This window comes from Muntiacus reevesi, chromosome 1, assembly GCF_963930625.1.
Source record: "Muntiacus reevesi chromosome 1, mMunRee1.1, whole genome shotgun sequence".
Lineage (NCBI taxonomy): Eukaryota > Metazoa > Chordata > Mammalia > Artiodactyla > Cervidae > Muntiacus > Muntiacus reevesi.
In genome coordinates this window covers 77,609,873-77,673,364 of record NC_089249.1, presented here as the reverse complement: position 1 = coordinate 77,673,364, position 63,492 = coordinate 77,609,873, and the positions used below count along the sequence as shown (strand labels likewise).

Below are 63,492 nucleotides of genomic sequence, written 5' to 3'. Positions count from 1 at the left end.
GGAGGATTCTTTACCACTCAGCCACCTGGGAAGCCATCTCATAGGATTAATAGAATACAAATTCATTTGAAAGTCAAATAAATATAGTGTTTTTCCATCAGCATTTAATGAACAAATGTCCCTTCCATACAAATGCCACCTTTATTATATATGAGATTATATATGTCATATTTCTGCACTTTTCTATTGCATGAATCAATTTTTTCTTTTACTATAATGTTAAAACAATTTTATGCCTACATTAATATGTGTTAGGGAAAGCCCATATTCCTACATTCCTTTGTTTGTATTGACAGGTGTGTTTTTACAAATGAATTTCAGATTTAAAAACGTTGTTTTCCGTTTGTGTTGTCTCCCCAAAACACAGTGTTGCTGGGATTATGACTGAAATTACATTGTATTTATTTTTTCCTTTTTTTTTTTAATTGACCTATAATTTACATACTGTAAAATTTACTCATTTTGAAAGGGTATCTTACAGGTACAATTCATCGCTTTTTAGTATATTCACAAAGTTCTGAAAGTATCACCATTATCTAATTTCAGATCATTTTCATCACCTACAAAGCAACTCTGCTTCCATAAGCAGTAACTTCCAATTTTCCCTTCCAGCCAGCTACTGGGAACCACTAATCTATTTCCTGTCTCTGTGGATTTGCCTATTTTGGGCACTTTAGGTAAATGGAATCACAGAATTTGTGTCCATTTGTGTCTGGTTTTTTTGACTCAGTATAATGTTCTCACAATTCATCCATGTTGAAGCATGTGTCAGTACTTCATTCCTTTTTATGTCAAATACTATTCCATTGTATGGATATACCACAATTGTTTATCCACTCATCTGTGTATAGATATTCATCATTTCTATATCCCCTTTGGAGAAAATCCTACCGAAATCCTTCGCCCATTTTAAAATTGGGTTATTTATCTTTTTTATTGTTAAGTTGTAAGTGTTCATTATTTATTATGAATCCAAATCCCTTCAGATATATGAATTGCAAACATTTTCCCCCATTCTATAGGTTGTCTTTTCACTTTTCTTGAGTTAGTTTTACTCATTTAAAAATCATCCATTTTACCTAGAATTTAAAATGTTTTGCATAAAATTTGATTAAAGTTCTCTTATTCTTTTAATCTCATTTGTATGGCTGTTTCTTTCTCTTCTGTCCTTTTTCTTTTCATTTTCCTTATCCTTGCCAGGGTCTTGTCTATTTGTTCAACTTTTTGAAGAATTCATAATTTAGTTTTAATCATCAATATGGTCATCAATTCATCGATAGCAAATGGAAGTTTTTTTTTAAGTCTTTATTGAATTTGTTACAACATTGCTTCTGTTTTATGTTCTGTTTCTTGGCCATGAGGCATGTGGGATCTTAGCTCCCCAATCAGGGATCAAACCCACATCCCCTACATTGGAAAGTGTAGTCTTTAACCACCAGGGAAATCCCTAAAATTTTGTTTTTATTCATTATATTCTCCTTTTGGTAATATTTTGTTTAATGTTTTTCCTAGTTTCTTAAGTCAAATGCTCAGTTTTTATATTTAAAATTCTTTTAGAATTTCCCCAAGAAAATTTCTTTGTTGGTACAACCAAGTCTGATTTTCTACACTCCATTCAGTCCCACTTTGTGATATTTCTAATTGAAAACAATCTCTCTAAAGTGAGAGCGGTTAGGCTGAGGTCATTTTTCCTTCCTGTTTGCTGCATGGTCAAAAAAAAAACCTGACATGAATCTGAATGACTGTGCATTTCCTGGTGCTCATTTGGGTAGTATTAGGTAATCTACCAACTCTAAGGCAGTGACACTTTGGAGTTCATATAAAACTCACACGACTGGACCCTATAACCTCTCTCAGTATCCTGTTCTGCCTCTTGAAACTTGCCACTCCCTCATTGTTTTAGTGGCACTTTCTGTCTACAATCCAAATAGTGGTGGTACACATCTATACCTGCCTCCTGAGTATCTCCCTGAATCCATTTAGATCAGCCCCAAATTGGAAAATGATGACACTGGATCTTGTCGTTCTGGCCTGATGTCCTCACCCACAGCAGTGGGAGTTATGATGGGGAAAAAGAAAAGATGGAGAGTGGGTTTCACAGGGTCTCCAGTATATTCACCAGCACCCTTTGGGGTGTCACCTTCTACCTCAAGTGCTTTTGAATAATTTTTCCATACAAAAAGATTTCCTATGAAGAAATCTATCACCTCTAAAAACAGTTTAGATAGCAGATAACAGAATCTGCTATCACCTCTAAAAGCCTTCCTACATGAGAAATCTGTCAAAAAGAGAAGAATGGAGCAACTGTTCAAGAAATAGAGTGTCTAGCCCCAGCTCAGCCTCTGTTGAATCTTGGCTATACTTTTGCTAAGTCCTTTATAGCCAGGACATTTCCCAGTGTAGTTTTAAAATATGGCTCCTGGGACTTCCCTGGTGGTTCAGCGGCTAAGATTTCTCACTCCCGATGCAGGGGGCCCAGCTTCACTCCCTGGTCAAGGAGCTAGATCCCACATATTACAACTAAAAGATCTCAGACGATGCAATGAAGACAGGAGATCCTAAGTGCCACAACCAAGACCTGGTGCAGTCAGGTACAAGAATAAAAGAATAATCTTTTTAAAAATAAATAAAATATTATTCCCCCTCCCTCCCCCTCACTTGAGCTAGCTTCAGTGAGCCTTGGCTATTTGTATAATTGAAAATTATGCTATAAATTATACTAAGAGTGGGTTTACACAGAAACAGACTCACAGACAACAGACTTGTGATTACCAAAGACGGATGGGGGAAGGATTGATTGAGAGTTTGAGATTAACAGATGCAAACTGGGTGAACTGTGACTGGCTGGTATCAGTTAACCCATTCCCGACTGAGAATTCAGCAGCAACAAAGCCAAACCAGTAGGCAGCAAAGCCCCAGAGGCCCTGTTAGCAGAATGGGAGCATTATACTCCATGCTGATTATTCTTTAGAGCCTTAGGAGACACACAGGCCCAAAAGAGATCAACATTTTGTTCCAGGTTTCTCTCATGAAAGGCATAGGAGAAAAAAAAAAAACCTGCATTTTTGTAATCCTGTTAGAGAAAACTCTTTGCCTCTGTAGGCTGAAACTACTTAAGGCCAGGTGGAGGAAGATTAACCTTTTCTTGTCATATTTTAGGTCATACCAAATTTGCCATACTAGATTATTGTGACTAAGTTAATGCACTGAGTGGCCATGACTAGGCTCTTGACAGTTGGAATGTGGATTTCTGGGAGAGCCAGAAGAGGTGGGGAAACCCCTAGCATCTGGGTTGTTTAAAAACACTTGTCAATGCAACACTTCCCCCACCAAAACATGACTTTTCATAGGATAATAATGAATGGACTTGCAGGTGAAACATTGTGTCATCTCAAATGTGGTTTCTTTCCCATCAAGGGCCTAAGGACAAAGCCGTTAGAATGGCAGCAGAGGGGATGGGCAAAATTCAGGCTTGGGTTCCCGCCACGCCACAAATTCCTGCGGGACTATTTTTCCTAGGGAAATAACCACTGTCAGAAAAAGGTCATGGCTTTAAAACCACCATCAAAATCACCATTTGGCAACTATGATATTAACAATGGAGTCAGACAAGAATCATCAATAAATGCTAAAACTAGTATATCAAAGAAAGAGGAGCAACAGCTTGTTTACATAGTCTCAAGGTATTTCCTCACAAGATACTTATTAGGCACAAAAGGGATAATAATATCTGTATGGCAGCGGAGGAATCTAGCAAACACCATTTTAACTAAATGATCCAAGTGATAGATGTCATGCACCTCTTGATATAATGGTGTTAAATTAACACATCACATAGTTCCTGCCAAAAGTTTCATAACCTGATTGTAATTATAAGGAAATAGCAGACAAACCCAAGTGGAAGAATGTTATACAAAATAACTAGCTTTTACTCTTTTAAAATAAATAGCAAAAATGTCATGAAAGACAAAGCCTGTGGAACTATTCTGGATTAAAGGAAACTAAAAGAGGCATGCCACTTGAGTGTAAGGCATGATCTGAGATATCTTGCTAAAAAGACAATAAGGGGACAATTGGAAACAACTGAATAAGGTTTCAAGATTATTGTAGCATTGTTAATTTGCTGATTTTAATCATTGTACTGTGGTCACATAAGAGCATATTCTTGTTTCCAGGAAACACACATTGAAAAATTTAGAGGTAAAGGAGCATCAGGTCTGCAATGTACTTTCAAATTGTTCAGAAAAAAAAAAAATAGATGTAATTTAGTTACATTTAAAAGCAAATGTGAAAAAAATGTTAACATTTGGGGAATCTGAGTAAAGGGGACACAGAAATTCTTTGTACTATATTTGTAGCTTTCTCTAAATCCGTAATTATGTCAAAAGAAAAAAATACCAAAAGGAAGAAGACTATCACAACAGTAAAACAAACTTAGAAGTGTTTAAAAAGGAGAGGCAACCCACTAAAGTACTTTAAGAACTGAATTGCCAGAAAAACACCAGATCTGAACTGTTGGGTCCGGTGTTTGACTCATATCAACACAGCAAGGCATCTCAACCTCTCCAGCAATGCTTAATCCCAAGTAAAGAGGGTAATGGCAGAAAAGAAATATTTTGGGAGCTCAATTCCATGGAGAAAGTTTTCATCAGTAATTATCTCAGGGATAATCCGAAGATCAGTGTTAAAAGGAAAACTTCCCAACAAGCAAAAACGATGGAATCAAATGTTTTGAGTAAGGCACGCCCTCTACTTGTTAAGGATGTGTCAGCAAACTGATGCTGGAAATTCAGTCGTGTTCAAACACACAGTCACCCAGCCGTGGGTACCCCTTAGTATCAGTCCAGTGCTTGCCCTACAACACCGGCTTACTGGGCTGAGAGATGTGAAGCAGCTCTGAGGACCTGACCAATGTATGGTGTTAATATACTGAAGGATACCTTCTATTTTCTCCCTTTTAATTAAGAAGTTTTTTGTAATTGTGTTTTTCCTCTGGTGTTTACATCAGATGTCTGGGTACTTATTTTCTAAAAGGTGTAAGATGCAGCTGATCTGCAAAGAGAAGCAAGAGAATGGAGCAGATGTGCTGAGAGATTCAGAAATGGAAACCAAATGAAAAGCAAAAGGAATAAAGCTTGTCCCCTGAGGACTGTATTGTTTTTTCTTCCTATTATCTCACCTGAATCCATTCAGATCTACTGAAACTCTAAAAATGCATTCTTGGCTCTACTCTTTCATGCCAGTGTGCCCACCAGCTGCAGTGAAAAAAGGAGAGAGAAGTGTGAATAGGTAGTCAAAACAGTGACAATTTTCCCAGGACTCTGGCATGATAAACATCAACCTGTCCTTAGATACAGGTTTCAGTACTAGAAGCAACTCAAGGAGGTTCCTTGCAATAAAAGAGAAACTGTAAAAAAAAAAAAAAAAAAGAGGAAGAGAATGACTGATGAAGCAGGATCTGGAAAGAGAAGGACTTAAGAACACAGATGGAAAAAAAAAAAAAGACCACAGATGGAGAGATTGGTCTTAAACAGGAAGAGGAATACTTCATCCTGGTAGTTAGAAAAAGAAATTCACACACACACACACACACACACACACACACACACACACCACCTGATTTATTTATTCTGTAACCACATCAATGGCTCAGTTGGTTAAAAACGCACCTGCAGTTCTGGAGACCTGGGTTTGATCCCTGGGTTAGGAAGATCCCCTGGAGAAGGAAATGGCTACACACTCCAGTGCTCTTGCCTGGGGAGTCCCATGGACAGAGGAGCAGAACAGGCTACATACAGTCCATGGAGTCACAAGAGTTGGACATGACTCTGACTAAGCTACAACAGCCACAAAAGCCAAGGTAACATGTAACCATCAAAACCTGTTTTAAACCTGTTGAATCAATGAACAACTTGCCTTAGTGAACATCATCCAATTAGTGTCAACCCCTCATTTCTCAAAGTCAGACAGTCTTCAATCAACAGCAGTCTCATAAGAGTAATCATCTTCCAAGGATGATGTCTATGTATGCCTCTGAAAATACACTAGTTCTTGAACTCCAGCTTCCCCAAGCCCTGTAGCTAGAAGCTTTACAGTCTGCTTTGCCCATAGAGATAATATTTGACCAAGATGTCTCTCACTTACTGTGGTGGTGTTGTTTAGTCGCTAAGTCGTATCCGAATCTTTTGCAACCCCATGGACAGTAGCCCACCAGGCTTCTCTGTCCATGGGATTTCCCAGACAAGAATAATGAAGATCCCCTTCTCCAGGGGGCCTCCTGACCTAGGGATCAAACCCGAGTCTTCTCCACTGGCAGGCGGATTCTTCAGCACTGAGCCACCAGGGAAGCCCCTCTCTTTCTGTAAGCAATACATTTAGTGAGCATTTCTGCTTCCTTATGTCGTAAAAAATAGTATTTACTGACAAAGCTGTATTCCCTTCTGCTTGAACCAAGGTGCTTCTCATAACAAGTAACAGAAAACCTAGCTCAAATGTCTCAAGCAATAATAAGTGTATTCTGTCTTATAGCTACAAGTCCAAAGATGGTGTATGCCCAGCTTCTCTGCTCTGCCTGCCTCCGTGGGAAGGCTTTGTCCTTAAATCGGCTTCCTTCATTATAACATGATGACAGCCAACATCATCTGAGGCATATGTTTCTATGTTTAGATCCAACAGAATAAATTCCCTCTGCCAATCAGAATGAAAAATCCTTCCCCTCCTTCAGTCTGATTGGACCAACCTGTGGACTAATAACTCTCATCAAGATAATGTCAGGTCTTGATAGGCTTACTCCTTGACTTTTTTAACTCAAAAAATTTTAAATTTTATTGATTTATTTGGCTGCACTGGTTCTTCGTTGCTTTGCACAGGCTTTCTCTAGTTGCAGGGAGCAGGGGCTGCTCTTCCTTGTGGTGGATGGGCTTCTCTGGGGACGCACTGGCTCTAGGTGTGTAGGCTTCAGTAGTCGCAGAACTCAGGCTCAGTAGTTGAGGTTCGCAGGCACTAGAGCTCCGGCTCAGTAGTTGCAGCCCATGGGCTTAGTTGATCCTCAGCCTGAGGAATCTTCCTGGACCAGGGATCAAACCTGTGTCTCCTGCATTGGCAGGCAGATTCTTATCCACTGCACCATCAGGGAAATCCAGTCCTTGACTCTTGAAAGAGTTACCGCCAAGAGGATGGTGACGTAGTGATTGACTCAAACTAATCAGAATCCATTCCTAGAGCTGGAGGTGGAGTTAGCTTCCTCCAAGTCATCTGAGCTCTGTTGAGGAGAAATGGACACGAACAAAATTAAGTTCTTTAGAAAGGAAGAGGGGTGCTTCCCTGGTGGCTCAGAGGTAGAGTCCACCTGCCAATGCAGGAGACGCTGGTTTGACTCCTGGTCCGGGAAAATTCTACACGCCACGGAACTAAACTGATGCTCCACATCTGTTGAGCCTGTGCTTTAGAGCCCTGGGGCTGCAACTACTGAAGCCCCTGCACTCTAGAGCCCTTGCTCTGCAACAAGAGAAGCCACCACAATGAGAAGCCCCTGCACCCCAAGTAGAGAGTATCTCTTGCCAAAACTAGAGAAAAGCCCTCGCAGCAATGAAGACCTAGCACAGCCAAAAATAAATAAAATTTTTAAATTATTTTTTTTTTAAAAAGGAAGAAGGGGACATGGATACTATGAAAATAACCAAACATGGTCGCAAACTACTGGACCTTTCCTTTTATGGCTTACCCCTGACCACCTTCTACTGAAGACGTCTAATTTCAGATCTTCAAGACCAGGTCTCTTTCCAGACTCTCCCAACTGCATATTGGGTTGCTGTACCCAAGTGGTTCACAAATTTTTCAACCTTGTTTTCCTCCTGTCTTTTCTGATGCCAATGTGATACTACTATACATGTATCCAGCCATCCAATCATGTACACTTCATTCACTTAATTCCTCAAGCTTGCCAAGTAGTCAACCTAATTCCTCCCTTTTTTTCTTCTTTTTTTAATTGGCCTTGCCATGAGGCATGTGGAATCTCAGTTTCCTGTTGTTGTTCATTGTCGTTCAGTTGCTATTATTTCTGACCTCATGGACTGCAGCACGCCAGTCTTCCCTGTCCTTCACTATCTCCTGGAGTTTGCTCAAATTCATGTCAGTTGAGTCGATGATGCTATCTAGCCTTCTCATCCTCTGCTACCCTCTTCTCCTTTTGCCTTTAATCTTTCCCAGCATCAGGATCTTTTCTAGTGAGTTGATTCTTCACATCAGGGGGCCAAAGCATTGGAGCTTCAGCTTCAGGAACAGTCCTTCCAATGAATGTTCAGGGTTTATTTACTTTAGGATTGACTGGTTTGATCTTTTTGCTGTTCAAGGGACTCTCAAGAGTCTTCTCTAGCACCACATTCAAAAGCATCAATTCTTTGGCACTTAGCTTTCTTTAGAGTCCAACTCTCACATCCATACATGACTACTGGAAAAATCATAGTTTTGACTACACAGACCTATGTCAGCAAACTAATGTCTCTGCTTTTTAATATGCTGTCTAGGTCGGTCATAGCTTTTCTTCCAAGGAGCAAGCATCTTTTAATTTTATGGCTGCAGTCACCATCTGCAGTGATTTAGGAGCCCAAGAAAATAAAATCTGTCACTGTTTCCATTGTTTCCCCATCTATTTCTAGATCACTTCCCCATGAAGTGATAGGACCAGATGCCATGATCTTAGTTTTTTGAATGTTGAATTTTTTTTTTTGAATGCTGAATTTTAAGTCAACCATTTCACTCTCCTCTTTCACCTTCATCAGGAGGCTCTTTAGTTTCTCTTCACTTTCTGCCATTAGAGTGGTAGCATCTGCATGTCTGAGGTTGTTGATATTTCTCCTGGCAATCTTGATTTCAGCTTGTGCTTCATCCGGCCCAGCAGTTTGCATGATGTACTCTGCATATATGTTAAATAAACGGGTTACAATATACAGCTGTGTCATACTCCTTTCCCTGTTTTGAACCAGTCAGTTGTTCCATGTCCAGTTCTAATTGTTGCTTCTTGACCCACATACAAGTTTCTCAGGAGACAGGTAAGGTAGTCTGGTATTCCTGTCTCTTTAAGAATTTTCCACAGTTTGTTGTGATCTACACAGTTAAAGGCTTTATGGTAGTCAATGAAGCAGAAGTCGAAGTTTTTCTGGTAATCCCTTGCTTTCTCTATGATCCAGTGAATGTTGGCAATTTGATCTCTGGTTCCTCTGCCTTTTCTAAATCCATCTTGTACCTGGATGTTCTCAGTTCACAGACAGGTGAAGCCTAGTTTGAAGGATTTTGAGCATAATCAAACCTGTGTCTCCTGCGGTGGAAGGACGAAGTCTTAACCACTGGACGACCAGGGAAGTCCTTTCTCCCTCTTCTTATCACGTTACATCCCCAGTCAATTGATTCTATTTCTTCAATATAATTCATATTCCTTCCCTCCTCTACTTCCTAACTAACTCAGCACCTATTTACAAAAGCCTCCTAACTGATATTTCTTCTCCTACCATTCTCGGCCTCTTTGAACGATCTTTCACATTGTCAATAGACAAAAAAATAGATCTGATTCTGTCACTACTTAGATTAAAAACTTTTAGTGGCTTCTCATTCTGACACATGAAAGAGTAGAGATGGTGGCTGATTGGGTTGATGCGAGGTTAGGGATCTGGATGGGGGCAGGTCTCCTAGTTCTGGGGCTTCTCAGGTGACATTAGTAGTAAAGAACCCACCTGCCAATGCAGGAGGCCTAAGAGTTGTAAGTCCAATCCCTGGGTCGGGAAGATCCCCTGGAGGAGGGCATGGCAACCCATTCTAGTATTCTTCCCTGGAGAATCCCATGGACAGAGGAAACTGGCAGGCTACAGTCCATAGCATCGCAAAGGGTAGGACATGACTGAAGTGACTTAACACACATGTCCATTACTGAAAACTTAAACTTTGGGGGGGTTTTAGAACAGCAACCCTCGGAAGAGTCTCTGATCATCTACATGCATGTGGGAGTATCTGCCCCATTCCTTTCTCAGGAAGATGAATACCTGACATCTGACATGGAAACCTACCTTTCATGTGGGGGGCCTTAGAAGACAGAAATGCTAGGATTCTCAGAGCCACAGCCTGGGACACCCAGTGTGGGGTGCTCTAGAGTGAACCTGGTCCAGAGCAAATGGAGTTGGTGATGAGGCTGTCCTGTTTCAGAGAACACTGCTAGGATTGGAGGCTAGGTAGGCAGGACGTGGCTGCACTTTAGATGAACTTGGAATGCTGAACAGGTGGGAGGAAGAACAGGTGCTTCTGTGAAGCAAATGGGAAGGGGCGACCATGGCCTGGCAGTCATCAAGTCATCAGGGCTTTTTCCTCCACGGTTGCTGTTGTACCATTCCACAGCAGTAATCCCTTCCTTTTCATTGTTGAGTAGCATTCCACTGTATGAAAATAACCACGGTGTATTCATTTACCTCATGGAAAATTAGATCATGCACTTGAGTTCTTTCCTATTTTAAGCTACTTCAAATAAAGCTGCTGTGAACACTGGTGTACGTGTCTTCATGTGAATATGTACTTTCATTCTTCTTGAGTAAATGCTTAGGAATAGAATGACTAGGACACACGAGGTGCATGTTTAACTTTTTAGAAAATGCCAAATTGCCTTACAAAGTGATTATACCATTTTACATTCCTATTAGCAATGTATGAAAGTTTTGGTACCCTACTTCTTCACCAGCCCAGTTGATATGGTCAGTTTTTCTGTTTTTGTTTTTTTTCATTTGAGACATTCTAATCAGAAAATAGTACTATCTCACTGTGGTTATACTTTGCATTTCCCTGGGGGCTAATGATGTTGAGTGTCTTCTCATGTGTTTATTTGCTATCCTTATATCTTTTTTGATGAACTATCTGTTCAAATCCTTTACCTCTTTTAAAAAATAAGGTGGTTTTCTTATTATCTAATTCTGAGAATTCTTTAGATATTCTAGGTATGTTTCTTTATAAGTTCTGTGATCTGCAAATATTTTCTCTTAGTCTGTGGTTTACCCGTTCATTCTTTTTTTTTTCAATTGGGAAAATTGTTTTTTATTTTAAAATAGCAAACAGAAATATATCATACATAGGAAACTCCTGTGCTTTAGTTTTCTTTTGGTATAAACAATAATGTAATCCAAGTTGAAGCACAAGGTGCCTGTTCATTCTCTTAACAGTATTTTTCAAACACCAGAAGTTCTAGGCTTGTGGTTGCCAAGGGAGGGAGAGGGGGTTGGGGGAGGGATAGATTGGAAGTTTGGGATTAGCATATACAAACTATTATATATAGAATGGATAAACAACAAGGTTCTACTGTATAGCACAGGGAACTATATTCAATGTCCTGTAATAATAAACCATAATGGAAGAGAATATGAAAAGGGATATATATGTTATATATAACTGAATCACTTTGCTGTGTACCAGAAACTAACACAACATTGCAAATAAAGTATACCTCAGGACGGCACTTTCCTGGCCGTCCAGTGATTAAGACTTTGCCTTCCAATGCAGGGAGCGCAAATTCAATCTCTGGTCAGGGAGCTAAGACAGAAGCAACATTGTAACAAATTCAAAAGAGACAAAAGGAAAAAAAAAAGAAAAAAACCTCTGATTTTAAATAAAGTATACTTCAATAAAAAATAAACTGGAAAAGAAAAACCCAAGAGCAGAGTTCTTCATTTCAATGAAGCCCAATTATTCACTTTTTGCAGTTACAGACTGTGCTTTTGATGTTGTATCTAAGAACTTTGTGCCTAACGCAAGGTCATAAAAATTTCTCCTTTGTTTTCTTTTCGAAGTTTTGGCATTTTAGGTTTTATATTTAGATCTATGATCCATTTTTGAGTTAATCTTTGTGCATGGTGCAAGGTAGGGATCGAAGTTCTCTCACGCACACTTTTTTAAATGAGTATTCAGTTGTTACAGAACCAACCAAAAGACTATTGTTCTTCAGTGAGTTGCCTTTGCACTTTTGCCAAAAACCAGTTGACTATAAACGTGTGGGCCTATTTCAAGACTCTCAATTCCACGGATCTGTATGTCTAACCTTTTGCGGATACCACGTTGTCTTGACTACTGCAGCTTTATAGTAAGCCTTGGAATCGGGTACATGAGTACTTCAACTGTATTATCTTTTTACTAAATTGTTTTGGCTCTTTTACAAAATCATTTGGTTATTTGCTTTTTCACATGAATTTTAGAATCAACTTGTCAGTTTCTCTTTGAAAAAGCTGCTAGAATTTTGACTAGAATTGCATTGAATCTACAGACCCATTATGAGGAGAACTGACATCTTATTATTGAGTCTTCAAACTCATGAATACGGTATGCCTCTCTATCCATTTATTAAAATCTAAATTCCTCTCAGCAGTCATTTGTAGTTTTCAATATACGAGTACTGTACATCTCTTGTCAGATTTACCTCTAAGATTTTTATTTTTTAGTTTTGATGCTCTAGCAGCTTCATCTTAATATGGAAAATAAGAGATGGATCACCATCTCTGTTTTTGTAATTTTTCTGTAAATATAAAGCCATGCCAAAATACAAAGTTGAGAGAAAAAAATAATTCCTTGCCTTGGGGAAAAAAAATAAAGTTGAGAGAGAGCAACAGAGATTAGTTCAGAAGTTTGGTAAAGAACCCACCTGCCAATGGAGGAGACATAGAGACGTGGGCTCAATCCTTGGGTTGGGAAGATGCCCTGGAGGAGGGCATGGCAACCCCCTTCAGTCCCCTTGCCTGGAAAATCCCATGGACAGAGGAGCCTGGTGGGCAGCAGTCCACAGGGTTGCAGAGTTGGACATGAGGGAAGTGACTTAGACGCACGCTCCTACTTCCGCCACTTGGTAGTCCTCCAAGCAGTCTCTGTGCTTCAGTTCAGTCGCTAAGTCTCTGTCTCCACCACAAATACAGATGCAAAGATTCCTTCTCTTTATGTTTTGTGGGCAAAGATCCATTCTCTTTATGCTCTGTGGAGGGATAACTCAATCCTGTCCTCCTTCTCCTCCAATTCCTCTTTCCTAGGCTTTGGAGTGCAGGACAGGGATGTGGGGTTGAAAAGACATGTGGACTGCACAAGGGGAGGGTGTTCAGGTGACTAAGGGGAAGGCCCTTAGTTACAAGTCCCTTTTATGGAAGGGAGACTCTGTGATCTACCACTGCAGGTCCTTGGATTCTGGGATCGAAAAGGAAGCTGGAAAAGAATGGCTTGGAAGGTAATATGAGCACGCTGCTGCTGCTGCTGCTGAGTCGCTTCAGATGTATACGACTCTGTGCGACCCCATAGACGGCAGCCACCAGGCTCCCCCGTCCCTGGGGTTCTCCAGGCAAGAACACTGGAGTGGGGTGCCAGTGCCTTCTCCGAATATGAACATGAGAGATGGAAAAATAATTTTTACTGAATCCAGTTCCTCCTCCTTTCTCAGCAGTTGTGGGCGAAGACCACTGAAAGCAGAGTTGTCACTATCCCTCTGTGCATATCCTGCTGCTGTTTTCCTTGGGGCTTCCCAGGGGCAGGGTCTGGCACTCTAGAAATGGAAGAGGTTAGAGATGGAAAGAAATGCCCAAAGGGCTTTGCGATGTATTGGAAAGAGCTAGAGTCTAGCAGTCAGATTTTATCTCAAATCCTGACTCTGCCACTACTTCCTGGTACCCTTGGGCAAGTCACTTTCACTCTCTATAAAAAGAGGAGTTGATTTCTTTCATCAGTGTTTTATAGTTTTCTATGTATAGGTCTTTTGTTTCTTTAGGTAGATATACTCCTAAGTATTTTATTCTTTTTGTTGCAATGGTGAATGGTATTGTTTCCTTAATTCCTCTTTCTGTTTTTTCATTGTTAGTGTATAGGAATGCAAGGGATTTCTGTGTGTTAATTTTATATCCTGCAACTTTACTATATTCATTGATTAGCTCTAGTAATTTTCTGGAAGAGTCTTTAGGGTTTTCTATGTAGAGGATCATGTCATCTGCAAACAGCGAGAGTTTCACTTCTTCTTTTCCTATCTGGATTCCTTTTATGTCTTTTTCTGCTCTGATTGCTGTGGCCAAAACTTCCAACACTATGTTGAATAGTAGTGGTGAGAGTGGGCATCCTTGTCTTGTTCCTGATTTCAGAGGAAATGCTTTCAATTTTTCACCATTGAGGGTGATGCTTGCTGTGGGTTTGTCATATATAGCTTTTATTATGTTGAGGTATGTTCCTTCTATTCCTGCTTTCTGGAGAGTTTTAATCATAAATGAGTGTTGAATTTTGTCAAAGGCTTTCTCTGCATCTATTGAGATAATCATATGGTTTTTATCTTTCAATTTGTTAATGTGGTGTATTACGTTGATTGATTTGCGGATATTAAAGAAGAAATCAAAGAGGACACAAACAGATGGAGAAACATACCGTGCTCATGGATTGGAAGAATCAATATTATCAAAATGGCTATTCTACCCAAAGCAATCTATAGATTCAATGCAATCCCTATCAAGTTACCAACGGTATTTTTCACAGAACTAGAACAAATAATTTCACAATTTGTATGGAAATACAAAAAACCTCGAATAGCCAAAGTAATCTTGAGAAAGAAGAACGGAACTGGAGGAATCAACCTGCCTGACTTCAGACTCTACTACAAAGCCACAGTCATCAAGACAGTATGGTACTGGCACAAAGACAGAAATATAGATCAATGGAATAGAATAGAAAGCCCAGAGATAAATCCACGAACCTATGGACACCTCATCTTTGACAAAGGAGGCAAGGATATACAATGGAAAAAAGACAATCTCTTTAACAAGTGGTGCTGGGAAAACTGGTCAACCACTTGTAAAAGAATGAAACTAGAACACTTTCTAACACCATACACAAAAATAAACTCAAAATGGATTAAAGATCTAAATGTAAGACCAGAAACTATAAAACTCCTAGAGGAGAACATAGGCAAAACACTCTCCGACATAAATCACAGCAAGATCCTCTATGACCCACCTCCCAGAATATTGGAAATAAAAGCAAAAATAAACAAATGGGACCTAATGAAAATTAAAAGCTTTTGCACAACAAAGGAAACTATAAGTAAGGTGAAAAGACAGCCCTCAGATTGGGAGAAAATAATAACAAATGAGGAAACAGACAAAGGATTAATCTCAAAAATATACAAGCAACTCCTGAAGCTCAATTCCAGAAAAATAAACGACCCAATCAAAAAATGGGCCAAAGAACTAAACAGACATTTCTCCAAAGAAGACATACAGATGGCTAACAAACACATGAAAAGATGCTCAACATCACTCATCATCAGAGAAATGCAAATCAAAACCACAATGAGGTACCATTACACGCCAGTCAGGATGGCTGCTATCCAAAAGTCTACAAGCAATAAATGCTGGAGAGGGTGTGGAGAAAAGGGAACCCTCTTACACTGTTGGTGGGAATGCAAACTAGTACAGCCACTATGGAAAACAGTGTGGAGATTTCTTAAAAAACTGGAAATAGAACTGCCATATGACCCAGCAATACCACTTCTAGGCATACACACTGAGGAATCCAGATCTGAAAGAGACACATGCACCCCAATGTTCATTGCAGCACTGTTTATAATAGCCAGGACATGGAAGCAACCCAGATGCCCATCAGCAGATGAATGGATAAGGAAGCTGTGGTACATATACACCATGGAATATTACTCAGCCGTTAAAAAGAATTCATTTGAATCAGTTCTAATGAGATGGATGAAACTGGAGCCCATTATACAGAGTGAAGTAAGCCAGAAAGATAAAGAACATTACAGTATACTAACACATATATACGGAATTTAGATAGATGGTGGCGATAACCCTATATGCAAAACAGAAAAAGTGACACAGAAGTACAGAACAGACTTTTGAACTCTGGGGGAGAACGTGAGGGTGGGATGTTTTGAAAGAACAGCATGTATATTATCTATGGTGAAACGGACCACCAGCCCAGGTGGGATACATGAGTCAGGTGCTCGGGCCTGGTGCACTGGGAGGACCCTGAGGAGTCGGGTGGAGAGGGAGGTGGGAGGGGGGATCGGGATGGGGAATACGTGTAACTGTATGGCTGATTCATGTCAATGTATGACAAAACCCACTGAAAAAAAAAAAAAAGAGGAGTTGAACAAGATGATGTAAAAGATCCCACTCACCTCAAAGAGCTTACTGTATTTCATGAGCAGAGGGACCATGTAATGTTTTTGTCTCCCCAACATCTAGCACAATGCCCGGCACATAATAAGTGTTCAAGAAATGCTGTGATTTGTGAATGAGTGGATGGGTCGAGGAGTGAACTAACAAGGTACTAAAATAAAAGGGCCCAAAGGGAAGTTCTTAAACTCAGTCAGTTGGTGGCACCACCTCTCTGTATTAACCACAAGGGAGTGTTGCTAGTCTCAGACCAAGGGAAAGGATTTAGATTAGAAACACATAAAGGTTAAAAAAAAAAAAAAAAGAAAAGAAAAGAAATGATCAGAGGACCGGATATTTCAAATGGAAAGCAGAGCCCTGAAATTGACCCAGCTTCTGTTTTCCAAGTTGAGGGACAAAAGGCCCCACGCATAGAAAGACATAGTAGCTGCCAGATCAGCAAGGTGATGCTGGATGGCTGAAAAGCAAACGCAGTCCTGAGGGAGGGAGTGATTAACGCAAGTCACACAGGGGCAGCCCCTGGGGCTCACCTGAACTTGGGCTGGGCACCCCCTTCACACCCATCCCTTGCCAGAGAACCCAAACATCTGGACACCCATTCTGAATCTCTTTCACCCCTGGGTCTCTCCTATAGGGTTTCATCAAACCCACTGCTGATTATCCTGAAAGGGTCCCTCTCCTCCCCCAGCACTCAAGGGAACTGAACGTCAAACATCTTAATTCGCAGGCAGAGGGCAAGAAGGTGGTTGAATAGTTTTGAAAAAACCTTTCTCCCTACCCTTCACACCCATCACAGCAAATTCTGCAACGAGTAAGGATACAGGCAGAAAAGGCAGTGAAGCACAGATCCTGGGGAGACAGGACGAGGCGTGGTGAGAGTGTATCTCAGCATCCACAGCTCTGAAAAGGGGTTTGGGGTTTGGAGGAGACAGTGGGGGTTATCGCTGACCTCTGCCTCCACAGATTAGAGCAGGGAAGGGTGAAATGGCCGTGGGAGTGAAAGAGGTTAGCAGGACTTCTCAGCAGGAAGAGAACTGAGGGCATGCCCCAGGCCTGCTCAGGTCCTCATAGGCTCCAGTCAGGAGGGAACAGGAAGCTGTGACTTCCTCTCGCCTTTTCCTCCCTGCCCTTAACCTCAAGGTCACTGGTTGCTGCAGTGAATTCCAACCTGTTTTAGTTGGCATTGTTCCCCAGGCACGACGATCATAGCTGCTCAATGTAAGAAGGGAGTAACTTGCTCCCTCCTGCCACAGATGCCCCCAACTTTTCCTTTGAAATAATAATCACATTCATGCAAATAGCCATGTACAAGGGGCTTTTTCACAGATGTTACCTCATTTTGTCACACCCATTCTGTAAAGCAGAGACTTTTATCTGAAAATTTTAAGCAAGGAAACTGAGGCTCAGGAGAGTAAAGTAATTCACCCACAGTCACACAGCGAGCAGGAAGCAGCCCTGGGACTCCAGAACCTCTCCTCTTTCTCTCAGATACTATTCTGAATCTCTGCCTGTCTGCACAATCCCAGGCCCCTTCCTCCAGGCCCCAAGGGAACACATTCTGCAGAGAAGGGGGCCCATGAACACCAGAAGGAGTAGAAGGGGGGTTCCAATTTGGTTCCTGTCACCCCTGAGATGGGATATTTGTGGCCTCTCCCTGAAGTGGAGGTGTGGGGCTGCCCTCCATAGCAGGATCATTCTCCCTTTCCCCTTCCCTCTCTTCCACACGGGGCTCTACACACACAGAGACGCACACGTGCACGCACACACACGTTTGTACCAATGTTCACTTCTCCCTCACCTGCCCCACCCACCACCGAGACCGACAGAGAAGAGGGAGGCTGTCCTGTCCGGCCACAGCCCGCCCCCGAGGTGTGGGCGTGGGCTGGCTCTCCAGGCAGCCAGCGGCCCTGAGAGCAGCAGACAAGCGCTCTGACCCACAGTGTCCTGCTGAGTGCCTTAGGTGCCCCCTGCCAGTCTGGTAGGCCCTCGCTGGCCCCTCCGCCCAGCACCACTGACGTCGGCTGCCCTGCGATGCCCACGCTCAATACCTCTGCCCCCCTGCCCGCTCTCTGGGTCAACGCCTCTGGAGGCAGCATGCTGAGTGCTGCTGACACCACGATGCCTGTTGGGTTCCTAGCCCTGAGGATCTCAATGGCCCTGGCTTATGGGCTTGTGGGGGCTGTCGGCTTGCTGGGAAATTTGGCTGTGCTGTGGGTGCTGGGTAACTGTGCTCGGCGAGCCCCTTGCCCACCTTCTGACACTTTCGTCTTCAACCTGGCTCTGGCAGACCTGGGGCTGGCACTCACCCTCCCCTTCTGGGCAGCCGAGTCGGCACTGGACTTCCACTGGCCCTTCGGAGGTGCCCTCTGCAAGACAGTCCTAACGGCCACCGTCCTCAACATCTACGCCAGCATCTTCCTCATCACAGCATTGAGTGTGGCCCGGTACTGGGTGGTGGCCATGGCTGCAGGACCAGGCACCCACCTCTCGCTCTTCTGGGCCCGCGTGGCCGCCCTGGCCACGTGGGTGGCGGCTGCTCTGGTGACGGTGCCCACAGCTGTCTTTGGGGCCGAGGGTGAGGTGAGTGGCGTGCGCCTGTGCCTGCTGCGTTTCCCCAGCAGGTATTGGCTGGGGGCCTACCAGCTGCAGAGGGTGGTCCTGGCCTTCATGGTGCCACTGGGCATCATCACCACCAGCTACCTGCTGCTGCTGGCCTTCCTGCGGCGACGGCACCGGCGATGGCGGGACAGCAGGGGCGTGGCCCACTCCATCCGCATCCTTCTGGCCTCCTTCTTCCTCTGCTGGTTCCCCAACCATGTGGTCACCCTCTGGGGTGTCCTGGTGAAGTTTGAGCTGGTGCCCTGGGACAGCACTTTCTACACCGTCCACACCTATGTCTCTCCCGTCACCACCTGCCTGGCACACACCAACAGCTGCCTCAACCCCGTGCTGTACTGCCTTCTCAGGCGGGAGCCCCGGCGGGCCCTGGCAGACGCCTTCAGGGAGCTGCGAGCAAGGCTGCGGCCCCAGGGTCGGGGCTGGGTGAGACAGGTGGCCCTAAAGGAAATGGGCAGGAGGTGGACAGAGAGCACCCCTCAGGAGGGTGGCCTTTCTACCATGCTCACCAACCTGGACAAAGGGACACCTGGGTGAAGGGGGCAAGTTAAACCCCCTCCTCTTTCTGGTTATCTGCCAAGTGCAGGAGCCACGCATCCTAGGGAAAGAGAGGTTGGCCTCTCTGCCTTGATACAACGCCCTCAGGGAAAGTCTGATCTTTGATCCCCAGCTCCGGCTGTGGGGAAAGGCGGGCGGCTAGGGCCCAGGTCAGGACCGGGTACAACCAAGCCCAAGTCTCCACGTGGCAATGGGAATCTAAGAATAAACCTCTGGATTATCCACAAAATGTCTGCACCTTTCATCTCAGTTCCACCTCCAGGTCAGTGAGGCCAAAAGGATTCTTTGCCCCTTTTCTGCCTTCTGTAGAATTCCCAGGAAAATTTCCCTATGGGTTCTAGACTAACTGAGTCATAGGTCAGTAACTATCTCCCTCTGTCCTCTCCATCTTCCCTCCCTCACCTCAAATGGGGTGTACCCTTGTCCTTCTCTGGTGCTGAGGCCAAATATGCCCTTCTCCCTTGGCCATCTCTAGCTTCTTACCATCTCGTAGCAGCCATAGATACTTGGTGCCCACAGACACCTCCGAGGCAAAAGCTGTAGTTCCCCCTGCTCTCTGTAGGATCTTGCCGGATCCCTATCTCCAGCCAAGCCTGGAGTGCAAACCCCTGCTGCTGGCTGGGAGTACCTTGTCTCTCCTTAAACCAGGATTTGGAGGAAGAAGTGAAGATAAGGACAAGCCAAGGACATGGGTGGGGCATAGGGAGGTGAGATTCAGAAAGGGGTTGGGAGAAGAGGAGGCTGAAGGTTCGGCTGTGTGCGTGCTCAGTCGTGTCCAACTCTGTGACCCCATGGACTGTAGCCCACCAGGCTCCTCTGTCTATGGGATTTTCCAGGCAATAATACTGGAGTGGGTAGTCACTTTCTTCTCCAGGGGATCTCCCTGATCCAGGGATCAAAACCTCGGATTCTTCACCACTGCACCACCAGGATACCAGGATGGAAGTGCAGAAGGAGGTGCTAGTCTCCCTCCTATAACACGTTCTTAGCTCAGAGCATCAACTCAGGTGTCAGAACACCTGGCTTCACCTCCTACGTCTGACACTAACCAGCTGAGGGAACTCAGTGAGTTAAATACTTCTCTGTACCTGTTTTCTCAACTTAAGTTGGGCTGGTAAGGATTTAATGGTGGCTGGAATAGCTATTTTTACACTCCACGTGGGCTTACCAGGTGGTATTAGTGGTAAAGAACCCACCTGCCAAAGCAGGAGACTTAAAAGATGCAAGTTCGATCCCTGGGTCGGGAAGGTCCCCTGGAGGAGGGCATGGCCACCCACTCCAGTATTCTTGCCTGGAGAATCCCACGGACAGAGGAGCCTGGCGGGCTACAGTCCATAGGGTCACAAAGAGTCGGACACGGCTGAAGCAACTTGGCACGCACGCACACCCCATGTAAAATGGAAACAGAGATAAGAAAAAGGAGGAAATAAGGGGGGTAACTGGGAGACAGGGACTGGGAACCATAAAGGTCTTTTCTGGAATTTTTACAAGTTCTGGAGTGAAATTAAAGTCACAAAAGGAAATGAGTGAGGGGGTGCTCCCTATTAAAGGTGTGCACTAAAGGGAGAGGGGTTCCCCTTTGGTTTCTATATCCACACATCCATAGATTTACAGCAAAGATAACAGTCAGCCATCAGAAGGGATTTTCGAGGTTGGGGGCAGCCCTTGGAAAGGAGGGAGGTGGCAGAGGGAATATGGAGTGGAGTTCCCACTGCCATTGCCCCACCCGACGCTCTAACAGGTCTTATAACCCAGGAGGACTCTGGCCACTCAAGATCCCAGGGCAATAGCTGGGCACAGCGCCTTCCGAGTGTGTGGAGCTACCTCTGGAAGCGGCACCCCCCTGCGCCAGCTCCATCCAGTTGCTGAACAGAAAAGGCTCTAAAGTCACCCAATTCACATATTAAGCCATGCTAAAGAGATTTAATTAGCCTCTTGATGTTTAATTTCCTCTCTTTGATAATGTTTAAACTGGTATCAAAACTCCAGATCTGTTCCCAGCCAATTCAGGATGGAAAATCCTCCCCCACTCAAGTGCCCCTCTTCCCACCCCCTGCAGCTCCTCCAATGGCCCTGCTGGGGCTCCGGATATTGGCTCCTCTGGGGGCATCAGTGCTTTATGGGTTTTATGGGACCCGGAGGTAAATATTGACAAAGTTTAAACAGGTCCAAGTCAGAGGTGAATGAATGCATGCAGACCGCCCCCCCTTAGGGATGGGAGATGGAGGGGACGGTGCAATGGACGGGAGGCACTACCGTTGCAAGAAGCTGGGCTCTGCAGCACAAGCCTGACAGCTTTGAAACTGCCAGCAGGACCAAAAGTAAGACTGTCTCCAAAAATGGGAACAGAGAGGGGACAACTGACAGATTGGTGAGAGATATGTGACACAGGGACTAATTTTGGAGGAACTGCTGCGTCAGAGAAATTTGTGTCATGTTTTGGGATCGAGGATGAGGAGGGGGTTTCAGTTCAGGGATAGCAGGAGGGACAGCAAAGTTGTCCGGTGAGCTGAGGGCTTCTCCGAACTCAAGCTCTGGGCTCTGTGCCTCCAGGTTCCGGTTTCCTTCCGACCAGCATCCTTCACTGGACCTGTGAGAACACTGGAGGAGCCTGCATTCCCTTTCTGGTGGTCTTTGGATGCTAACATCCCCTTCTCTGCCTTTACCGCGTTGGGTCCCAGCTGCTGAGCTGCGGGCCAGTGTGTTGGAAGCCTGGCGCTCTGGTGTGTTTCGGCAGAGCAACTGAGGAGGGGAAGTGGGGGACTGCAGCTAGGACTGGCCCTTCCCTGGCTGCTCTCCTGGCCTGGCTACCCTTTGCAGCCTGGTTTCCTTGTCTCTAAAATGAGAACAATTGTTACCTCACAGATTCTGTGATGGATGAGAAAGCACCTTGTCAAGGCCAGATGCCAATAGAGGAGAATTACAGGAGTGGAGGGTGCTGGCTGCTCCCCCAAGCCTGCCCACACCCCATGTGATTTAATTCCTCTTTCCAGCTGAGGCTGTGAGCCCCATTCTTCTCATCTTACTCCATGGACTCCAACAGAGGTCTATGCACTCTGCCAGCATTTATACAACGCTAGGCTCTCTCAGCCCGCCTCCCCCACAGCCCCAGAGCAGGCTAGTAACCAAAAACAGGAAGCAAAAAATTAACCAAAAACAAGAACCGAAACCTACCTAATCTCTCACTGCCTCTCAAAATGCAGAGGGCAAACGAGCAGCTCCTATGAGGGGAGAGGGGAGCTGTCTTAAAAGAGGTTACCCCAGGATTCTGACACTGTGAAGAACAAGGGCAGAGTGAGGGCTGAATCTGAGAGGAGATGCTAAGGGGAACTGCAACTGGGCAGAAGGGGAGGGAAGGGGGCAAGAGGCTGATGTAATTCTGAGCACGGCATGCAAATGAGATGAAAACAGGTTTTTTAATATTGGGACCCCCCAAGAGCCACTGGAACCTAAGTGCCCCTTCATTTTTATCCTTGTGTTTGTGAGTATCACAGACGACAACAAAAACAGCTTGGCACCATTTCTTCTGTTAGGCCTGGGTCTTCAGGGAGGCAGCTGCCCCTCCTGGGAGAGGAAGAGGCTCCTTTCGGAGGAACACAGGGCCCTCCCTGGCTGTCCTCATCACCAGTATCCTCAGAACTCGCAGATATTAACAGACAGTACTTCCTGGGGTTCCAGGACTTTAATTTTCTCTGCTTTATCCCCCCACCCCCGACTTTCTATTCTTTTCCTTTTTTTAAAATAATCAAATTGGCAGAAAACTGGCTGGGGCTGGTGGCCACTGGGCAGGGGGTACAGGATCCACTGAAAAATCTCCCAAATTCACACTGAGGTTTCAGGTCATGGTTGCTGAGGTGTGGGGTGAGGTCAGGGTTTGGAGAGATTTCCCAACTCACCCTAAAACTGTTTTTCCAAATGACTGGGGAAGAGGTCAGAATGGGGGCCCCCCCATTACTATGGATGAGTGGAGAAGTCAATGCTCCCCCCATCCCTCAAGTTCTTCAGAGATTTAGAGATAGAAGGCTGCAATTTCTAATTGCCTACAATCTTCTCTTAAAAATATAAAACACGTGCAGTTGGCTTTGGTACAAAAAAAAGAAAACAACAACAAAAAAATCCATTCTGGTCCCTGTGAGTTTTTCCCTTCACCCCCCAAACAAACCATTATGGCCAACTCAACCTCTATTCCATCAACTCTAGGAAGCCAGGTTAAGTCCCTGGGGTTTCCATAGAAGACAGAGAGAAGGGAGAACAGCAGGAAGAGGCTGGGGGGAAGGGGAGAGGGACATGGCCCTGACCACAGCCCTTCCTGAAGGGGCAGTAGGGTCTTATGGCTGCAGCCTCTCCTCAAAGATGGGTGTTGATCAGGAGGGGTGTCAGGGCTAGAACCCAGCAGCTGCAAGGTTAAGCCTGAATAAACCCCAGTAGTGTTAAAGGACAAGGCCCCCTGATCCCTATGGCTTGGTTCCCATGTCCCTGGTCCTCTAAATCTCCCCTCTCCCTCCGTAACTAATAAACAATAAATAAATAAATTTTCCTAAAGTAGAGGGAAGAAGGCATGAAAAATCGGCATCTGCAGTGTAGCTACGGGATGCCACCAGGGGGCACTGTGGCCTAATTCCCCCAGCTTCCTAAATGGCCCCCACGTATCCAAGGATACCAAGAGCTGGCAAGGACAGTGAGCAGTTCTTTCAAATGTTCCCTCATCATTGGCAGGTTGGAGTCCCCAAGGTTTGCCTCCCTCAGTAATGTTCTTCAGGGGACGCCGGGCGGGGGGAGCGGCCCCCTTAGCTCTCGGAAGCTACAGGCTCCCCATCTCGGCTCTCAGTCTCTTCCGGGATGTCCTGCATTCGGGTGAAATCTGGAGGAGGAAGGGGCAAAGTCAGTGAGTGAACAGAGGCTCCTATGATCAGCTGAACCCCTACACGGATGCCTCCCTGTCTGTGAGCTGAGCAGCTCAAAGAGCTGGGAGGGGTGGCAGAGGTCTGCAATCCCTGGGTGATGGGAAAACTGTCCACAAAATAATGTATCCATACCTAGGTACCTTGTTAAATATAAATATGTAAGATACAATGTGGTTAATAAGATACAAAATATTAAAAAACATATATATTTTAAGATGAGTATTATATGAAGTCACAGTAGCTTCGGGTTATTTTGTATTTCCTGAGCCAACTATAAGAACTTGGAGGTCTTTGACATTTTTTCACTCTGAAAGTCTATTTCTGCTTGAAAATGTTGGGAATCATGGACCTACTGGAGCAGAGGCTCCTATGTTTTCTGCTTCTGAGAGATCCACTACCTGTTTACCAGGAGGCAAGACAGGAAGCACTCTGGGCCCATCCTAAGAGTGACAGTGGACCTCACTGGTTGGTTAGGGACCATCCTAAACATTCCTGGGCTTTCCGATGCAGGCTCCATTTGGAAACTACAGCCCAAAGGTCTGTGCCCAGGTTGCACCCCATTTCTAAGCCATATCTCCGCCAGGACCTCACCTCGCGGACTATGGGGTGGAGACAGACGGCTGCTACCCTCCTCCTCGCTGCCGGTGTCAGGGTCACTGCTATCTTGCAGCCGCTCGTCGGGGCTGCCCAGCTCCTGCCTCTCTCGATCCTCAAAGGGTCGATGGACGGAGCGAATAGTCACAGGCATATCCAGGCGGTCGTGGCCTCGGCTGGGCTATGGACAGCAGGTGGAAAAAGCAGGAGGTCCAGGAATGAGCAGTGTGAAGACTTGACCCTCAGTACATCTACCACTGATGATTTCTTTCTGCACCCGTCAAAATTGTTCAGCCCTCCCATCAGTATGCTAATATCCTTCAAGTCTAATGCCTGACTTCATTTGGCCTCCAGTTCCACTCAGATTCTCTCCTGGACCCTCATGTCCACCCCAGGTTAGCTCACTACTTCAAGCGTCCTTACTTGTGGGGGTGTGAAACTCAAGTACAGGGCATCGCCAGCAGGGAGGCTCCGACGCCGCGGATCCAGAGGCCGGCGGGCCCAGGGGGCCTCAGCCACGAGTGGGGGTTCTGTGTGGCCCAAGGCGGCCAGCTGTCTGCGAGCCTCCTCGGCCTCCCGCTCCAGCAGGGCGCGGGCCTGCTCGCTCTCCCGGAGCCGGGCTTCCAGGCTGCCGGCCTCGGTCGCACGCTCCTCGCCCAGCCGCCGGCAGCGCCGCAGCTCCTCCTGCAACAGCGCGTGTTGCCGCTGCAGCAATGCCAGTTCCGTAGCCTGCTTTTCAGGAGCCGCAGGGACACCCCCGACTCTGCCAGCCTCCCCATCCCGGGAATTGGCTCTGGTCAGCTTCTCCCGCCGCTCGGGGCCCTCAGGGAACCGGGCTTCCATCAAAGTGTCCTGCTGGGCCACAGCCGCCTGGGGGTGGAATGGAGATGAAGGGGTGTATCAGAATCCCATTTCTTCTATCCCTCACTCCCCAGGGCCCAGGCTGTGAGTCCCATAGAGCTCGAATGAGAGGAAGGCTTAGGCCTGTTAGGATGGTTCTGCTCTAGCTAAGTGGGCAGCTCTAGCCTGGCCCCTCCCATTCCCATTGGAGCGCCTGCCCTCACTGACCTGTAGGCCATGCAGAAGTCCATAGAGATTGACCAATCGTTGCAACGCTTCCTGAGGACAGAGGAGGGGCGGGGAACAAAGTCCAAGCTTCAGGATGGGAGAACTGACCAGAAGTTGAATAAGTGTGGGTGTGGGGACAACAAGACTGCAGGTATTTTGAGGTGTATACAGCACCCCCCCACTCCAAATTGGGCTCCAGTTTCTCGGCTGAGAGTAACCCCTCTTTCAGTCTCCCATACCATCGCAAGCCCATCTCACCTCCTGGGGAGATCTCAGTTGATTTCCATTTCGATCCTGCAGAAACGGGCAAGGATGGGGCATCAGCAGACACACGAGTCCCTGGTGCCTGTTCCTGATAGCTGTGTCAAGGGTCTATAGGCCAGCAGTCCATTTCCCACCCTCTAGCTAAGTCCTGACGGCTCCCGAAACCCACCTTCTGGCTGGAGTCTGAGTCGGCTCTGCAGAGTTCAATGGATCCATTGAAGGTTCTGGCCTCACCATCTACTGAGAAGGGGAAAATGATGCACTGGCCTCGCTCCCCCAGCACCCTGACACCACTCAGACCTTGGTACCACCCCATTATCTTTAACTCCTCCCACATGCTACCGCGGCCCCCTACCCTGACACTCACTGGCAGTGACTCCAGGACTCGTGTTACCACCGCTATCTGGTTCCACGGGCAAGGATGGTTCCCGGGGTGTCAAGAGCAGCTCCACTCCAGGCCCTACCAGCAGGTCTTTCAGGCCCTCCACTGTGCGGAAAGAAGAAATGAGGATAGAAGGGACGGAATTCTGCAGGGGGTGGGAGGGGCTGCCATTCACTCAGTTCACAGGACATGCAGGCGTCTAGGGAAAAGCCCCCTGCACAGGTAATGGGGTCTCAGTGTCACCACCACATACAAGGAAAAGGTCATTAAAGTGTCCAGGGGTGTGCAGGATGTGCAAGGACAAGCAGGATGAGAGGTGGCAAACAGCAGCAGGGGCCATCCTCCCCCGCCGTTCCTGGCATCCGGTACCCAACGGGCACTCGGGGGAGTTATGGACCATCGGATGGACATCCCCCTTGTCTAGCCATGTGTCCCTGCTGTGTGATGGTGAGGAGGTGAGTCCAGATTCTTCCCCAGAAGCTCCCTCACCCTCACGGATGGCGTCCTGCAGTAGCCGCTCGCCACGAGGGGACTCAAGGGACTCAGAGCGGAAGAGGCCCCTGGGCAGGGTGGGCAGGGGCACCCCGCTGCCGCCATCCTCTTCCACCTGGAAGTGGGTCATCTCGGCAAATAGCCCAACCTTCTCCTGCAGCAGCTCCACCAGCGCCCGGTCTTTCTGCTGCAGCTCCACTGTGGATGAGAAACAGGTGAGCACCCAGAAGAGCCACTAATAGTGGAGGGGCAGCCCCAGGGATGAGGAGCCAGGTATGGGCAGAGCGGCAGGACTACATTTTGGGGGGTTTTTTTTGGCATTTATGCAAAGGAAAAGAACTTTTGTGGGGGAGGGAGTAACACATGCACAGTTGTTTTCAAAATGAAAGTAAAACAATGTGTGGCAGGGACTGCAGGCTGTCCACCAGTTTTCATCTCCCCACTTTTCTTTAATTAGAGAAGGTGTGCAAGTTTCATCTGGGCATGTGGCTGCCTAGTTACATGCCATTTCCCAACCTGCCTTGCAGTTAGGCATTGCCACAAGACTAAATTCTGACCAACGAATGGGAATGTCTTCCTGATCCGGCCTTAAAAGAAATGAATATAAACTCTCCTTGTCCCCGACCCCTCCTTGCCAGCTGGGATGCAGATGTGAGAGTGGAAGCTGGAAGAGTGATGCGGACATAGAGATGGGGAATCTTCATGACAAAGAGGGCAGAGCCGCAGTACCGCCTGGCACTTCCCGCTTCTGGATTGTTACATAGAGAGAAATAAACTATCTCATGTGACCAACGGGTTTCTGTTGATTTTTTGTATAGCAGTTGGATCATACCTCCAATTAACATACAGATCTATGGTAAAAAAAGTCAGTATCCTAATCCTGTTATTCCTAGTTTCCCTTCCCAGAGAAACCACAGTAATAATATCCTCCTAGAGATACTCCACACACATACACAAAATACATGGCACATATCTATCCCCAATATTTTCACACTAGTGACAGCATATACTTCACAGTGTTTTAAACCTTCCTCTTCTCACTTAACTAAATGTTTTGATTGTGGATCTACATCAATCCTCATACAGCCACCTCATTTTAAGATAGTACTCCCCTGTGTGGATATATCATATTGATAAATTATTTAAACAAGCTTTGTGGGTAGACTTACTGTTTTTTGTTTGTTTTTTGAAAATGTTATGTAATTTTTTTTATTAAACTTTTTTATTTGGTATTGGAATTTAGCCTATTAACAATGCTGTGATAGTTTCAGATAGACCGCTGAGGGACTCAGCCACACATGCATCCATTCTCCCCCAAACTCCCCTGGACTTACTCTTGATACGCCGGAGGTAAGCCTCATCCTCTGTCTCAATCAGGGGGAAGTCCTCCCTGGATGGGCATCTGGAGGGATCACAGGTCGGGTGGGGTTCGGGGAAGGAAGCTAGGTTACACACCAGGAATCTGCCTTCCCTCCTTCCCAGACGTGCTCTATGCTTCCCCGGTAAGACTCGTCAGCTCCACACCCTGGCTTCACCCACTCTTGACCCTCTCCTTTTCCTAACACTGATGACCTGCATCTACTGGCCAGCACCTCTCCGAACGTCACCCAGAGAGGCAGAAGGACTACAGGTTTTCGCATTAAGTACACTGGACTGACTCTGGCTCCACAATATACCAGGTGGTAACCTCTCTATTGAGAAACAGGGATGATATCTTCCTCACCGTTTGTTTTTTTTGTGTGTGTGAGGATTAAATGAAATAATGTACTATTGCTTTGAATGTGGCATAAGCTCAATAAAACAATGATCATAAATAATGTTTTCACAACTACAAATATTAACATTATCAATAGAGGCCACTATAGATCTACTGTCAATGGGATAGGAACTTTGGTCTTGTTTTCCCAGAACAGGTAATTTCATATTTTTGCACAAATTTCTGAAAAAAATTGTTCGAAAGTCTAAACTGCAGAAGTGGAAATATATATATACACAGGTTTATATATTATAAAGTAGAGAAGAATGCATTCCATGAAAAGTAAAAGAAAAAAAAATCATAAACATCCTAATTGAGTTTATTTTTCAGGCATTATTCTTGAGAATGCACTTTCTTTTCTTTTTTCAAGTTTTATTTATTTATTTTTGGCTGTGCTGGGTCTTCGCTGCTGCACAGGCTTTTTCTCTAGGTGTGGCAAGCGGGGGCTATTCCCTAGTCACGGTGTACAGGCTTCTCACCGTGGTGGCTTTTGCAGCTGTGGAACATGGGTTCTAGGGCGCTCAGGCTTCAGTAGTTGCAGCATGTGGTCTCAACAGTTGCAGTTCCTGGGCTCTAGAGCACAGGCTCAATAGCTGTGGTGCTTGGGGTTAGCTGCTCCAAGGCATGTGGGATCTTCCCAGATCAGGGATTGAACCTGTGTCTCCTGCACTGGCAGGAGGATTCTTTACCACTGAGCTACCAGGGAAGCCTGAGAATCCATTTTCAACATTTTACATGCACTTTACTTTTTTTCAGTATTGAAGGCAGCTCTTCGTCTGAGCCACCAAGGAAGCCCCTTTACTTTTTTTTATCACAACAGACACATACTCAGATCTGATGTGTGTCCAACAGAAGCCAAAGATTTGCTGCTTTAGCACACAAAATGATTTCTTGCTAGCCTCTATCGTATGGAGTTTGAGTCTTGTTCCTTTGATCACTAGTATCAATGCTTTCAATATCCTTTTTCTTTTTTTCATTATTCTCTTTTTCATTCATTTTTAGAAAATGAAGGTAAAAGATAACATAATCCAAATAATGGCCCAGTGCCTACAGACTAAGATGTTAATGGAAGTGAAACTGTACTGCTGGTTGGTAGGCATGCCGGCACGCGCCAACTTAAAGTATTCCTCTGGCTTGTCAGCTCAAGGTGCACTCAGAAGGCGGTTGGGGTCGTCATTGTATAAAATGTAACTTTACTGGGCAAGAGAGCATAGATGACCCTGCCTGCCTTGGGCCGTCTTGTCTCTCTCCTGGCCTCTCCTTCCACTTCTAACCCTGGGTTCTGTTCCCTGGGAGTGCCGTGGTCCGGGGCCCCAAACTGCAGGAACCACAAGTCCATGCACACACTCACACTCGCACACTCTGCTGAATGACGCGGATCCAGGTGCTCCGGTCATCCCGGGATGCCGTGTGGACCTCGTACATCTCCGGGGGTGCCGCACTGATCAGAAACATCCCTTTCTCCTGGTTGGCGATGTCCCGGACAATGAGATTCTGCAGTGACACCACTGAGGGCTTGTCCTGCCAATTGGGGCACAGGAAGGATTAAAGCTGGGAATCCTGACCCCTAAACATTTGAGTCTTCAGTCCTTCTGGAGTACCCAAAGGACTGAAGAGTCAGCTGAGAATACAAGTTAAGGGCCCAGGCTCTGGTGCCAGCCAGAGTGGACTTAGAAATGCTTGTGACCCTTGACAATTTAATTAACTTTAAGCTTTACTTTTCTCATCTACAAAAAGAGGATAATCATATGCCTTCCTGACATGTGTAAAAAAAGTCGCTGCATATAGTAACAATATGCATTGGCTCTTTTTATTTCTTCTGATCATATTTATAGGTGTTGGCTCTTCTTATTTTTCCTGATTATATTACGGTAACGGTTACAATAATAGCTATTTGATCTTGGAGGATTTCCTGGCCGGGGTAGGAAAGTAAGAAGGGTCTGAAACACTTGTCTGTGCTGAGAAAGAAGAAGGTGGAAGGTCTCACCAGGACAGGAAAGATGTACTTCTGGTCCTTCTCTTGGAGAAACACCAGCACATCTGTCATCAGCAGCATGAGCACATCTGGCAGGAGGATGAAGGCAGGAGGAGAGTAAGCATTAGAGGATACAAGCAGCTGTTTCCCTTTCCCCAGCCTCTCTCCCTCTGGTTGTTTCCTCCACCTTTGCAGACCTCCCGCCTCTCCCCATGCTTACAGCTCAGAAATGGTGGCGGGTGAGGGGGGAAGGCATGTGTCATTAGATAAAACGGTTTCTTGGGCTAGAGATGCCTATAAGCAATCACCCAGTGGCCTTGAGTAAAAGCCTCTTTATCCAATGAATGCAGGTTCCTTAACCTGTGGTCTGCAGACACCTAGGGTGTCTACTATTAGGTTTCAGAGGCTCTGTAGATCCTCTGAAGTTCCATAAGCAATTTTTACATATTAATCTATCACATGTGTGCTTTTCTGTGTGAAAGGGTCCAGAATTCTTGTGAGGGTAAAACGATTCCCAGAGCCTTTCAGTTCCATGTTGAACAACTAACTAACATAAGATCTTTTTGGATATTTGGTGTAAGAGTCTCCCCACCCCAGCATATTCCCCACTTCTTTTCTGCTCCGTGGGGAGGGGAACAGTTGGGTTCCTTATTCATTTCTCCCACCATTGAACAATCCCAATCTCCTTCAACAAAAGCAGGCCCTGCTTTCATTTGCCTTTTCTGCCCCACCTTCCAGGCTCTCACATTCTACAGGGTCCTGTGCTTTAAGACTTGGGGGAGACAAAGGTCAACCCGTGAAAGTCAGATGTCACAGTCAAGAAAACACACATGCATCCTCTGCCCTTGGAGAGCTTTCTAAGTTGTGGGCACACAGAAGGGGAGGGCTTTTGCTAAAGGCTTCAGAAATAAAGCTCTTCAGCCTTGCTATTTTTAACCCCCCCATGGTTTATATTCTTAGCTGCTGCGTGGGAGGGATGGGAAGGAGAGAAAGGGATGGAGGAAAGGGGCTGGCAAAGCCTGCAATACTCAAGCCTATGGAATGGGGACTTCATGACACGGGACAGAGGTGCAGGCAAACTCTGGCCTCAGCTAGCACTCCTCACACCTAAAGCTGAGGTCTGCAACTCTTCTGCTTTGATTTAGGCAGGTGAGCCGTGGCCAGTAGAGTCTGGGAAGAGAGGCTGGGACAGCGTGCCCCGCCCCCAGCACACCTTCCCGGCAGGCTTTTCTCTGCTCCACTTGGCCCGCCCCTCCCTGGGCTCCGCCCCCTCCGAGGGCCTTCCTCGCTGTGTTCCCAAAGAGCCTGCCCATTCCCCAGCCCTAGTGGCTGGGACGCCAGCTGGTAGAACCAACTACCCGGATCTAGTCCTCCAAGCCTGGAATTTCTGTTTTTCTCATCAAAATCGGTAGCTTTCTGGGCACGCAAGGACCAAAGGAATGAACAAATCCTGACAACGAACTCCTTGTGTCGCCCATGAAGTTAAATCCAGAATTCTGACTTTTGTTACAACAGAGCTCACATATTTTCCTCCCACTGGGTCTCACCCTGGGGTCTCGGGCTACATTAAAAGAGGTCCTTCGGGCTTGGAGGCTTCTCTCTCTTTATATCTGGCCATGGACTCTCGCCCGGTCTGCCAAGCTGTCCACTGACCTTTGAAGCGCCCGGTCGCCGTCTTCCAGAGCAGGCAACCATCGTGGATGAGCTTGCGCCGCAGGAGCTCCTCTCGGCCGAAGGGGCCCTTGCCAGGAACCGGGGCCTGGGCCCGAGGGTCCATGCGGTTGTAGATCTCCTGCAGGCGGGCCCCTTTCTCCAGCTCGTGCACATCCTGATCTACGTTGGACAGCAGCTCCTTCACCAGCCCCAGGGCCGTGGTCAGGTCCTGGCGCTCCTCCTCCATCCCTGACACCGAGGCCGGCGTGAGGAAGGGGTGGCCCAGCCAGCTTCACGCCCGCCCCCATCCCACTGATCTCAGTCCCGCCTTCAGAGGCCGCCCGGGCTTCCATGTCCGAAGCCCGACCCTCCTCCTCCCGGGGGTGGTCCAGGGCCTCCCTCGCCCCTGACGGCCCTCTCAAGTCCTCCTCCCTCCCGGCCCTGGCCTCTCACCGTGGGAATGCTGCAGAATGCGGTTAATGAGCACCGGGTACTTGGTGATGCGCTGAGTCACCAGCAGGATGCACTCTTGCACCCCATGCCGCTTCAGCACCGCCGAGCGGGTCACTTTCTACAAAGCGAGAGTCAGGGCTCAGGGCCAGCGCGGGGCCCGAGGGGAGGGCAACAGAGAGGACGCCGGGCTCGGAGCCTAAGCCCTGGTGCCGGCCTGCCCTTGGTCATCTACCTCATGCCGGCTGGCGTAGGTTAATGACTCTGGAAAACGGGGCAGACAAGGTCACAGGTTTACTCTGAGGACCCAAGGAGCGAAAGCACTCGCTCTACCACTCCGAGGGGCTACAGACGGAAACACGAGCAGCTGGGTCCACTAGGGCTGGGGCACTAGAGGCGCCGGAGGGCGGGTCTTGGAGAGGTTTGCTCACCCGGATGAACTGCTGGAAGCGTTTGTCTCGGGCATACAGCTCCTTATAGAGTTTTAAGGCCTTGGTGTGGCGGCTACAGAACTCTGAGTAGGTCTTCCGCATCTGCTCTGCACTGGGACCTGAGAACTAGAAGTTGGGGGAGCACGGCTGGGTCAGCACGTCCCCCAAAGTCACAGCTCATCCCCAATGCCCTCTCGCCTCCTGCCAAACAGGCTGGCTGCCTGCCTCTCCAGCTCTCTGGCCCACCCCCCCAGAGTCTGGAGATGAGAAATGCCGACTCTAGTCACACCCCCGCCCAGGACTGCTGCCCAGGAGTCCTGGCTTTTCTCACCTGGCTGATGAGTAGGTCCCCCAAGCGATGGATTACAAAGTTCCGGGTGCTGCCGGGGCACAGGGCCTGGCGCCGGCGATCCAGCAGCTGGCTGAGGAAGCGTGTGTGGATGTCAGTGAGCTCGTCCACACAGGGGAACAGGCCCTGGACCACTGCCGGCTCCAGCTGCAGCTCTTCCAGCATGCCCGTGCGGAAGAGGCGGGTCATGATCTTCAGTGTCCGCACGTGGTGTAGCTCTGTCTGGATCAGCTCTGTGGGGACAGTGAATACCTGGCTTGGCCACAACTGGTGGGGCCGAGGCTGGAGACCTCAGGCTCATTAGAGGTTTTCAGTTTCCCTTCCAGGCTAATATTCTGCATTATTATGATCTTAGCTCATTTTTCTAATCTTTTATCTTTATGCCTTGCCATCTCAAGGCATAAAGGCAACAACTATGTGTTCCCTACATGTCTAGACTTCCCACAGTCCCCAGCACAGAGTTGCGCATGGAATGGGCAGAGAGGAAAGACTAAGAATTGATTGGAAGGAACGGATTAAGAAGGGCCTTGGAGGTCAACAGCCCCAAAAGGTGGGGACCTCGTAGCTACTTATGGGATCCCTGGCAGGGTCTTGAAGGCCAATGGGATAAGAGGAAAGTGTCTTGAGAGGTAGGGGCTGGCAGAGGAAGGACACAGAGAAACAGGACCAGGGACAAAAGAGAAGTCCGGGGTGGTCTTCCTGGCTCACCATAGATGACATCCTGCTGCTTCATCACCTCCTTTTTATGCTGCTGCAAGAAGCTGCTATCCACCGCAAGGCTCCAGGAATCAGCTGCAAAGTCCTTCTCACCCATCTCAAAGTCACTCATCAGCTCGTTGTAGATCACCTCAGCACCTGGACGTGAGTGGGGGAAAAGACTCGGACCCCAAATCTCTTCCCTGGGTCCTGGGCCCTTCCCCGGATCCCTTTCCACCCTGCCTTTCCCAGGCCAGCTCCCACCCTCCCCTCACGCCTGGGTCTCCCCCAGGTCTGGGCACAGTCACCTTCGTCGATGAGGGACTCCACCGACAGTGTTCGGTTCCGCATGTTGAGGGAGTCCGTGGACTGAGAGAGGATCCGGCGCAGCCCCAGGGGAGACTCATCATTGAAGTGTCTGAGGGGAATGGGGCCTGGCTGCATCACCCGACTGACTCGGGCGAGAGATCCCTTCCCAGGTGGGGGAACCAAGACGGGATCCCTGAGGCAGTCACCCCAAGTTCTCCTTACCTGCCTATCATTCTGAACTCAGGGACAGAAAGGATCTCTCAGCCCCTCCCTCCCACCTGTCTCCACCGCCTCACTCTGCCTGCCTGGTTCTCCCGTCCCCAAGTAGAGGCTCACCCAGCAATGTTGGTGGTGGAGACGCTTTTGGCTAAAGACAACGAGGAGCGGCCACGGCGGGAGCCGAGCAGGGACTGCCGGATGTCGGAGGGGTAGATGGCTGAGCTGGGCCGCTCCCGAGTGGTAGCTGTCAGAGGGGATACCAAGCAAGCAAGCCTCAAACCTGGTGCCTTCCCAGGATTCAAGCCTCCCCGGCTCCTTGACTAGAAGGAAGGCCTCCTCTCCCACCCCACCTTTAGCCCAGTTCTAGTCAGAGAAAGATGATAATAATGCTACCCATACACTTGTGCAATACTTTTAATGGTTACAAAGAGCTTTTCTTATCTCTTCCCCGCCACAAGCCTATAAGCAAACTGCAGATCAGGATGGTGAAAAGACTTGTCTGGGGTGACTCAGCAGGTGGCTGAGCACAGACTCAGACTCTAGTCTTCCTGACTAAGCACCCCCTCTTTCTGTCACACCAGATCTTTCTGAATTGGCCCTTAATAACTTCTGCCAACATCCCCAAGTGCCATGTAAATAACTAATCAAAATAATATAAAGTGTGAGCAGGCTCAGATGACCAGTCATCCCAAGCCTTCAACCTCATTTGAATTCTGCTGTTCTGCCCCCAGGGCCACAGGTCTAGATCTCCCTTGTGGCCCCGCCATCAGCTTCCAACTGAAGGGAGGAAGGTGCTGTGCCAGGGAATGACCTCCAGGGCGCAGCAGAGCCCATAGGCCGAGAGGCCTGGGGGTCCAGGGTCCTACGGCAGCTCCTGCACCCTCACTACTCACTCTTACTGCGAAGTGAAACGGACTGCAAAGCAGTGTTGTTCTTCAGCAGGGCAGCTTTCTGTTGCTGTGAGACAGAGAGCAAGAGAGACACCAAGAACAGCTGTCACCCAAGGGTCACCTCCGTAGGCCCGGGACAGGAGCTGGGGTGGCTGGCCCCCTCGGAAAGCTGGCTCGATGGCTAAGGGCATCAGGCTGGCTGAGCCCAGTGCCAAGGGGATGTGTCTAGAGCAACAGGTTGGCCCCCTCTGGCGGGGCCTGAGGCCTAGGGCGGAGGGTCTGGGCTGCCCCGTGGTGAAGAGAGGGGTTGAGGAACACAGGGTGAGGAATGAACGGAATAGGCGTGAGGGTACCACACACTCACTACCCTCTCCCCCCGCCCTCTGCCCTCCCTGCCAGCTCACCTTCTGCTTGACCTTGGTACAGTTGGCGAGGGTGTCTTTACAGCGGTTGTGGATAGTCACATTGCAGGCTGGGAGGGTGGGGTAGAGAGGGTGATGGGAGGGCCGGGTGGTGCAGGACAGGACACACCCACATGCAGACACCCATCTCCCCTGGCCACGCTGCCGGAGACTCACCCCCTCCCCAGACCACATCCCAGTCCCTCTCCTCCCGCCTCCCCCTTCCTTCAAGCAGGAGATGAAGGGAGGGGGGATAGGTGTGGACCACAATTAAGCCACAGGAGGGGGACAATCCTGACTCAAAGATGACCTGTGAGGTGGACTAGAGGGAAGAAGGGGTTACTGGCTGCCAGAGATGAGCTCAAGAGGCACAAAGGTGGTGGAGAATGACAGATGGCAGAAAGGACGCCCACGGAGCAGAAGGTGGCACAGGAGCAGCTGGGATGGGGGCTAGGGGCAGGGGGGGTGAACATCCCCCGGGCGGGAGGAAACATGCCACATCTAGTGGATCCCAGCAGACACAACGATCCTCACCGGACAGATGAGGAACTTGTCTCCTGGAGAGCTTAAATCATTTGCCAGAGGTCCTAGTGGCAGAGCTGGGGTTTAACTCAGGGGTGTCTGGGTTCTACCCGTGGAGCCACGTGTCTGCCCGTGAACTCTGGCTAGGCCTAAGCAATGCAGAGGCTGATGGATCCAGCAGCAGAGTGCCGACTGACCATGCCTTGCCCCTGCCGGCCACGCCTGCCTGCCTTCTGTACTGCTCAGCTATGCTTGCTATGACTCCAGTCTCCCTTCCGGGCCCGGGGAGTCTTGTTCTCCAAGTAAGGCAAACCCACAGCTCCCACACTCCATCTGCTTCTCCCTCATCACCCACCCCACCTTGCCGTGGGGTAGGAGAGAAGAGGAGAGGGGGGTAGCCATGCCTGGGCGCTGGGACTACCGACTGTCCTGTCCCTCTCCCCGATGTGCCCTCAGCCCTTGGCTGGCTCCAGCTTCCCCTCCCCCGTCCAACACCGGAAACTCTGCTAACTCCTTCAGACAATACCCAGCATCAGGCTTACTTCCACAAATACAAGGCGAGCGAGCAGGGTGGGGCAGAGGGGCAGACAGAAGTGGGGGCTGGGGGCTGCGCCCACCCCACTGGAGCTCTCCTCTACCTTCCAGCACCCAGTGTCTCTGGATCGAACCTCCGCTTTCCACCTGCTCTCAAAATAGCACTTGCTGCCCGCCTCCCCAGTTCCCCTGGCAACGAGCTTCCAGATTGGGAATTTTGTCAGGTCTCTAGAGGGATCTAGATTGGGGTTCCCTCCTCACCCTCATAAACTCAAGTTGAACAGTGAAGAAGGAGGGAGGCCTCACTGGTTCTGTCTGGGGTTCCCTGCCAGGTTCCACAGAGATTTAGAAGCTAAAGCTTTTGCTCCTCTGTTCCGCAGTGGGCCCCAACACCTCTCATCCTGCTCAAATCAGAAGCAGCTCTTTGCCATAAATCTGGGGGTGGATGGGTGGACAGGGTGGGAGACCTCTGTATAGGCATTTTGGGGAAGGAAGAAATCTCGGCTTGTACTTAATACAGGGCTATCCTGAGATGTGGCTGAAGGTCAGGAGTTCTAACCACTATTCCCTCAATATACACATTGCTGCCATCTCCTCTCTTTCTCACTACATATCAGTCGGGCTATAAATTTGAGATGGGTGTTCTTATCCCTAATCCTTCAGAGATTTAGAGATTTCAGCCTCCACCCAGTCAACAGAAATGTAGGGGGCAAGCGGACCCTGAAGTCCTGAACACCCAGTTCGGCCCAGGAAGATCGGCAGAGCAGCTGCAAGGCTGGCAGCCTCCCATCCAGCTCCGCTATCCACCCCCCTCCCCAGACACACAACATTCCTGTTCCTTCTCCAATCAGTTCTCTGACCCTCAGCAGCTGTTCGGGGAGCTGAGGGAGACCCAGTGGACGACAGCTGCAAGGAGAGCCACCCTGGCCTCCCCTCTCCCATTCCCCCCCACCAGTCCTGCTCTTGTCATATTCTGACTGCCACTACTCCTAGATGTAAGGAAAGGGAGAAAGGGATCCAGCATCCAGCCCTAGCATTTGGGGCTCAGAGAGAGTGAGCCTTATGGATCCAGGGCAGAAAGGACAGATAGAAGGATCAGGGTAAGAGGGCACTGAGGCACAGTGACATTCAGGGTCCAAAGAACTTACTTGGACAGATGAGGGCTTCCTTGGCTGTGATGCTCTTGTTACAGGCATAGCACATGGTCATGCCCGAAACGGAGATGGTGGTGAAGAGGTGCCCATTGGTGTAGCGGGCGTCCTTGGCTTCCTTCATCTTCTCCTTTTCCCGGGTCTGCAGAAGGGGCGAGAGAGATAGGAAGTGAGGCTGGAGGATGCCAGGGTGCCTGAGAAGTCCAGAGAGGCAGGCGAGGGCAGAGGTGAGTGAGCAACACCTTCCTGGGGTTGCCAGAAACACACCACTTCCTGAAGCAGAGCCTGCCGTGGCATGTCAGAGGTAGCTGTCCAGGAATGACTGGCCATCCCCAAGGGCCGAGCCGGCCCCTGACCTACCTGGCCCCTGCGGCTGGGTTGCCTCCTGTTGCCGCTCATCTCCACGGCTCTAGACCTCTGCGTCCTCACTCCACCTCCCGGCTCTAGCTCTGCTCGCCCCCAAGCTGCTGTACTCTCTTCTCTGTGCCGGGGGAAGATGCGCAGAGAGGAGGGGAGAGCAGGCAAAGCAGAAGGTGCCAGCTCACCAGCGCTTTCAAATCTATGGGAGTTAGCTCCTCTTATAACCATGACAACGGGTGGTGGAGCCACTGTCTCCGTGGCAGTGGCAGTCACAGTGGGGGGGCAGGAGATCCCCTGATCAGATTGGCTGAAGGGGGCAGGATGCCGCCACTGCCCCCCTCAACAGGAGGTCAGGATCCCAAACCGTAGAGGCCTCCAGGTCTGCTCAGCCCAGGGACACGGGGCCTCTGCGGGAGGCAGCATGTCCCCTGCTAACCTCAAGGAGGAGGAGCCTATTTCAGTCTTTTCATTTGTCCTCTCTGGGATCTTTAAGAAAGGAAACTTGGCCATCAAGGTCTCATTCCTGGCAGGAAGTCTCTTCTGCAGTTTAACTTTTATCCTTCTCATGCTCCCCTCCAAATCCTAGGATCGCTCCCTTCTTCCTCCTCACGCAGTTAGTCTACGAAGTCCTTTCTGGCATCCGCCCTCCATCCCAGCTGCAGCGTCAGTTCCTCCTGCTCTGCTCTGTCGAGATGGGGCACTCTCTGGGCTCTCTGCAGAACCTCAGAAGCAGGCATTTCTCACCAGCTTTCTCATCTTCTGCTTCACCCCCCCAACCCCCACCTCTGCAGGTCAGGTCCTTCTCCCTGATCCCTTTTCTGTCCTTTCTCAAGGCCCCTGAGCTTTCCCTGAACCTGAGGAGATGAGAAGATGGGACACCGTGCTTTACACCCACTCCAGGACCCTCCTCAGTGGTCACCTCAGATCCCTGGATTTTCCCTCCACTTAGAGAACTGAGAGCAGGAAGCAGAGATGACAAGACCACTCCTTGCAAGGCTTCCCTGCCTCTCTCAGAAACCAAAGAGCGAGATCTTGATGGCCGAGGGTAATGAGCCCCAAGTCAGATGATGCTGTCTGGGGCCCTGGGACAGCCAATCAAAACTCAGAGGAGAGTCCGCAGTCTGGACTTGGGGGTGGGGGGCCCAGTCCTGACTCTCAGCTGAAGTCACTCTAGCAGTGAGGAGGTGGGGGAGGGGAAGAGACGCGCTGGCCTGGGGCGAGGATGGAAAAGGGAAGTGTGGAGGGACAGGATGAGTCAACAGCACAGGGGCCAGAGGGCACTGGACCGTGGTGCCCGAGGGTCTCAGGGCTTCCTGGTGCCCCAGGATCCCTCTCTCTCCCGCCAACCCTCAGAAGTCCCAGGCGCGTCTGATGGTGAGCAGAACCTAGAGGTCTTGAGGTCACGCCCCACCAATCACCCACTTTCCCTTTCTCCTCCCCTGCCAGCCTCCCGTTCTCCCTCTAACACCCTCTCCTTCCCATCCCCTGGCCTCCCACCCCTTTCCCACTCTTGCTTCTCCTCTGCTGCCCTTGGCCTCGCCCTCCCCTCCTCCTAGGCCTTGTCAAGGAAGCTCACCAACCTCTCACTCTAACCTCCCTTTTTCTATTCTGGTACCTACCTATCTGGACCACTAGAAAATTCTCTCTTTGGTCTAACTGCCATATGCCCAGCTTCAAATTATAGTTCTTTAGGAAATCTAATCCTCCTCTGAATAAAATGGCCTTATAGAACCTGGGAGACTTCCCTCATAGCTCAGTCGGTAAAGAGTCTGCCTGCAATGCAGGAGAACCAGTTCGATTCCTGGGTCGGGAAGATCCCCTGGAGAAGGAAATGGCAACCCACTCCAGTATTCTTGCCTGGGAAATCCCCTGGACAGAGGAGCCTGCGAGGCCATAGTCCATGGGGTTGCTAAGACAAGACTTAGTGACTAAACCACCACCACCACCATAGAACCTCAAAGTCCAAATCCAGACAGCTCACTGCCCTACACTCTGCCTTCTCTTCTCCTCGCCTGCCCTCCCAACCTTCTCCATGACACAAACAGAGAAGTTTGAGGAATTGTTATGTTTGAATTAAAAGTAAGCAAACAAAAATCCGTGACCATGTTAAAAAGGGCAACATGGGGAGGGGAAAACTAGGGGTATGGGATTAAGAAATACAAACTACTGTGTATAAAATAGATAAGCAGGGAATTCCCTGCTGGTCCAGCAGTTGCAACTCTGCAATTTCATTGCTGAGGGTTCAGTCCCTGGTTGGGGAACTAAAATCCACACAGCATGACCAAAAAAACAAAAACCGAAACAAACAGATAAGAAGCAAGGATGTATTCTATAGCACAGGGAGTTATAGCCATTATCTTGTAATAACTTTAATGGAGCATACATAATCTGTAAAAATACTAAAACTAATATAATATGGTAAATCAACTATATATATATATTTTTTTAAAGTGACATGTCTGAATCGGGGTCAACTCCAAAATGGGCAGTCCTGCAGATCTGCTGTAGCGCTGCTACAACAGCCCCCTCTCCTCCCCCGACCTCTGCCCTCTGCCTTCCACCCTTAGACCTCCAGGAGCACTCACCGGGGAAAGAGGGCGAGAGGACTGGGGCAGCCAGAGGACAGGGTCTTCTGTGGACCTTCCCTCTCTGGCTACAAGGGCCCAGCCTCCTCCACCTCTCAACACTCACCCTCTCTCCAAGGGCCCCCCTGTCTAGGCGGGCCAGCAGCGGGCAGCAGCCACAGCAGCAGCACATCCCAGGAGACGCTGCCCGGCAGTGAGCGGCCCTGGCACTGCCTAGTGCTATTGTCCTGGAGGCAGTTTGCACCCTCCCCAAGGGCTCAGGCTGGTGAGGCAAGGAGGACACAGGGCCGGCACCCCGGGGCTGCCCGCTCCAGAGTGAAGGGCCCTGTGTGCTTCTCTGTCCTACTCTCTCCAAGTATTCTTAAGATCACCCCTGTTAGCTGCCTGCCCACCAGCCAGCAGGACAGCCCTTCACCTCATGACCCCATCTGGCCACCAAGAAAAGGACCCATCACCCCCCAGTCCACAACACCCACTCGCACCCTCAGAGGCCCTTCCTGCTTGCTTCAGCCCTCTCCTGTCCAGTGTTCGAGTCCTGCTTTCTTACAAACCCTCACAGAAAGTCTTGCTACACAGCCTGCATCTCCGCCACTGCTGCATCAAGGATGAAATGAATAAAGCACGGGAAAGCACAAGAACAACGGCTGGAACATAACAGGCACTCAACATGTGTTAGGAAAGAAAGGAAGTAAAAGATGGATGGATGGATGGCTAGACACCAGGACATGGGGTCCTAGCAGCACCCTCACCTCTGCTCTAGGAATCCCCTCATTCTTTATCACAGCTTCGGAGCTTTCAGTCTCCCCTTCCGCCTCCTCTCTTTCTCTCTCTTTGGCTGAGTCATGCACTTGCGAGATCTTAGTTCCCTGACCAGGGATTGAACCTGTGCCCTGTGCCTGGAAACGTGGAGTCTTAACCACTGGGCCACCAGGGAACTCTGGTCTCCTCTCCTGTTATTCTTTCCTCCTTCCTCCCGGAACTTCACTCCTAATTCCTTTGAATTTAGGCTCAGATGGTATCCTCTGAAAGTCAGGAGAAGACTTTCCTTTCCACTGTCACCCCAGACTTTGGTCATTTTGGAGAAAGAAAGACTAGGCAAATGGCAGAGGGCATTGAGGCTGCTGGCTCAAACACAGAGGCAGTCCCCCTTCCTCTGTGCCGAGAGATGAGGAAAACAGTGACATACGCAAAGGCCAAGGAATGCCAAAGCCTGGACCTTGGCTTCCTGTGTTCCCAAGCGGGCAACAGAGGGTGGCAGAGCTGACCCAGAGGAGTGAGGGCCTCTCCAAACAGAGCCTAAGCTCTCAGTATCCTTGTTCCTCCATTAGTTATGTCCAAACCAAGACCTCTGGAGAAGTCACATGATGCTGAGGATGATGTCTGCACCTGGGCAACGGGCAGCAGCCTCCTCCCCAAGGTGGTACAGCCTCTGTCCAGGCCGTGCTTGGTGGCCAGAAGGTCCCTGGACGGTTCTACTAGGTTTCAGGTCATCTGTGGCTTAGACCCTGGACAGCAGGGGTTCAGAGTCACAGGCTGCAAAGGGCCATGAGTCCTGAGGGATGGGTTCTAGGGCTGGGAAATGAGAGAGGGGATTCCTGGCCACGGGACTGAGAAGAGGGCTTGGGGTGGTCTCAGTCAGGCTTTGCTTCCTTTATGAGCTGCCATGGATAAGATGAAGGCAGGAGGCTGAGGAGAAGGCGGCCAAACAGAAACGTTAACACCAAAGCCAGAAACCTAACACAAAAAGACATCGCTGAACACACAAAGGCACTTAATAAACGCTCGCCTGATGAATGAAGATGAGATACCGGACGGTGGGCGTGGGCACACGAGTGGAGAAGAAGAGGGGTGCTGAGGGCCATAGGGAATAAAGTTGGGCTGGAGACCGTGAGACTCAGGCATCCTGAGCCCCAGCCCGCCCCCCCACCAGGCCACACCTGTCGGGTCAGGAGAGAAAGACAAGCAGAGATGGAGGGGGGCAGTGATGCAAACAGACGGGCATTTGTGCAGGCGAACAATAGCTGTGCCAGGACTCCCTGCCCTCCTGGCACAGGGCAGGCCGGCTGAGTTGGGAGGGGGGCAGCTGCTGCCTGCAGGCCCTCCCCCACCCTCCCCCAAGGAGACATAAACAAACCCAGAAGGGTCCAGCCAGCGCCTCTCAGCCATTTCTCCGACCAGCTCCAGGAACCATGACCAATCTGCTCCCTCTCCTTCCTAGATGATACTTCAAAGGAGAGACTGAGCTAAGAATGGAACTACTTCCTCACGTCCAGAGTGCAATGAGCCCCCTACTTCGGGGACCATCATTCAGAACAGTGACCCAGAGCATCTGGGGACAGGCAGACGGACACAGACACCCACACCGACACACAAACACATCAACACACAGGACAGGACATGTGCACACAGGGGATTCACTCCTTCAGATCTGCCCTCCCTGACTCCCAGGTCAGGGGTTCCAGGAAAGCCAGAGGGGTGAGACGGAGCCCCTCTTTAAATCCCTCGGGCAGTCCAGGCACATCCCTCTCTAGGCGAAATCCCACCCCCTGGAGTCACTCAGCCACTTCCTTAAGCATGACGCTCCCTTCCCCCATCCTTGCTTCTCCCCTCCCCCTCAGCTCTTTTCCTAACCTCTAAGACCCCAAGAATCTTTCCCTATGCCCCGCAAAGCCTCAGCCTCTCTGGAGACCCCCCCCCCAATTCCTCAACTTCCCTCCCAGACTGCCAGCACCGCCAGTTCCCTCCGGGGCTCCCCCAGCCCTTGTCTCCGGTTCCACTCCCCATCCTGCACACAAAGCCAGCCACCTCTCCAACACAGAACAAAGAAATAGTCTCTCTCCTCTCCACCACCACCACACTCCAAAGCTGGGGTCCTTTAGATTCCAAGGGGACCCCCTAGCCTCCAGAGCCATCCCTGGTCCTCTGGTCCCTGCTTCCTTCTAGGCAGGAAAGGACTCTTTGTTCTGAGAGAGGAGATAGTTAAGGTTTGGGGGAGGAGGAAGGTGGGAACAGGGGAGGAAAGACAGAAAAGGGACCTCTGGGGTTTGGGGCCTATGGAGGTAAGAAGTAGAGCACAGAGAATGAGGGGGTGGAGGACTGAAGACAGCCTGGAAGAATAGAAATGGAGTGAAAAGAGAAAGGAGTCATGGGTGGTGGTGCGGGAGCTGCACAGACTCTAGGAGAGTGGGAAGGAGAAAGGGGCAGGTTCCACTTAAATTCCTTCTTCAAGGAAGTACCGAGGAGGAAGGCAAGGAGTGGTGGGGGGCGGGGGCTATCAGGACCTGCTGTGAAGCATCCCCCCAAATAGGTAGCTGGGAGACCATCTTCCTCAAATTATCTCATTTCCAGCAGGCCCCCTCTACTTCCCACCGCAGTATAAAAGGAAAGGAGACAGCTGGTGTGCTTGGGGGAGGGGGAAGAGGGGATCCAGGGTTTGTTGGCTAAGAACCAACTCCCCTCTTCTGTAACCACAGTTTTCCGGAGGTGGCCCTCCCCTTCCGACCAGCCCAAACTGACAAGCACCCTCCTCCAGTGGCCTCCCTGCCCTCTCAGATCTACCCACTCAGCCCCCCACATCCCCACCCCCAATCAGATTCCCAACACCCCCCAAACCAAGATCAGCCCCAGGACCCCAGGATGGAAAAAGTCAAGCTTCTAGATTCCCAGTCCTCCCAACGACCCAAAACAAAACAAACACTAACCCCCCCACAAGGCATTAGGACCCAGTTATCTGGCTCCCCAACTCCTCCCAATAACAGAAAAGGGACCCCAGTATCTACCTTCCCAGAACCCCTGTCTATAGCCCCTCACCAGTGCCCCCACGGCTTTCCTTTTTAGGGTGGAACCAAATTTCCGTGGTTTCATAAAACCTCTCCTCCCCCCTTGGCTCTACTCCAGAGTCTCAGCTCAAACAGTTGAAAAATAAACAGACTTTCATAGCTGGGGCCTGGCCTGGCGCAGGGTTGGGAAGAGCCTGCCTGCCACCCCGCTGTTTCACCGCACTTCAGCCGTCACTCCTCTGGACTTCTGTTTGTCTCAGGCCCTACCCAAACCCCCAGTTCCTTTCCTGTTAGCAGAATCTTATCCCAGCCCCCCTAAAGAAAAGTTCCAGGACAGAACCTCTCCCAAGTTGGTCTCTAGATAGGTGGCCAGGCTAGGAGCTAGGAGGGAAGTGGGGGAAAGGGGTTCCGTCATCTCTGAGGGCTCCGAAGGAGTACTGCCCCCATGCCTGAAGACAGTGATGGTGATCAGCAGAGGCTGCCTGCCAGGGCAGAACACTGAGATTGGAAAGAGGCCAGAGATTAAACCAGCTATGGACTGGGTCTTGGCCTTTCCAATAACGGGTATACTGTGGCTGCCTCAGGCAGCTGGGAGGTGCTGTCTGCATACACCACCTTCCTCCCAGCTCTCACTTATTCACATACAAGTCAGCTTCATCATTTCCTGGGGGCTGAAGTGTGGACAGGTCACAGTCTTTGGCAGTGGGCCTGGGTACAAAGGCAGAAAAAAAAAGGATACTTGGAAAGGAGTGGCCAAGAGCTGGAGATAGGGTTGGGGGACTAGGCTAACCATATACCCAGACTCTAGAAATGACAGAACAGTCCCAAGATGAAGAGATAACAGCAGAGGTGGAGAGGAGGGAGGAGGGCACAGCGCCAAGTGGGTCAGCCTAAAGGTTTCAGGTTATTTCAGGAAGCTGGTGGGGCAAAAAGGGATGGGCGACCCTGATATTTCGGGAACTGGGGTGCCCAGGAACCCTCCTAAGGATGGAAGAAAGGATCCTAGCTACACAAAGACCTCTGCTCCTTGCACCCGAGGGTGATGCCTTGGGGGGAAGTAAGCTGTCCTTAAGCTGTCCTGACCCCAGTCACCCGCCCACCGGCGGGGAGAACTGAATCACAGCTGGAAAGTCCATCTGCGAGGAGAGGAGGAGCTGACTTTTGTCTTGCACGGGTGGTGATGCGGGTGGTGTTGGTGGTGGGAGGAAGCTGGGAAACCACCCCCTCCCACCCCTCGGCCGGATGGCGGGGACAAAGAGGGAACGACCGAGCCAGCGACTGCAGGTGGGGGGGGGGGGGGGGGTGTGGATACAGAGAGCAACCTGGTGGGACCCTGGGAGAGGGGGTCCCCGAGAACCTTCACCGGGCCCACCCCCACGACACACACACCTCCCTGTTCCCGCTCCGTCCCTTACCGGAGCAACTTTCTTTCACGCGGCCCAAAACACCGAGTCCCGCCGGATCGGAAGCAGCCCAGCCCCAGGTCCGCTCTCTCCCGGGATCCCGGCGGAGAATCAGCACAGCGCTGGAGCCCGGGTCGCGGCGACGGCTCCCCCAGCCCCCTCCCCACTCACTCACAGTCCCCACCCACCGCGTCCCGCCGCTTGCCCGGCCGTCGCTCCGCCCGATTTTGGCGCCCAGAAAGCAGGCGGGGAGACCAGGGAGCGCCGCGCGGCTGCCGGGGATCGGAGGGCACCCCGAGGACCGCGGGCGGGCGGGACGGGGGTTTCAGAGCCCACCTTGCTGGCCAGCTCTTTGCTCCGGTCGATCCGCGCCCGTGTGAGGGATTCGATCCGAGACATAATCCGATGGAGGGGCGCCCGGGAGGATGCGGCGCGGACCCAGGCGTCCAGCTATTGTGGGGGGAGGGCGGGGGAGGGGTCTGCCCCGCACGCGTCAGGCTGGGGGACAGGAAGTCTGACTCCCCTCGCCCGGCACCCAGCGCCAGTTCCTCAAACCCGAGTCTCCACCCCCGCCCGAGCTCAGGAAGGGGGGAGGCGGGGCAGAGGGAGGGCGGGGTGCCGCGCGGACGGGACGCCTCGGTCCGTGGAGGGGCGGCTCGCACAAGTACGCGGGCCGTGGACTGGCAGTCCGGCGCCGGTGTGTGCATGTGTGTGTGTTGGGGGGGGGAGGTGTCTCTAACCCCAGACGCCGCCTCGGCTGCAGTTTTCCTAAAACCCTCCCTAACCCGCCCCATAGCCCCCACCCCACCTTCATCTTCCCCTTCCCCTTCTCCTCCCCCAAAGCAGTCCATCAGTCTAGAAAGACCCGCGGGCCGGAGGATTCCAGCCGTTCCCAGCTCTCCAGGGAACCCGGACCAGTTCCTTCCAGGCCTTCGGGAGCCCATCAAAGCAGGCCAGAGCTGACCGACCCCTTTTACAATGGGGGCAGGGGTGGGGAGAGGGCGGAGAAATCAAAGGGGAACTAAAGGCTGGGTTTTAGTTCTTTACAGGGCCTGGAGGAAGAATCCGAGAGGAGAGAGTCCTTCCCCAAGTCCCCATCCTCTCTGGGGCCTTCCAGGCCGGCACTCTGCCCACCCCCTTCCCTCCTGCTTCTGCCTCCACCAACGGCTGGGGCCCGGGGTTGTGGGACCAAAGCGCTCAGGAAGTCCTTCCTTGTGTCTAATCCCAGTTCTCTCTGTTGCAAGTTAGACCAGAACCAGAAAGCCCAGCAGCCAGCCTGCCCCACTGGAGAATGGCCAGTGTCTCCACGAGGAGGAGCGGTGGAGTGGGACATGCTTTCTGGAAACTCTGCCCCAGCCTGAGGCAACCTCCACCTTTTGGGGGAAATGCCTCCTCCTCTAGAATTATAATCATTCACATTGCCCTTCATTTCTACATCTCAGAGCCTCTGTGTCTCTGGAGCAACCAGAAGCACAGAGAGTCCTGGAACAGAGCATCTTAAGTTTATAGGGTCCTCCCTGACTCTGGTCCCCAAAGGTGTGGAGGAAGGAAGGGAGGAGGGGAGGCCCAACCCAGACCCAGTGGCTCCCTGAAGCTCCCAGGGCTTCAGCAGCAGGGTCTGGCTGCAGGTTTCAAGCCCAGCTCAGCACTCTTGTAGGTGCCAATTTTAGCCTCTGCCACTATTTTGGGCTCTACTGCCTCACCACTGGCTGAGCTCCTTGGGCTTCTCACCCCCACGCTGCTCCTCTGACTTCCCCTCCTGCCTAGCAACTCCTTCACCTCCTTCTTCACCCATTCCCCTGTTTAGGATCCTTATATAGCAAAGACCAGAAGAAAAGGAGAGAAAACAACCATGCCCAGTTCTAGGCTGGCTGGAAACTAGAAAGCAGAAAGGACTTCCCAGGGCCATCAGGGAGGCTGACTTCTCCAGGGTTGCACCTGCAGGGGAGATTTACAGGAAGGCCCTAGGAGCTCCCCAAAAAGCAGTGGTCTTAAAGCTCCTAGACCCATTACCCCAGACTTACCTCCCCCCAGTGGGGCGGCCAGGGCTGAGGAATGTACTAAATTTAAAAACAGACAGCCAGAAGCCAGAATCCTAGCCGCAAGGCTCCACCCACTGGGGGCCCAGAGACCAGGGGTAGGCTGAGACCTCGGCTTTTCTCCCAGGCCTGGGGTAGGAGGGTGTTGCAAGCTAAGGATGGAATCTTAAAGGGCCAAACTCCAGTCTGGATCTGCAGTAAACCCAGGACCTGAATCCCAGAGTTATGTGAGGGATCTCAGTCACCAAACTCAACTTAGAAGGTCTCTATATGAAAGAAGAGGCCCTAATCTCTTAACCTTCTTCTGTCTCCCACCCCAATCTTCAATAAACTTTCCACCCATTTGCTCTTTGTTACCTTCCCTCTTACCCTTCCTCTTCTTCCTCTTAAAAGGTGAATAGTAAGAAAGGGACTTAAGGAGTGGGTAAAGGGAGTCAGACTACCTTTCAGAACACCTGTGTTTTTAGCGAGCTAGGCCTGCAGCTTGACTTAATTTCCACTTTCTGTATCCTCTGGAATAGTGAACCCTTTTCCTTTTGCTTTGGCATCCCCTGACCTTTCTTCCAAACCATTTTCATCTCAGTACCTGCTTCTTCTATCCAGTGATGCCTCTCAGATTTTCTGAAATTATTTTTTTAGATACACAAAAACAAAATCCAATATTAATTTCTGCCAGAATCTAAAAGTAACTACCCCTTCTTTAGCTTATTTAATTTGACAGAGAAGTGCCTGCGTGCTCAGTCGTGTCCGACTCTTTGTGACCGCATCAATCGTAGCCTGCCAGGCTCTTCTGTCCATGGGAGTACCCAGGCAAGGATGCTGGAGTGGGTTGCCATTTCCTTCTCCAAGGGCTCTTCCTAACCCAGGAATCGAACCCATGTCTCTTGTGTCTCTTACGTCTCCTGCATCCATCGTCAGGCAGGTTCTTTACCACTAGCGCCACCAGGGACGCCCTAACTTGACAGTTAAGTCCCCCACATTTCAGGGGTAGGGAGGCCGTCCCAGAGAAAAACCTGGTTGTCAGGGTCTTGTCCAGTAGATGAGTGGAGAAAGCCACAGAGATACCTGGGCCCAAGTCCTATGGTGCCCAAGAGGTTTGTTTTTCTTCTTATTACTTTGGACCTTGTGTATTGTGGAGGGGATGATTAAGGCGTTATTGACTCCAATGGCCATCCATCAGAAATGGTGGAAGAAGGGGACTTCCCTGGTGGTCGAATGGCTAAGGCTCCATGCTCCCAGTGCAGGGGGCCCGGGTTCAATCCCTGATTGGGGAACAAGACCCCACATGCCACAGCGGAGAGTTTGAATGCCACAGTTAAAATATCCTGCATGCCGCAACTAAGACCTGGCACAGCCAAGTACATAAATACTTTCAAAAGAAGAAATGGTGGAAGAAGTAAAGAGAGGAAATAAACTGTTCCGTAGGTTTACTGACAGAGGCAGAGGCAACAGTATATAGTCAAAGGTTTAGGTTCATAATACAGCTCTACCTCTTACTAACTGTGGGGTCTTGGGCAAGTGGCTTAGCCTCTAAGTTATCTTGCCATAAAATGGAAATTAAAATACTTATCTTTGCCAGAGTGTTATAAGAATTAAATGAGATGAGGACTTCCCTGGTGGAGCAGTGGATAAGAATCCGCCTGCCAGTGTAGGGGTCACAGGTTCCATCCCTGGTCAAGGAAAGTCCCATATGCCTCTGAGCAGTTGCCCATGCCCCTGTGCCACAACTGCTGAAGCCGGAGCACCCTCGAAGCAGCAAGTCACAACTACTGAGCCTATGTGCTGCAACTACTGAAGCCCGTGCGCCTAGAGCCTGTGCTCCACAACTCGAGAGTAGCCCCTGCTCTTCACAACTAGAAAAAGCCCACATGTAGCAGTGAAGACTCAGTGCAGTCAAAGATGAATTTAAAAAAAAATAGATGCGATGAGCTCTGTAGAAGTGTTGTTGTCAACTCTGCATTGCTCGTCAAGTAAGAAGAAATAAGCTACTTCCTTCTTTCAATGCTTGACTGAGCTTCTCTCCAGCCACACCTCTGGTGTTTACCTGCTTATAGCCCCTATCCTGAGCTAGGAGGAGGGGAAAGGAAGAGATTTAGTGACTCAAGAACACACATTCATGGGGGTGGGAGCAAGATGAACCAAGAGATGACAAAGAGGGAAACAGGTAGACAGGACCAGAGCCCTGGTGAGGAAAGGCAATGGGGACAGTGTCCTGATGATGCTAGTCCTTCCTGCTGCTGGTCTGGGCTCGTCTCTGCCCACTTTCCCCTTCATCCCCTCACCAAACTGCCAGGCCAAGGGTGGGCAAATGCAAACCAACTGGGATCTGGATGGCCCCTGGGCAGCATCGACTTCCCCTCTCATTCACATCGCAGGAAAAGAGGATGATTCTGCCATCAGACTCTCCTGCCCTGCACTGAGAGCCCGCGGGGTGAGGGGCCCCAGGGCCAAGGCCTCAGTATTGGCTTTGTTCCCTCGAGAGCTCTGCTCCCCACAAGAGGCAAGAAGGAGCCTCTCTGTGCCCAGCTTGCCCTGGTCTCAGACTGCCTGACCTCATGCTTCAGCTTCTCACTACAGCCTGCGGTGAGAAGGTGCTAAGAACCTGGTTTCATTTCTGCCCTCCCTGCCTACCCAGAGGAAGGAGAATCCTGGCTAAAAGACTGACAGAGAAGAGGGCCCAGGCCCTGCAGGCGGGTGAGAACTTTACTGGGTAAGAAACCTGTGGTGTTTCCAGGTGAATATGATGATGTCTCGTCTGGGGTTTTTCTCAGTGTTCAGAAGCTACCCCGGTGGGAAAATACATGCATACTGGGGTAAGCCAGGAGAGGAAAAGGGGGATGGCTCATTCTGCCAGTAAATGAAGAAAGTAGAAATGAATTCAAACAGTAGGCAGAGGTCCCAGTTTCACCAGAGCCTGGGGGTTGGTAATATGGAAGAGAGCAATGTGCCTTCATCTTCCTGGGGTCAGAACTGCACACGGCCCCACATGCGTGCTGTATGTGTGCTTCCATAATCATACACCTGGCTTCCACTCTGCCTATGGTCTAATTTCAAGTTCTTCAGCTGCTATACCCACCCATAAAATTATGAGTGTAAAAGCACTTTGCAAAGCCTAATACTCTCTGAAGAAGTAAAAAGTGTTGCTATAATTATTATCATCATTATGTCCAATGGCTAAGATTTCTGCTGCCCACCTCTTAGCTATGTGGGGCCTAAAGAGAGGGAGGGCTAGGGCACTCCTTAGCTTCTGAGGTTCCTGGCCCTTCTCTTCTTCCAGCTGTCTACAGCTGGCTGCTAAGCTAGAAGCATGGGGAAAGCAGAGGAAAGGAGATTTACTGGGACATAGGGAGGGAGCCTGAGAGACAAAATGTGTTCCCTTAAAACTTGACCCATTGCCCTGTGTCTCTGCCTACTGGGGGAAGCTGGGGCGGGGGGCAGATGGTGAGGCAGAGGGGAAGGGAACTGGGGAGGGCAGTGGGGCCCAGGCTTCCCGCCCCCGAGCTCCTACCTTGGCCTTCCCGGTCATGCCCAAGATGAAGCTGAGTGTCCGTCGCAGGGAGGAGCCTGCCCAGGTACCTGAGCCCCCTTCCAGTTGGCTGCAGCTACAGAGAGAAAAAGAACAGGTGAAGAGATGGAGCTAGAGCTGGAAAAGAACAAGATACTCCCAGAGATATGGTGGACGAAGGTGCCGTAACCAGGGGAGAGAAGATGGAGATTCAGGGGGAAGACTGAGAGAAGGATGGGGACAAGGGAAGGAGGACTTAAAAAGAAGAGGCTCCCACCCCCTACCTCCTGGGATTTTCTGGCTATGGTCACTACAGTTTCCCAGGCCCCTCTATATATGAGGGAAACTCCAGGCTCCTCCCAGATAAATATAGACTCCCCCCCTCCTCCCTAATCCAGGACCAATCTCCTTCATACCGCTTCCCAACGGAAATGATATGGGGTGTGGTGGGCTCTCCAAGAGGACGTTTTTCCCCCACAAAACAAGAGCCCTGTGTACGACCCTCTCTGCGGTGTGGAAAGGGCCTCTGGGCCTACCGCCAATAAGGACTGAGTTTCCTGGGATTTCATCAGCCCCATCCCATGAGCTAATCCCAAACCCAGAGCCAGGATGATGTGTCAGCTAGAGATTTTCAGGACCACAAATCAGAGCTTGATATCTTAAAGGGCCCATTCCCAGCGCACACACCCACACTGTCTCAGAGGGCTGACCCACTCTAATCAGGCTTTGGCTGCAGGAGTCAAACAAACAGGTGCTGATTCGGCATGCTTATTTACATAGATACTGAAAGCTCCCAGCTTCCACCTCGATCCTTGAACTACATGCCTTCAGCCCCTGCCCTCTCCCCTAGGGCTCAACTGCCCATGCCCACTTCTTAGGGCCACTCCCCATTGGTTCTTGGTCACAGTCTCTCCCTAAGATTGTAGAGCAGCCAATCTTCTGACCCTGACAACAGCCTCCACTCTCTTATTCAACAGACACCCTGGGGTCTAGATACTCCTTTTCTTTCTCTAATTTCTTCCTCATCCCATGGAGCTACCGGGAACCTTCTTTGCCTTCCATGCCCAATGAGAAGAAGGGGAACTCTTTGCAGTTCAGGGAGAAGGATATTTGGAGGTCTTTGATCAAAAAATGTTAAGGGGAGTAATGTTGCAGAGACCCTTGAGGCTACAAAATTCCTGGCCCAGTCCTATTGCCTCTCCCCCATCCAGGCCTTTGAGAGGCTCTGAATCCCCCAAACTTACCTTTGGCTGAGGTCAGCGGCAGAAGACTGGGACAAATTCCCTGCCAACACAAAAGGAGCTGTGAGGTGTCCAGCTAAAGCCAGACAAAGGCGCTCGGAGCTGCCGCCCCCACCCCCTCCACCTGGATCAGGTTCCCAAGCTGCAGGTGCCTGTGACGCCGTTCCTGAGGGCGGGCACTGGGAGCAGGGAAGGCGGTGTCTGAGCAGGGCAGAGCTGAAGAGCCCAGAAGCCAGGGTAACAGGGCCCTGGGGGGTTGTGTGGAGAAAGGCTGGGGGGGCCAACGTCACAGTTCTGTTCCCAGCGAATGGAAAGGGCACAGGATTCACTCTGAGCTCCCGGTGCCTCATCTTGACGACAAGGCACGTTGCAGGTAACCGTCCTCCGTCTCTGGTCAAAGGGGGACCTGGAGAGCCTCTTTCTGTCCTGTGTTCCCCTTCCATGGAAGGAGAACCTCAGAGTACCAAAGTCTTGAATTCAGATCTCTCGTTTGCATAAAGGTGTTTTGGAGTTTCCAAGGGTGTGTGGTTGAACACGACATAGGACCTCTGGACCCAAAATTTACAGCTGGCTCTGAGGACTGGGGTGAGACTGGCAGAAGAAGGGGCCACCACTGCTTTGCTCCTCACTTTTACTCACCAGCTGAGTCTGAGCAGCCCAAGAAGCAGTTGATGCCACTCATGGATACAGACTTGGAAAGCATACCAGTGCCTGAGTGGTCCAAAGGGCCAGCTGGTGGGTGACTGGAACCCTGATCCTAGAATCAAGTTAAGAATCTTCATGCAAAGACCAAGCTTCAACCATCTTCCCCCCAGGCTCTTCACTTTCCCACAGCAAAAGGCCCTTCAGGCCTTCTACCCCTCCCTACTACCCATATCTGGAGCATTCCACTTGAAATAGTTAGGAAGTTATTTCTGCTATTTAGCAGTCATCACTCTGTTGCAACTCAAATCCAGGCTGCCTTAATATAGAAAATATCCTAGAAAAGATTTACCCTGAATGGTTTCCAAAGTGACAAACCCAATCTACAGAGGTCAGGCAGATAGTGAAAAAAACAAAACAAACAAACAAAAAAAACTGGGGCAGTCTGGTTTTAAAACAATAGGGAATAGAAATATTCATAAACTGCACACCCAATCTTTCGAGCCCTTTTTTTTTCTCAACCCTACTTGGAACATTACAAAAACTGGCTATATATCAGTCCATAAGGCAAAATTTAACATACTTCAGATAATCTCTATCAGAGAGATCATAGGAAGCAATCCATAAGTCCCTTGTCACAACAGACTGGATAAAGAATCTATGGTATATTTATATATAAAAGCATTATATATACAACAGTAAAAATAAACAGACTATAGTTCACCCAACAATACGGATGAACCTCACAAAGAATGCCAAGTGAAAGAATGAAGAGACAAAAAATTTATATCCATAATGGTTATATTCATATAAAGTTTAAAACAGGTAAAACTAATTGATATTGTTTAGAGATGCACATAAATGTGGTAAATCTATAAGGAAAATTGACCTTGAAAGTCGAGAAAGTAGTCCTCTCTATCAGGAGAGGGCTGTGAGTGGGGAGGGACCCATGGGGGCTCTGGGTTTGGTGGTACTCAATTTTTTTTAACCTAGCGTAGTTACATGAGTGTTTGCTTCCTAATTATTCATTACATTGTACAGGTATGTTTTATATACTTTTCTGTACATATGTTATATTTCAAAAAATTTTTTTAATATCCATATATTTAGAAATTTTAAAATACCCTTCCAAAAATAAAATAAAATAAAATAAAATACCCTTCCAAATAAACTTGGTGATCAAAGAAGAAATCACTATGGAAATTTAAAGATATTTTATAACAACAATAATGAAAATACGACTCAACAAAACTTGTAGGAGATCGTCAAAATGTACCTCAAGGATAATTTATAACTTTAAAATGCTTATATTGAAATTTTTTAAATTGAAAATTAATGAGCTATGCCAACTTAAAAGGTTAGAAAAAAGAACAACAGAACAAACCCAAAGAAAATAGAAAAAAGGGTATCGTAAAGATAAAAGCAGAAATCAATGAAGTAGTAACAGCATAAAATAGGATCAATAATGCCAAGAGACATGCCAATAAAATAGACAAAACTTTGATAAAAGTGATGTGCAAATAAAAGTAGAATGAAAAAGTGGATCTAACTATAGAAAGAGCAAAAGGTGACTGGAAAGATAATGCTATCTATAACTTAATGCCAGTAATTTTGAAAATGGAAACAAAATGGATAAATTCTTAAAAAAGAAAAAAAAATATATATATGACTTACCAAAACTGAATCTAGAAGAAATAGAATGTCTGAATGGTCCTATTAAAGAAATGGAATCAGTAGTTAATCTTTCCATAAAGAAAACACACAAGACCAAAACAGTTTTATAGTCAAGGAATAGATCTCTCAAGCTATAGATCACTGATCCAAACTCTTCCACAGAATAGAAAACAAAAACAAAAACTTTCAAACCCTTTCCTTGATTCTTAAGCTACACGTAGACAATATGACAAAGGAAAATTATGGGCCAATCTCTCTTATGCAAAGTACAAAAATTCCAAACAATATTAGCAAATATTACCAAACTGTAATAGATTTTAAATAGCCTTAATAGCCACAAATTATTTACAGCTCCTACCATTAAGAAGGAATCTATTTCTTCACTTTTTGTATCTGGGTGGGCCTGTGACTTACTAAGATGAATAGAATGTGACAGAAGTAGCATGATGTGATTTTTGAGACTACACCTCAAGAAACCTTAAAGCTTCCTCTCTTGCCCACTTAGAATGATATTTCCATGTGATGGAGAAGCCATATGAATGAGAACCAGAGTATCAAAACAGGGACCCTAACAACCCACAGGCATGAATATCACCATCCTTGACCATCAGTCCTTTTCAGCCACCAGATAACTGTGACCACGTAAGTGAGGCCAGGTAGAACTGGCAGAAGAATACCCAGCTGAGCTCAGTCCAAATTAACCATCCATAGCACTCTGAGGGGGAAAAAATGGTGGTGGTTTTAAGTTTTTAAGTTTGGGGTTGATCTATTATGCAGCAATAGATAATTGATGCCACAAATGAATTCCAGTAGTGCATAAGAAACAGAATCCATCACGAATGAGTTGGAATGATCCTAAAAATATGAGGGTGGTTTAAGATGAGGAAAATCTTTAAATGTAATTTACCTCATGACATATTAAAGGAGAAAAAAACATTACCAACTCAGTAAAAGCAAAAAAAAAAAAAAAAGGATAAAATCCAACATTCACTCATGGTAAAACCAAAGACCTGGCAGTTGCCAATAGAAGGAATTGTCATTAACCTGAGGAAATGAAGTGAAAGTCGCTCATCTCAGTTGTGTCTGACTCTTTTGCAACCCCATAAACTATACAGTCCGTGGAATTCTCCAGGCCAGAATATTGGAGTGGGTGGTCGTTCCCTTCTCCAGGGGATCTTCCCAATCCAGGGATCAAACCCATGTCTCCCGAGTTGTAAGCAGATTCTTTACCAGCTGAGCCACCAGGGAAGCCCCTTAACTTGATAGAGTATCTTTTAAAACCTTACAGCCAAAAATCAATTTTAATGGTAAAACATGAAATGTACTCCCTCTAAAATCAGAAACAAGACAAGGATAGCCACTATTCCCATTACTGTTTAGCATTGCAATAGACCCCTAGCCAGGCACAGTAGGACAAGAAAAAGAAATGAAAGAAAGAAATTATTGGAAAAGAAGAAAACAAAGTTCATTTAAAGATGACATAATTGTCTACTTAGATAAGCCAAAAAGAAAATCCACAAATTGTTATAATTGAAAAAAAGAGAGCTTAACAAGATGAATAACTATAATTAATTCAACTACATTTCTATAAACCAAAAATAATTGTAAAATGTAATTAACACAATTTCTTTATATAAGAAAGCATTTATAATAGCAACAAAATCTATAAGGCACATAGAAATAAATCTAACAAAGATTGATAAGACCTGTATGAAGAAAACTAATCCTTTGTTAAAAGACATATTTTTTAGAAAGCCCAACTAAACAGAGATATCATTTTTCATGGATAAGAAGACTCAATATTAGAAAGAAGTCAGTTTTTCTTAAATTATCTTTAAATTCAATATAATCTCAATAAAAATTCAGCAAGAATTTTAGCTGATTCTAAAATTCATATAGAGATATAAAGGACCTAGAATAGCCAAGATAATTTTAAAGGTAAAAAATTTGGTGAACTTAAATTACTACATTTTTAAAAAATTACTACATTTTTAAGATTTACAGTAAAAGCTACATTAGCCAAAAAATAGATAAATAAATAAAACTTGTAAGAAAAACTTTCTCTATGGAGAAAGTAATGGCTACCCACTTCAGTATTCTTGCCTGGGAAATCTCATGGACAAAGGGGTCTGGCAGGCTACAGTCTGTGGGTGTGGGGTCACAAAGAGTTGAATATGACTCAGCGACTAACACTTTCACTTTCATAATAAAGCTACATTAATTAAGATAATGTGATACTGGCATAAAAATAAACAAATAGATCGATGTAACAGAGAACAGGCCCAGAAACAGACTCACACAAATACACTCACTTGATTTTCAACAAAGACACCACAGCAATTTAAGTAAGAAAATAAGTTTTTTTAATGAAGAAAATGTATATTTTTATGGGGGAAAAAACCAAAACTTTGATTTCTTCTATATACAAGAACCTAGATAAGTCACAGACCTAAACATGAAAGCTAAGACTATAAAGCTTCTGGAAGAAAACATTAGAGAAAAATCTTCACATTCTTGGGGTAGGCAAGATTTCTTAAACATGACCAAAAACACTAAGCACTAAAAAACTGATAAATTGGACTTCATCTAAATTACAAACTCAAAAATAAATAAATAAATAAAAACTAAATTAAAAACTCATGCTTATTAAAACACAGTATTAAAATGCAAGTCAAAGGCTGTGAGAAGATATTCACAATACACATATCTGGCAAAGGACTCAAATTCAGAATACATAAAGAGCTCTTACAAATCAACAAGAGAAAGACAAGCGGTTTTAAAAATTGAGCAAAAGACTAGAACAGACATTTCACAAAACAATATATTTGGATGGCCAATGAGAATATGAAAAGGTTCCCAATAAAGTTTTTCAACAGGGACATGAAAAGTAAAACCAGAATGAGACAATTAAAAAACACCCACCAGAATGGCTAAAATTAAAATCTTGACAATAACTTATAATGTAAATAGATCTGAAAAAGAATACATATCTATCTATACATGTACAACTGAATCACTTTGCTATACACCTGAAACATTGTAAATCAACTGTACTTCAATAAAAATTGAAAAATTTTAATTTAAAATCTTGATAAAAAAGTATAATATACCTAAGAAAACATCTAATATATATCTATAAACAGTATGGAAAAAAATGATAAAACTTTATTGAAATACATTGAATGGAGAGGTGTACTGTTTTCATGGGTAGGAAGAAGCAATATTGTAAAGATGTCCACTTTTCCTAAAATAATTTTTAGATTTAATGCAGCGCCAACCAAAATCTCAAAAGTTTTTAATGCATGTTTTATACATAAGTTATACTTCAATAATGTTCTTTTTAAATTAAGAAACTGTTTCTTTAAAGACATTATAGAGAGGAAAAAGACAAACCACTTTTCTCAATCTTTGAGAAAAGATCATTGCAACACATATAACAACAAAGGATTAGTTTCAGGATATATAAAAGAACACATTCAAAACAATAAAGAAAAAACCTTCAAAGAATCCAATAGAAAAGTGGGCAAAAGATAGGAAAAGGAACTTCACAGAAGAGGAAACACAAATGACCAAGGCAGAGAGAAAAAAATGCCAATCCCATTTGTAATAAGGATAATTCAAATTAAAACCACAATGAGATTTATAACCACTAGATTAGCAAAATTAAGAAATCTGATGATTCCAAATGTTGGAAAGCATGTGAATCAATGGAAGCACTTATATAGTGCTGATAGAAATAAAAAGTTTGTTATTATCTCATAAAAATGAACATTGTCTACTCTGTGACCCAATAATTCTACTCCAAGGTATACCTCAGAGAAATTCTTGCAAATGAGCACCAGAAGATGGATAAAAGGATGTTCATAATGATACTCTTCATGATAGCAAAGAATGGAAATTATACAAATGTCCATCAACAGAAGACTGGAATGAAAATAATGGACTACATTTGCAACACGTGGATAAAAATTAGAAACAGAATGCTGAGTGAAAATGCAAGTTATAGAAAACTTTGTAGAATATAACATCATTGTTTTTAAAGTTAGAAACAAAAAAGAAATAATATATTACTAGGCAATACTCTGTGCAAAAAGTTTTTTTAAAACTACTTTTAAAAAGTAAATGAGTGATTAAGAAAATTGAAGACAGTGATTACCTCTGGAGGGGAGGCAAGGGAATAAAAGAAGAGAGGCAGACACAAGCAAAGATAAATGTGTCCGTAATGTTCTTGTTCTTGAGATGGGTGGTTGATTGATTAGGCATTCATTTTTCAATATTACTTTTAAGACAATGGAAAAATACAATACAGAATATTAGCAACTCTGGCAAACTGGAGGATAAAGCTCCCATCTAAGGACATCTGAATTTTAGAAATTGTAAACACTGTGCTGGCCAAACAAAATAAATTTTGAGCTAGACTTGGCTCATGGACTGTCAGTCTGCAAGTCCCAGTCTAGTTTAATGAACTTCAGACTTTTAGTCTATGGACATTGCAGAGGACTTAGCACCAACTTGCTGCTGCAGGAAGAAACAGACAAAGAAAAACCAGACAGACAGACAAGGAGAAATTTAAGGGAAGTACTTAAAGATTAGATGAAGAGAGGAGAGGAATGAGAGAAGGAAGGCATAAAAAGAGAAAAGGAAAAAAAAAAAAACAAAACACTAGAGAGGGGAGAAAAGAAGGAGACACATAATACCAGGAAGCGGGCAGCCGGACAAAGAGAGAGGTGAAAGAGGGGGGAAATAAGTATGAAGGATCCGGAGGGGAGAAGAGGGAAAAAAACCCACTGTCTCCTGCGTATTAGCCGCAGTATTGGGCACTTCAACACTTTTCCCTAGTAAAACAATCACAACTTGAAAAGACAGGTTTTAGTAGCCTGATTTTCAGAAAGATGAAATGCATTGTTCAACTAGGAGTCAATGTGACTCCCAAATGCTGTTCTTTCTACTATAGCACATCGAACTGGGCTGGAGGGAAGAAAAGCAGAAATGCTGATGGAGAAAAGTGTGACCTGGGATAAGATGGGGTTTGGCGCTTCCCTGACAGACTGTAACAGCCCCTGCTCCTCAGCCTCTTGCTGAACCACAGGCACTCGGGCCATGAGGCCGGTGGCTACACTGGCCAGTCAGAGTATGTGCTGGGCAGGACATAACCTTAAGTCACAGAGCTTGAGGCGTTTCTGTGTACAGCTGTCCCTCATTATCCATGGGGGACTGATTCCAGGATCCCATGGATACCAACATCCAAGGATGCTCAAGTCCTTTATATAAAATGGCATAATATTTGCATATAACCTATGTGCATCCTCCCATATACCTTAAATCAGCTCTAGATTAATTATAATACCTCATGCAATGTAAATGCCACATAAATTAGTTGCAAACATAATGTAAATGCTATGTAAATATTTGCCAGCATGAAGTAAATTCAAGTTTTGTTGGAACTTTCTGGAATTTTTTTTTCAAGTACTTTGACCCATGCTTGGTTGAATCCATGGATGTTGAACCTGTGCATATGAAGGGCTGACTATACTCAGGGACTCTTAGCTAGCAGACCCAGAGGTGTCTCTAAAACCTCTGTGTATCCTCAGCGGTCCCTAGGTCCTGGTTTGAGATCTTCCCTGTGATGTTCCCTTAAGCCAGAAGCCTGAGCAATCTCTATATCCTTTCTTACTTGATAGTTCTGTAGTTATCTTGTTAGAGAACTATTGTGTTTCAGGGTTACCAGATGCCTAGTTTCATCCTACAAATAGTAAGTTCATCTCCAAATCTGGGAAATGTGGGGTCCACAGAAAGAAGTAGTTATAACTAGGGGAACAGGGGCCTTTTAATGAGAGAGGGGCAGAGATGCCCACAGCAGCACAAAGACACAGAAAGGAGGGAACAGAGGGTCTCAGAGAAAGAAACAGAGGCAGGATACCAAGAGTGGGGGACAGAGCATACAGAGCCAGGGAAGCAGACAGAGGGGTATAGACACCAGATTCAGATTTGGTCAGAAGAAGTCAAAGTGATCCCTGGGCACAGAGAGCCTCAGCAGCTGGCAGAACAGAAGAGGCCCAGAGTGGTGGCTGGACAGGCCAAGGGGCAGGAGAGGGGGAGGAAGGTGGGAGCTTCCGTGGGAATCTGTTTGTCCATACCACGCAGGAGGGTTGGCCACCTTGGTGCTGCAGCTCCAGAAAGGGGTCCAGTTCCTCTCGGCTCCGCAGTAAGGAGGGCTCCTCGGGGCCTGTGCATCCCGATGCCTGCAGTTTGTTCCTGAAACACACATTGCCGCCGCTGCCCTCCGTACCCAGTGGCTGCTGACGGGCACCAGGGAGAAACACCGCCTCAGCCCAGTCCCTGTTGCTTGCCCCCAGCCCAGCCCTTCCTGTTGGCATAGGCGCGGGCCAGACCCAAAGTGGCCTCCCTTTCGGGCTGTGCTTCAGCAAAGCTGTGGCACTGGCTGCGGGCAAGGACGACCCCTGCTGGTCAAAGGGCAGTACTGCGCTCCAGAAGACAGCCGGCGGTCAGCGCGGAGGGAAAGGGGATGGGGGTTCTGAGGCGAACCTTAGCCCCTCCTCAGATAAATGGTGTGCCCAGGGCCCGCTTCCTTCTCAACCCAAGGGACAGAATTAGTGCCTGATCGTGAAAGGTGAACCTGGGAGGTCCTGAGATATAGCTGCCATCACAAAAGGCACCTCTGCCTTAGACGAGCTGCTCTCAGGAAGGTGCCAGGCTTCTCACCCAAGTTCCCTCCCACGCCAGTTCAGAGGCAAGGGTCCTCTCCCCTCACACGCCCAGCCAGCCCTGCCCAGGAGCTCGAGAAGTCTGGTCTACTTACCAGGCTAAGAGAATTTGTCCAAGGGGACCATTGCCAAAGCAGAGAGACAGGCCCTTCCAAGGCTGGCAGGCCCTCACAGACACCACTCACACTGAACCCTTCATGCTGAGCCCCGGGCCTTCTCTTTCTGGCTTCCTCTCTGTCTTTGGGGAAGTGGTCAGGGTTTTTCCAGGAGAGGGGACGAGCTGGGTCCCTCACTTCCGGTTTGTCACGCATATATAGAACCCTGAGCAAGAGGAGCTCTTCCCCCGTTGTACGGCTGGACTACGGTGTCTAAACATCATGGGCTGCCTCAGCCCTCACCATCAGGCAGGCAGCAGTTTGGGAAAGGGGGCTAGGTCCCATGCCCCAACCCTGGGAGCACGTCTCTCAAGAAAACTCCCAAAGCTCTCTGGGCCTGTTTCCTCATGTGTAAAATGAGGCGACTGGGCCATATGATCCCTGAGTCCCTTCCAGCTCTGACTCTGCTGTCTGTGCTATGAAACCCAAGTGGGAGGAGGAGGCAGTAAGACCCGAGTGTCCTGCTACTCACCTCCCCTCCACACCTCCCCCTCTCCATTCTCACCCACTGCCTTGGAGACTAGTAGAAGGAAGGAGCTAGGGTGCTAGGGAGAGCCACGTGTTGAAAGGCAGAGTCCATTCTCCCCAAAGGCCCACCACAGGCCTGGGTTCAGACTCTCCAGACAAGAAGCTCGGGGCCCAGGCCTCTTCAACTCCTGTCATTCCTTCCCAACCACTTTCTCCTGGGTCTAGGACTTGAGAGAAGGACAGACAGGAGGTCCCCTGGTGTTTTACCTGCTCAGTGGATCCTGGAGCTCCCTGCCCGGCCCCCAGCTATGCCTTTTGAAGGGGTCATAGTTATGGCTGTGGGCACGAAAAGCGCCCGACCTTCGGAGGGGTACAGCAGGGAAGACTTCACCCTCCTTTTTTTCCCCTTCCTTCTCATTCTCCTCCTCCTCCTCCTCCTCTTCCTCCAGCTGTGCTCTGGACTCGACCGCAGAGAGGCAGCGGCGAGTGTGGCCTCGGGGCACCAGGTCTCCACCTGCGAGGAACACCTC

General features: G+C 48.2%; 2 protein-coding genes across 9 annotated transcripts; one reads left to right on the top strand and one right to left on the bottom strand.

The window, feature by feature from the left end:
• The first annotated feature begins 16,830 nt into the window (after positions 1–16,830).
• On the top strand, positions 16,831–21,548 carry RXFP4 (relaxin family peptide/INSL5 receptor 4). Its single transcript, XM_065902330.1, has one exon. The coding sequence runs from the start codon at positions 18,204–18,206 to the stop codon at positions 19,323–19,325; it is 1,122 nt and encodes a 373-aa protein (XP_065758402.1). The 5' UTR covers positions 16,831–18,203; the 3' UTR covers positions 19,326–21,548.
• Positions 21,549–22,743: 1,195 nt separating this feature from the next.
• On the bottom strand, positions 22,744–62,530 carry ARHGEF2 (Rho/Rac guanine nucleotide exchange factor 2). Of its 8 annotated transcripts, XM_065902283.1 has the most exons (27): positions 62,435–62,530; positions 61,752–61,869; positions 55,615–55,653; positions 53,938–54,055; positions 53,302–53,341; positions 52,061–52,154; positions 38,384–38,528; positions 36,183–36,250; positions 35,782–35,845; positions 35,006–35,132; positions 34,669–34,778; positions 34,373–34,519; positions 33,647–33,897; positions 33,316–33,441; positions 32,888–33,005; positions 32,435–32,683; positions 30,794–30,870; positions 30,158–30,327; positions 28,385–28,452; positions 27,048–27,248; positions 26,544–26,663; positions 26,346–26,416; positions 26,171–26,206; positions 25,913–25,963; positions 25,268–25,714; positions 24,842–25,025; positions 22,744–24,207 (listed from the first exon to the last, which is right to left on the bottom strand). In XM_065902283.1, exons 4-27 carry the CDS (start codon positions 53,999–54,001, stop codon positions 24,134–24,136), a joined length of 3,102 nt encoding a protein of 1,033 aa, XP_065758355.1. In that variant the 5' UTR covers positions 54,002–54,055; positions 55,615–55,653; positions 61,752–61,869; positions 62,435–62,530; the 3' UTR covers positions 22,744–24,133. The 8 variants fall into 8 exon arrangements, with proteins under 8 accessions (XP_065758355.1, XP_065758348.1, XP_065758388.1 ...); XM_065902276.1 differs by lacking the exon at positions 62,435–62,530 and having other exon boundaries at positions 61,752–61,919; XM_065902316.1 differs by lacking the exons at positions 52,061–52,154; positions 53,302–53,341; positions 53,938–54,055; ... (1 more) ...; positions 61,752–61,869; positions 62,435–62,530 and adding an exon at positions 48,538–48,551.
• Positions 62,531–63,492: the final 962 nt, after the last annotated feature.

Excerpts from the sequence above, each read along its gene's own strand:
- RXFP4 (XM_065902330.1), top strand. The coding sequence starts at position 18,204 with ATGCCCACGCTCAATACCTCTGCCCCCCTGCCCGCTCTCTGGGTCAAC.
- ARHGEF2 (XM_065902266.1), bottom strand. The coding sequence starts at position 38,974 with ATGGTTATAAGAGGAGCTAACTCCCATAGATTTGAAAGCGCTGGTGAG. Across the intron at positions 34,779-35,005 it reads TCCACCACCAACATTGCTGG|ACACTTCAATGATGAGTCTC; the intron begins GTGAGCCTCTAC and ends CATTCCCCTCAG. Across the intron at positions 25,026-25,267 it reads TGAGTTTCACACCCCCACAA|CCCAGCCGAGGCCACGACCG; the intron begins GTAAGGACGCTT and ends TGCTGTCCATAG.